Here is a 72,089-nt window from a genome sequence, read left to right as displayed (position 1 = left end):
TACGAAATGACCTCTAGGGAAGACACTTCAAAAAAGGAATATTATAAGATAATACTTATGTCAAAGCACTTTTTCCAATCATAATTAAGTATCTTTTGGTTTAGGACATGCATGTTCTTGACTTATATAACACTATTATGCTTAGAATCAGAATGGTATTTTCTTAGAATGTCCCTCTCTCTTCAAAGGTTAAAAATAAAAATAATGACCCTTAGTATTTTAAATAAAACTTTTAGAACCCAGTAACATTGAGAAAAGAAGCAAAGCAAAAGTTTTGCTTACTTCAATGCTGTTATCTTAAAATCTGTTTTGGTGCTTTTGTAATAATGATGTTTAGTTAGTTCATCAAGCAGTTATGGGCAATACAATAATTTTTTTCTATAAGAACTTATAATGTCAAAGGGATAAATCAACCAAGGTTTAAAAATAATCTCTATTTTGCTTAAAAATAATCTGTTTTGTATAAAACAGTCAATTTACTCATGGATTGATCAGTTTACTCATGGATTACATAAATTTTAAGATTCTTTTTGGCCAATAAACTTAAATTCTTTTATGGAACTAAATTGGAACTGAAACTATTGGAATCTAAATGTATTTGAGCTCCATGTTGTGTTAATATAAATGAGGGAAACGGCAAAAGAGAAAAGGAAAAAGGACAAGACAATGAGAGGTGAAGAGAAACACAGAGAGTAAAGAGATTGATGGAGGAAATATCCCCTGTTTACGCAATCAGTAAATGTTCTCTGAGAGTCTCCTCTGTGACTGGACCAATGCTAAAAAGGAAAAAGGAAAGAATAAAACAAAAAAAAAGTTTTTTTTTAATAAAATGAAAAAAAAAAGGAGGAGCCCTGTGGTTTCTGGACCAGAGGGAGTCAGGGTGAACTGCTGTTCTCTAAGGCTGTGCTGTCTGAGGTCTTTCTGTCCTTCAACATTTTGATGAATTAAAACATGCGGTCGATTGGTCTCCCAAAGCATCGTTAAAACTTCACCATTATTAAACCTTCACAGACTCCTCTCAAAATGGAATAATTCCAGCAAATAAAAGTGCCCTAAAGGTTGTAGCAGCTCTTGTCAGGCCCACACTCACATGGGAGATATTTGCCAAGATTCAGATGAATGAAAGCTGGGGCCACATTTGGCCCATGGGCTGGAGACTTGCCAAATCCAAAGTAATCCAGTATGTTTCTCCACCAAATATGCAATATGTGATCATGTCCTGAGTTCAGAGTTCCATGTAGTGAAAAATGATCATAATCAAAAGTTACATATTCATGGATGCCAACCTGTTTATTTTCCTAAAAGATACATTAAATGAAAAGTGTTCAATTATTCAATATAATTGAAATATATAATTATTCAAATATATAATTGGTGCCTGTTATAAAATCCAACAGACTCAATTTACTAAAATTAGTACTTAAATGATTTTTAAACTACAGAACTAGTTCAACATATGCTAAGGACATACTCTGAAGACTTATCGGATTTTCAGTGTTTCTTTCAGCTAAAGAGATTTTCTGGTTTATTCTATGGTCCGACTTTCTGAATTGTTAACACTATTTTGCTCTTTCAGTTTCTTTAGACTCAGAGGATTTTTTTTTTCCCTCTCTCCCTTCCCCCTCCATCTTCTCCTTCTGTCTTGCACACACTCTCTCTCTGCTTTTCTCATACATGCATGCACATATTCTCCTCTATTTCTGTAGTTTTCTGTTAGCAGTGGCTTCTGAAAGGTAAAGAAAACATGTCTGAGAATGCAAACCAAAGAAAGATGAGATATATTCTGCTTTGAAATATTGGAGAAAATTTTTACTAAGCTGAAACCTTCTGATTTAGCAAAAGTATAAATTTCACATCATTTATCATTTAGACCTTTAAGCTAAAATGAGAAAAAGTATTGTGTAGATTTTAAAAATATATTTTCTTGGAGCTTATTTGATTTATTTATTTATTTTACTGGAACTACAAAATCTTTCTTTATATAAATTATTTTCACGAATATGATGTATCATGAAACATGGTTTTCCTGTTATTTTAGGATCAAATGTTTTCTAGAGAAAAGTGTTTTTGGTTTCATACTGAAAATCAATCTCTTATTGACTCAATGGAAAGAAATGTATTCTACAGATACTATTGTTGGGACTGCAGCTATTTCACTTTTCTGTTATACATTAAGAATCTGAAGTTTTGGCAAGATTTTTTGACAGGACAAATTTCCATAGACATTCTATAATGTGGGATCTTTGTAACAAAATAGAACTCAACTAGCGGCCCCTGGTTTGTCTCCTGCCAATCTGTCTTAAGGGCTTCCCTGATGGCTCAGCAGGTAAGGAATCTGCCTGCAACGCAGGAAACACAGGAGACTCAGGTTCGATCCCTGGGTCAGGAAGATCCCCTGGAGGAGAAAATGGTAACCCACTCCAGTATTCTGGCCTGAAAAATCCTATGGACAGAGGAGCCTGGTGGCCAAAGTCCATGGGGTTGCAAAAGAGCCAGATACGATGGAGCGACTAAACACATAACACAACCTGTCTTTAAAATAGTCATGAAAACAAGAACAAGGTATAAAGTTCCTACCCCAATAGAAGCTAGAAACGTGGAGCAACATCTACAGGAAGAATTCACCTATTGAAAGTACAGATGGTAGAAGAGTGGGAATGAGGTAAAACAATATGGAACCTCATATGTCTCTCTGGGAAGTCCCTAACCTCACCATTATGGGGACTTTGCTGGGCAAGTATGGACCATCAGTCTTTTCAAATCTCTTTTTTTAGGTAAATGAGCTCTTTAACAAACATTGTAAGCCCTTCCTTTCTTAGAACAGCTCTTTCTGTTTAATTTAGGGACTATAATTTCCAATGATACAATAGAACCATGGGTAGAAGTGCCAGGAGTTGTTCAATATAATTCATCATATTATATATATATATGTATGTATGTATGTATACACACACACACACACACACGACAAAGACTGTGTTAAGAATTCAGGATAATATGATGCTATTGAATAGAGCGGTTAAATGAACATATATAAATTACAATATAAAAAGCATCCTATAAGAGATTCCCAAAGGCCTGCAAGCTAAGGAAGGGTCTTCAGATATTGAAAGTTGACCACTGCAACATCTCTTCTCTCTTTCCTTCTTAGTAACTTTTTGTTGTTGTTTTTGAGTCACTAAGTCGTGTCTGACTCTTTCCCACCCCATGAACTGCAGCATGTCAGGTTCCTCTGTCCTCTTTTATCTCCCAGTTTCCTCAAATTCATGTCCATTGTGTCAGTGATGCTATCTAACCATCTCACCCTCTGCCACTCCCTTCTCCTTTTACCTTCAGTCTTTCTCAGCATCATGGTCTTTTCCAATGAGTCGGTTCTTCACATCAGGTGGCCAAAGTATTGGAGCTTCAGCATCAATCCTTTCAATGAATATTCAGGACTGATTTCCTTTAGGATTGACTGATTTGATCTCCTTGCAGTCCAAGGGACTGTCGAGAGTCTTCTCCAACAACACAGTTCAAAAGCATCAATTCTGCAGCACTCAGCTTTCTTTACAGTCCAACTCTCACATCCATACATACTGGAAAAATCATAGCCTTGACTAGACAGACCTTTGTTGACAAAGAAATGTCTCTGCTTTTTAATATGCTGTCTAGATTAGTCATAACTTTCCTCCCAAGGAGTAAGTCTTTTAATTTCATGGCTGCAGTCACTACAGTGATTTTGGAGCCCCGAAAAATAAAAGTCAGCCACTGTTTCCCTATCTATTTGCCATGAAGTGATGGGACCAGATGCCATGATCTTAGTTTTCTGAATGTTGAGCTTTAAGCCAACTTTTTCACTCTCCTCTTTCACTTTCATCAAGAGGCTCTTTAGTTTCTTTCACTTTCTGCCATAAGGGTGGTGTCATCTGCATATCTGAGGTTATTGATATTTCTCCCGGCAATCTTGATTCCAGCTTGTGCTTCTTCCAGCCCAGCGTTTCTCATGATATACTCTGCATATAAGTTAAATAAGCGGGGTGACAGTATATAGCCTTGACGTACTTCTTTCCCAATTTGGAACCAGTCTGTTGTTCCATGTCCAGTTCTAATTGTTGCTTCCTGACCAGCATACAGGTTTCTCAAGAGGCAGGTCAGGTGGTCTGGTATTCATGTCTGTTTCAGAATTTTCCACATTTTATTGTGATCCACACAGTCAAAGGCTTTGGCATAGTCGTAAAGCAGAAATAGGTGTTTTTCTGGAACTCTCTTGCTTTTTCGATGATCCAGCGGATGTTGGCAATTTGATCTCTGGTTCCTCTGCCTTTTACACTTTAAGAGCTAAAATTTATGTAAATAGGTATATGGAATTGCTATATGAGCTATATATTTTTAAATTTTATTGTATATAAACTATTAGTAAAGTTTTTAAAATACATAAATATATATCCATTATTGTACCTAACATATTTTTGTTTACATTGAGTATAATAAAAGAATGAGTTATAAGTTCTTTTCTCCTAGAAAGATGGTATTTTACAAAGTACTCTGTTCAAACCATGATCCATTTAGGATCCAGAGCATCCATCCTGGGAAAGTTGTACAAACCACATGTCTCTAGTTTATAAGAAAACAGAGTTTATTTAATATTTTAATTGGGGGGGGGTTCCTCTATGTATCTGTTTTATTCACTAGAGACTTCACTGTTACATTTGGCAATAGTTATAAAATTATAATTCTGAACAATCCTTAACATAGTTGCCTTGAAGGGTTTCAGATTTGTTTCTGAAAAACTTCAACAGCAAAAAAGTTAAAGATTGCACAACTAAAAATAAGGAAACAACAAAAGAACTCTGCTATAGGGAAGTCAACATGGTTCCTTGCTAAATGTTTCTTGTGCTCCAGCTCATGTAAATGTCGCAGTAGTCCATAATGATGTGAGCTTTGATCTTCCTCAAAAACAAGCAGCCAAGCTACTCCTGGGAAAACTGCTGTGTATCATTGCGCTGTGTCGTGTTGTTCTGTTGACAATTTTCTAGATATGATCCTCCCCAGGATGGTCCTGTGACTTCCTGAGGAACTGGTTATTAACCATATCAAACAGAAAAATAACACTGGCAGATGTGAGATGAACAAAATGTGTAATTATTATTAGCATATTTTTGGAAGAGAAGCTTTTTCACTCTCTGAGCTTTCCAGAACAGAAAAGGAAAAAAAAAAAAAAATACATACTATATATGTTTCTGGAGTTTCCCTTTTCTTCCATGGGCTTATTCTTAAGTATGGCTGTGTGCATGTGCTTGGCCACTCAGTCGTGTCTGACCCTTTGCGACCCCATGTATGGTCTGTCCATGGGGATTCTCCAGGCAAGAATACTGGAGTGGGTTGCTATGCCCTCCTCCAGGGGATCTTCTGAACCCAGGGATCGAACCCAGGTCTCCTGCATTGCAGCAGATCCTTTACCGTCTGAGCCACCAGGGAAGTGGAAACATCTCATTATTTTAGCCTGTTTTTCTTCATTGTTCTCCAATGTACATGTTCACTTCATAAGTTTTTGTTAGCAGTTGTTCTGCTACTTAGTTCCTTTCTCTTGGAGTACTTGCTTTTCAAATACCTCCCTCTGTCATCCTCCTAGGTCATATTAAGTGGTGCTAGTGGTAAAGAATCTGCCTACCAATGTAGGAGACACGAGAGATGCAGAATCGATCACGAGGTCCGGAAGATCACCTGGAGGAGGGCATGGCAACCCGCTCCAGTATTCTTGCCTGAAAAATCCTACAGACAGAGGAGCCTGGAGGGCTACAGTCCATGAGGCTGCAAAAAGTTGGACATGATTGAGTGAGTCTATACAAAACATCCTTTATCTAGCCCTGTGCTTGGCCCTACATATTTGAATTCATCAACTTGATTCTGAAGTTAGCTGTTGAATCAGATCCCATAAAATAAAACTTTTTAGTATTTTCATGGAGTTTAGTGTTTACTCTCATTCGTTTGCTAGGTTTATGTGCTTTAGGTATGGATTCTAAAATCTAGTAACATTATATTGACAGGCTCTAGCTAATTTCCTGCATATGTGCTTGGGAATATGCACAGGTGCATATAATTATTTACCTAGTTTCAGCTAATATCATTAATATTGGTATTGTCATTTTCCTTTTCTTAAATCTTTCACTTTGGTTTACCCAAATGGAGACAGAGTATGATGGCTCCATAATGAATGTTCATTAGATAGTAATCTGAAATTAGCTGTATGTAGCCCTAAGGCCTTAGAATTTTAATGACTTTTAAATAAAGCTTCTAATGAATATCTTCTCATATATGTAGCAACTAAATGATTACAATTTTCTAATTGTAGCTTTTCAATTTCTCTAAACTATTGTAGGTAATTATTCTATGAATGAGACTGTTTCAAATACCATACCTCTTTCCTGAATTCTAACTTCTCTACCTATTGGCTAGACACTGCTTTCTGGATGTTCCTCAGGCCCCCTAGGGCTTCCCTGGTGGCTCAGATGGTAAAGAATCTGCCTACAATGCAAGAGACCTGGGTTGGATCCCTGGGTCAGGAATATCCTCTGCAGAAGGGAATAACAACCCATTCCAATATTCTTGCCTGGAGAATCCCATGGACAAAGAGCCTGGTGGGCTACAGTCCATGGGGTCACAAACAGTTGGATACGACCAAGTGACTGACACTTTCACTTAAAGTTTTGGGCTTCCCTGGTGACTCAGATGGTAAAGAATCCACCTACAATGTGGGAGACTGGGGTTCAATCAGTGGGTTGGGAAGATCGCTGGAGAAGGGAACAGCCACCCACTCCAGTATTCTGACCTGGAGAATTCCATGGACAGAGGAGCCTGGCAGGCTACAGTCCTTGGGGTCGCAAAGAGTCAGACACAACTGAGTGACTTTCACTTTCAGGCCCCTTAAGTTCAACACAACTCACTCAATACTGTCCCTGATAACATTCTCCTCCTGGGTCTTTTACCCAGTGGCTCAGTTTAGAGATTTGAGAATCCCCTGAAGTCTCTCTCTCCTGTCCTTCCATTGCTCACCATATCCCTTCAACTTTACCTCCTAAGTGTATCTAAGATTTGTTTCCTCTTTATCCAGAAATTAACTGATTTATTGTTTTGTGGGGTCTTGCTTCTGCTCTCTCTCCTGTCTAAGACCAACAGTTTAGGCACTCTTCTGGATACTGCATCCAACTGTCAGAATGTAAAGTTACAGAATGAAAAAACAGTACACACATCAGTGTTCATATGCAAGCAAAAGGCGAAATAAGAGAACAGGATGAGGATAACGGCTATTAGGAGCATTCAGGCAGGTTTGAGGGTGTTGGTAGGCTGTGCCAGCTTTGTGTTTTTATGATCCTATAAAATGAAGGGCTGGCATAATGAATTCGAGAAGAATTTAGATAAAAATGATTTCTGGATTTTCACTTTACATCAAAGATCACTACCCAGCAGTAGATATGATTGTATTTTGTAAATAAAGGTCCATTCACTCAGAGTAAACTCAATATACAGACTTGAAAGTTAAAACATTCACCAAATAGTGTTCAGATTTATTTTATGTTACCTGAAGTTTTAAAATGGAAGGCACTTAGAGACCATGGTACACAAGCACTAGAAAATAGCATCTACTAACTTATTTGCTGCTGCTAAGTCACTTCAGTCGTGTCCGACTCTGTGCGACCCCATAGACAGCAGCCCACCAGGCTCCCCCGTCCCTGGGATTCTCCAGGCAAGAACACTGGAGTGGGTTGCCATTTCCTTCTCAAATGCATGAAAGTGAAAAATGAAAGTGAAGTCGCTCAGTCGTGTCCGACTCTTAGCAACCCCGTGGACTGCAGCCTACCAGGCTCCTCCGTCCATGGGATTTTCCAGGCAAGAGTACTGGAGTGGGGTGCCATTGTCTTCTCCGACTAACTTATTTAAGCTCAGTCATATTTTATAGAATTTCAGAAAGCAAAAGAACTTAGTAAATATTCAGGAACCATTTTGTGAATACTGAAGGGAATGTCACCTCAGCAAATAATAGCTGCATAGTTTACTCTAAAAAACATGGGAATCATGTATAATGTAGAAGACATTCCAAAAGAAGAAAATTACTTCAAATAAAAATGGAATTTGTGCACTAATGATTCAATATATATAGCACATGCCACTAACCCAATATCCTTAGTTTTTGTCCTAAAAAACTAAGGTCAGGATGAGTGACTTCCAGATCCATCTCTCTGAGCCAGGTTTTGTTGTTTTGCAACCAAAACAGCAACAAAAAAAAAAAAAATCTCAGTGGCTTACAACCACAAACATGCTCACGAGTCTGTGGGTCATGTGTGGCTCTTCTGGGCTCGGCTGGGCTCGGGTTCAAGCCTGCTGCGCGTGGCTCTCACTCTGGCTAAGGAGGGGGGAAGCCAAGCCACACCACACAAGACATTTAAAGCCTCTCCTGGAATGCGGCACATGTTACTTCTGGTCACATTTTATTGGTCAAAATCGGTCTCACAATCGAGGCAAAAATCAGTGCAGCAGAAAAATACACACTCACTATGAGAGGTTCTGCCAAGTCACATGGCAAAATGTGGAACTGAGTGCATAATCTGTTTGCAGAAAGTGGAATAATTGGGAATGCTAATCTAATGTACCACAATATCTCTCACATGCTTCTTTTTGGTCTGGCCATGTATGCGTGGCCAGGATTCTCTCAGCTTCACTCGGGTACAAGAATCAGGTTTACTTTCTTCTGCCATCAGCCTGACTGTGGACTTAGTTGCTCTGCACCATGACGTGACTTCTTAATCTCTCAGTTTGTTCTATTCAAGATGTGCAGGGCACAGATTTCATCTAGTAGTCTTTGCAGTTCAGACAGATTGCTCCCTTCCTTGAAAAGCCACTGGACTTCTTATCTGCACCTTTCATTTGGAGTCTTACCTAACTTTTCAATATATCTAGTGCTCCCTTTAAAATACAATTTTCCTAGGAATACAGTTTTTAGCTGCCAGTCATTTTCTCTCAGAATTTGAATGCTATTGCATCTATTCTGACTTCCATCATTATTGTTGAGAAGTCCATTAGCATTCTAGTTTCCCCTGTGTAGGTCATCTGCTTTTTCTCTCTGCTTTGTTTTAAAGCTTTCTCTGTATATTTGCTATTACTCCATTTTAATGCCAAATGTCCAGATGTGGATTTATTTTTATTTGCACCGCCTACTAGACATTGTTCTTCCTATATCTATAAATTTTATATTTTATCATTTCTAGAAAATTCTCAGTCATCACCTCCCTAAATGTTCTCTTTTATTCTCACAACTTGTTCTTTCTGGGACTGTAGCTGCATGTTGAAACTTTTCATGCTTTCCTCTGGAGCTTTTAATTTCTTTAGTTTTGTTCATTCCCTGTTTATCTGTACTAAATTCTGGATAATTTCTTTACCTCTTTATTCCAGTCTACAACTTTTTTTTTCTCAACTATGTCTTAATGACTACTTTTACCCATACATTGAGTTCTTAAGTTCCACAAATATGTTGTTTGTTTCTAAAAATTCTGTTTCTTTTGAATGGTTTCTTATTTCTTACTTATTTTTGTGATTCTGTGTGTTTCTTTCTTTAAACATTTTATATTCCATAACTGATAATTTCAATATGTGAAGCTCTTGGGGTTCTGAATCTGTTGCTTTTACCTGTGCTAGGTGTCACCTGAGAGTGCTTGGTTGAGCTTTGATAGTGAGCCAGTATTTGGTTGATGTTAATCTGGGTAAACCCCGAGGAACTAAACTGAGGATGTTTTCTACAGAGTTCGTGTTTCTACTGCACGGTGCTGGAGGATGACTCTTTGACAGTGCATGGCTTAGTCCTCTGGGGAGGCTGAGGCTGAGCTCTGAGACCTTGCCACTCCCCCAGTTTAAAAGTTGATCTTTTAGTTGGCATCTGCATTTGTTTGAAGGCATATCTTGCCTTTTATGTTTGTTTAGTGTTCTGCATCGCCGTTTCAGCATTTTTGCTTTTGTCTTGTGTTTTTCCTTTAGACTTGATTCTTCTCATTTTTAACACTGCAGAAATGCAATGAAAATTGTTTTCGTGCAAGAGCTTTTATTTCCAAGCAAGAAGGCTTTTCAGAGACTATCTAATCTACCCTCCTGCTGGGAGTGGTTGTCTCTGTGATATTTTTTTTACTCTGGGTTTATAGCTATGCTCACTGAGCTTGCCAAGAGTTGAAATTCCCAGATAAATGGAGCATGACTTAAATTATTTTAAATGTAAAGTATTAGAGTGAGAATACATAACTGAGACTTCCTTTCTCAAAACGGACCCTATATGAGGACTGGTTTGCCTAACTGACTGACATTCTATGCTGATGAGGCTGTGTGATTCAGCTAGGTTTGTTCTGACTACAGAGTAACAAGTAGGTCTGTTACCACTGCTGAAAGGTTACTCAAAATATCAATCTTACTGAATGATGAGTTAATGATGTATCTCATGAAGAAAGGCTAATGTAATTATAATCCTAATTATAATCGTAATTATAGCTGATTATTTAAGGTTTTGGAACTTCCCCAGTGGCTCAGTGGTAAAGAATCTGCCTGCAGCACAGGAACCGCAGGAGACGTGGGTTCGATCCCTGGGTTGGGAAGATTACCTGAAGGACGGCATGGCAACCCACTCCAGTATTCTTGTCCTGTTTGACTCTTTTGCGACCCCATGGACTGTAGTCAGCCAGGCTCCTCTGTCTATGGGATTTCCCAGGTAAGAATACTGGAGTGGATTGCCATTTCCTTCTCCAGGGGATCTTCTCAACAGGGGTCAAACCCACATCTCCTGAATTGGCAAGTGAATTCTTTACCACTGAGCCACCTAGGAAGCCCAGGTAATTATCCTGTTAGTGAATTCCCTTGAATTAGACAGAATTACATTGAATTGTGCTATTTATTGAATACTATATTTATATGAGCTTTTATACTATTATTGCCAAAAATGTGAGTGCTACCCACAGGAGACTTTCATGAAGGAATAAGTTGATTCAGGCAAAGATCAATAAAATACACTTGTGCAAGTTTGACGTTAACATCCAGGGATGAATCAGTTTGTACAAGTCTTCCTCTCTGCATGAAGCATTCTCTGGAGCTTCTGTACTAACTGTGTCTCCAAAGAAAGAATCAATCCGTTCACCCTTATTTAAACCCCTATATTATATCCTCGTGTACGTTTCAACCGTTTGGGTTTCAGTTCAAGATACTAGATGCTCATACTAGGTAAATCAAAGTTAAAACTGATTAAATGAAATATCTTTCAATACTTGCACTTTTGGCCTTTAGAAACCAATAATGAGCCTAAGATGTTCTTAACTATTACTTATAATTATGGAGTTCTGAATTATTTGTGTTAATATTATAAAGATTAACTTTGAAAAGCTTAACACAAAAGGATGATGATTCAATGCTTTAACAATTTAAATCTATTTCTAAGGTTTAATATTCAAGAAGAAGTCAAAATTAACTGCTTTGAAATCTTGACATTTCTTCTTTCTCCAAAAATTGTGTTTTCATGAAATATATATTTAAAACCTCAAATAAATTTGTGATGGACAATTCATGGTATTCAACTGCACTTAAAAATTTATGCTTAACGTTTCAATACCACCAACTAGCACCCCTCATTTTGACAGTAGAACATAAAATATAGGAAAAATTCATCACTCTGAATTTTTTTATGAGAACTAAGGCAAATTTTATGTAAAAGACCTCAAAATTAGTGAAGAAAAAGGGTGCTTGACATGTAAGAAAAAACCTCGAACTATTTCTTTTCATCGTTTCCTTTATTCTTGCTGCTCTCTCTTTTGGTTTGAAAAATAAGATGAGACTACATCTAAATGTATCGGGAAAGAGTCTGGAGAATTTAGCTCACTTCTTAAAAGAGAAAAGAACTAACTGCATTATGTGATAAATAAAATATTTTCTAGTTGAAATTCCCTTTGAATCTTTATTCTGTCAAAGGCTGGAATGAAAGAAAGAACAATGAAAACCCCATTTCTTATGATTTGTGATGGTGTAGCCAGTCATCACGAGATAGTTTTTCAGTGTTGTTATGACATAATTCATAGCAACATATAAAAGTATCATTCTCTTAGAAAATCCTCTGTCCAAATCACAACTACGAAATGTTTAGTATGTCTACATAGACATTTCTCAGAATTTCTTAGACGACGAAATTCTACAATGTCCTTTTGTAGACTCATTAGACTAGGATCAACTGAATTCTATGACCAAAGTCCCTTTCTCTAACTTACACTGACTATGCTGCTTTAAAAGCTGCTTTCAGGATGTAAGAACTGAATTATAATTAATATTTTCTAATAGATGTGAAACACGGGATTGAAAGCAAGAATAAGAGTATCAATTTTAAAAAAGGAACATAATTATAGAGGAAGTAAATGAAATTTAAAATATTGTGTGAATGTCTTACAGTGAGTAACTATTAAACACAGGGCCATTTATCTTAGTTATTACTATCTATCTGTATACCATTTGAAAACATTTAAGTGCATTTGAATGGAAGCAGGTATTCTTCGTATATTTGCCAGTGAGTAGCTTTTTGTTAGTTGTTTATTGAATGAAAAATATGCTTGCAAAGAGTTTCGTCACCTATTCAGTGTAAATCTATTTCCCTCCCTATTGGAGAACTTCTATATATGATTGGATTTAAATTAAGAGCAAATCTGTGTTTGCTTTGGCAGCACATATACTAAATTAGGAGCAAATTGTGCTACATGCTTTAATGGGAAACTTTTTTAGAGTGATTTAAAAAAATGTTTTTTATAATACCAGAGTTTTGTGTATGTTTCTCTGTACATACTATAATGAATTAATGATCAAGAATACAACTGTAGATTTGAAATAAAATGAAACCAAAAAAAAAAAAAAAAGAATGAAAGATAGGCTGCATAGTGACAAAGACCGTCTCCTCTCGTGCCAGTAAAGTTCTAGCTGTGAGCATGCTCAGACACAGGGGAGGCACCGAAGTTAGTATATCAGAACTCCTTCTGAGGTATAAGGAGCATACGTCTAATAACTCAGTTGCTGTGAACCCATTGTTACGTTTCTGGTATTAAGTGTCTCTTCAGCCGCAGATTGATTGCAATGTTCCTTCTACTTCATTTCATCGTTCTGATGGATGTCAAAGGTAAGGCTGCTGCTTTCTCGCTTAAATGAGTGCAATTCCAAAAGAACTGATTATTTCTACTTAGTTCTGTCATGTTTATAATACATTCATTGCAATGTTTGATGAGCAGACCTCCGGTTTGCGTTGTCATTGTCACTAGTTGCTTGTAGTCTCATCCTAGCAGTTTCTAGATGCAACAGATTTTTCGTGGAAACTTGCCTTTTAAATGTGGTTAAAATTGTAGACAAGATAGCTTTAAAAAAACAATGGTGAAGAAATCAATGATAATGGAGAAATTTTTTTAGTATTTGAAAAAATGTACGATACGTTAATAAATTAAAATTTTGCCTTATGAAATTTCAACCTGTTGAAATCTGTTCATAAATTTTATATAGTTGTCAGTTGCTATATTTCATTATTAACATAATTAAACTGGAAACTGCAAAACCAAAGACAAATCTAAAATCAATATTTCTCCCTAAGAGCAAATCTAGATAAAAGAAAATAATTAAAATGAACCAAAGCTACCTATTTAGATAATTCTCCTGTCTGTTTTAATTTTTAAACATTTTCATTTTAGCCAGACAGCTCACTTTCAAGTTGGTGGCATTTTTATTGTATAGCTGAGAAAAAAAAGACAAAATTTAATCTTTACCTGGTTTTAAAGAAAAATATAGACTTGTTTTGCTGTGAGGTTGTACACTTCTAAGTAAATAATCTATTCATCATACTCAGGGCATGTGGGTTTATTATTAGTCTTATTAAGGATGTTTTTAGGTTCATAGGCTTTCTTAAAAACTTTTAATAAACCTCTGAGAATGAAGTTAAAATTCAAAATTATATTTCTTTTCTGAGAAATTTGTTTTAGGTTTTTAAAATTTTTTATTTTATTAAATGAATTCAACTGCATATTTTAAATATTGAAATAAAATGCAGTATTTATGAGCAGTTATTTAAGAATATCCAACAGATAAAAGATTTTTAATATTTAAATTTTAGCTTGAATTTGGAATACTAGAACTTTTTTTCAAATTATTTTAGAATATTTTAATACATGTAGCATGAGTTTTGTCATATTTTAATCTTTCTTACATGAAAACTTAAGTGTTATCTAAGGAGAAACATTATGTGAACTCATTTTGCATGAAATACAGTTGTAGAAAGCAGTCTACTTCTTGATTTAAGGTCTTCTTCCTTCAGAAGTTAATGCTCTATGCACATTTGTAATTTCAACTTTTTATGATCTTTAAGAATAGACAGTTTAAAATAGGTTCTTGTGTTCAACACATGTCATAAAGGTTATCTATGCCCTTAAAAATTCTTTAATGTACAGGTATGTAACTACGGTTAACCAATTTTACTAAAGTACTTGCTTATGGTAATACATCTAAATTGATTTGCCTTGGAAAAGCAAAATCTTTATCTATTACCAAAGTAATGTTTTTAAGATTTACCACAATGTAATGCTGTTCTTTAAAAAAAAAGGAAAAATTCAAGCAGATGATTTTTTTTTATTTCTAAGTAAATGCCATATTTAAAATCCATAATACCAATCTAATAAATATTTATTAATTACAATTCTCTGGAAATTTATATTTTCTAATTTTATATTACTTTTAAACCCTTTATATTTAAAATAATTTACTTTCAAAGTTAGATATGTTAATGCTTTGATATCTTACTCCTGCTTATAAAAATAATTTGGTATATATATCAGCAAAATCTTTTTCTTTTCCACAATAAAATTATAGTTGTTAGTTAAAGCAGTTAAAATTACACAGTTAAAGCAATAAAGTTGTTTATAATAAACAAAGGAAAGTCATTTAGAATTATATGAGTAAAAATTACTTTTTAAATTTAAATGAATATTTGTGATAGATTCTAAGACCAGATCTAAATAAAAGGAAAAGTTAATAATTATATGATTTGTCTTTTCTCTTCTGGCCATAATCACCCTTGTGGCCTAAAGAATGAATGATATGGCTATCTTAAGCTACCAACATTAGTTAATCAATCAAGATAACAGATCTTATCATCACTTTCTTCATGTATTTTATCATCAGTTTTTTTACTTGTATTGTTAACCAGCTTCAAACTCCTTCCCAATAAAAATTTTATGGGCTAATTATGAACAATATTACAAACTAAAAACATGGGCTGGGAAATTGAAAGCATGAAGCACTGAGAATGCTACTTGATAACTACCAGTTGCTACTTATTCAAATAATTTGTAACCTTGAAAAACATAGTCATCAAAAACAGAGCTTGAGCTGCACTTGGACGTGAACAGTATTTGACTGCCCCCTAATGGACCAATTCAAATCTCAACCCTGTGCTTTGTAAGTCCTGTCAGTTCAGCCCTTGAGGAAAGGGCTGAGACTGTGTCTTGAGAAAAGGTTTATGAACTAAATCTTAATTTCACACAATTACATCGATGCTGCCAGTAGCTGTGAAAATCAATTATACTGTGGGCCAGTCACACTGAGAGGCTGAAGCAGCACTGCTAATGGAAACTCACCTGCTTCTGGGCTGAATGGAGCCCACTGTGAGGGAAGAGGAAAAATAGCAGAAACCCAGAAGTGAAGGTCATCGGAGATAAGTTATCTCTAAAGGCACTACCTAAAATACATCTCACAACAGATGTGTATTCATTTGTTCAGCTTACCGTGAATGAATATGACCCAGTGTAATAAAAGAGTTTTAAGGACTCTCACTTGAAGTGACAAAATTGGCTCTCACCTGAATTTTAAAGACAAAAATTGGGATGTTGCTTTCCGGTAAGCTGGTATTGAAAAATGGCACATTTAATCCTAAGACATTGTGACTTGAATAAAATTCAGTTAACTAAGGACAGTTTTTGTGTACACAGTTATGTGATGGTAAATAAGAAATCATAAGAAATAATAGTGGAAAGTAAGACATCAGAAAAAATAGTGGAAATTTACACAAGAAATCATAGTAGAAAAAAAAAGAATTCATAGTGGAATTAGCAGAAGCATTTTAAAATGCTTCATTCACATGCATCCATCCCTCATCCCTATAATTCTAGATGTTCGGTAGCATAGAAAAAAATTAAGTTTGCAATAAATGTTCTCATCAGTGGCATATCACTTTAATTTTTTTCCCCCTAAGGGAAGTTCTGTGTGAATAGAATATGTGTTTGATAAGGGGAAGATGTTTTATCTCCCAATTCCCCAGGCATGAATTTTCTCTTTTTTGAAGGCCTGGACATTTTCATGAAGTTGGACAGATTTTCCTCTTGCTCATTTCTCCCTATGAGCGGTCTCAGAATTGCATCAACATAGTTCATTGGAATGTTCAGTTCTGAGCCGTAGTTTATATGAGAATCTCAGGGACTTTGCCTTGTGGGTGATCAAGTTCCGAATCTCATGCCCAGTTTGCAGAGATATCACCGCTGCTTTCCTTCCTGGCCAGTGTTAAAATCACAGCCTTGGGTGGTCAGCAGAGGTAACTTATCCCCCACGCATTGTCAGGGGCTGTACCCAGCAGGTGGCTTCATGCAGGTCCCAGCCTCTGCTGACCGGCTGTGTCCAGCCGCTTCCTCAAGCCAGCCTGGAAGCCGGATCTCACTGCTCTTACGGAGCTTAGGTCCTCTCACAGCAGCAGCCTTTTCTCTGGTCACCTCCTGGGGAGATTCTCTCTTTGATAAATTAAACGTTTCAGTGAAAAAGCAGAGTTTTCAGTTGGCCCTTGTGTCTTCGGAAAAGTGAGTGTGGTGGGGAGCATAGTCGGGATTTGCTCACAATAGATCATCTTGACCCAAAGCTTAGAAAAGAAGGTGGTTTTTAATTCTTCTGGTGTTGCTTAATCAGAGACTGGACATGGAGGGCATACACAACAGAGATTTGGAATCATGAAGTGCTACACCAGTGGAAGGGATTAGGACAGGAGAAGCAGCAGAGTGGCGAGGATGCTAGATTTAGGGGTGAGCCCACCTGTGTTCAAGTTACAGCCCTCATCCTCGGCAGTCTTAGACCTTCCACGTGCCAGACAACCTCTGAGCCTTGGTCAGATATTGGTGCAATTATTAAACTCTCAGAATTATTGTATCATTATCATAAGTCCTGATATACAGGTAACCAGTTCTCTCACCTCGTCTTCCTTCTTCAAGACACAGCTGGCTTCTCCTGTCCTTTATGGTCCCCACATGTGTTGGAGAAACAGCTTATCCATTTCTACACACACATACATACCCATGCACACTCTTGGATCCTTACTGAAATTGCTTTGAACCTATACATCGATTTGAGAGAAGAATTAACTCCATTTATTTAGGTCCTTAATATCTATCAAAAACTTTACATACTTTGCACAAATGTCTTGCAAATTTTTCTTAGATCTGATGCTATAGTAAACACTGTTGATGCTATTGTAAAAGGCAGTTTTTTAAATACTTCATTTTTCAATTATTTGCAATTGATATAAAGATATTAAATTGACTTTACAGAAACCTTCATAAACTCTATAATGCTAATAATATATTAGTTTGAATTTGTTAATGTTTGCACTGATATCATTCATGAGTAGTGACAATTTTATTTCTTCCAGTATGTATATCATTGATTTGCTCACCTTGCTTTGCTACCTTTGCTAAGTCCTCCAATGCAGACCACCCCCCCCCCCAAAGTGCTTATTTATTTGGCTATACCAGGTCTTAGTTGTGACTTGAGGGATTTTTAGTTGTAGTATGAGAACTCTTAGCATGTGGGATTGAGTTCCTGGACCAGGGATTGAACCCAAGCCCCCTACATTGGGAGCTCAGAGTGTTAGCCACTGGAACACCAGGAAAGTCCCCAGTGCAGTCTTGAAAAGATGCAGTAGTAGTGGACTTCACTGCCCTGTTCTCAACCTCAAAGTGAACATCTCCAAAAATTTCCCATTAGGTCTATTATATGCTATGGGTTTTTTATAAATATCCTTAATAAATCAAGTACGTTGCCTTCTGTTTTTAGCTTGCATAGTTATTTTAAAGTCAGGATCTGATCATTTCCTCTCTGGAGCCTCTGTTGTAAGCAAAGTTAAAAACAAGTGACACAGTGGCAGAAAACATTTGTGAGTTATAGAACAGAGGGGCTAACCTCACTGGAGAATTCTGCTCGCATTGCCAGATTCGGTTTTCTCACACAGTTGCAAACACTATGTTCCAGGCCACTGCTGTCAGGAATGAAAGTTTCACCCATCCATGAGCAAAAATAAATTAGTCTTTTGTAAAGCTAAATGTATTCCTTTCAAGGGACTGCCATTTCTTCTGTGCATATATTCTCTGAGTTTTAACAATAAAATACTGTTTTTCTCATAATAACTATTCTAATAATCATAATTTGGGATTTTTTAATGTTCTTGTTTGACAAACTAAAATATTAGTAACTCTTCACAGGTCCCTCTAAATTCTTTACCTGACTTTATTCTGACCTAATGCATATCGGTGACATTCAGGGTATTGATGAAGAAAAAGGAGCCAACGCATTTAAGGAGATGGGGTGGGACGAGAGGAGGGCCATGAGAGTGTGGAGAAGAAGGAAGTAAACCGGGACAGTGAGACATCACAAAGCCAAGGGAGAAAAGGTTTCAACCTAGTGACTGTGGCTGGCTGGGTCAAATGCTGGCGAGAATTAAGCAAAATGAAGACTATAAAATATCTACAGTGTTTAGAAATAAAGAGGACATTAGTGATTCCAGAGGGAAAGATTTCAGTGGAGCAGCACAGCCAAGGCTGAATGCTGTGAACTGAGGAAAGGAAGGGTGGTAAGGAACTGGAAACACTGGCTAGTATGATTTTTCTGAGAAATTTAACTTTGAAGGGAGAAGAGTGTCTCAGCTCCAGTAGGACTGAGAGTTAGTTAGTTGATTGGTTGGTTGCTTGCTTGCTCGATTAGTTGGTTGGTTGATTTGTTTGTTTTGAAGGTTAAGAGGTGATTGAGTAAGATTAATGTTAATGGAAAAGCCAGTGGAGAGACAGTGATATTGAAAATACAGGAGAGAAAGGAGATAATGTGAAGAGCTACTGAGAAGAGGAGATGAAATGGAATATAGGACACAGATAGGAGGTTTGTATGTGGGCAGGAGGGGAGCCCATCAACCTTTGTGCATCATAAAGGGTGCATCATCCAGGACCTCAGCCTTGGACCGTGTGGCTTCTACACAGGTCAGCACTAGCGGCTGTGTGAAGGTGCCCCGTACTTGTGCGAGGTTCATCCTGCCCAGTCATACACAGCAGGCTCGGACACAGGTCAATATGTCAGTTGGAGTGACACAATTTGAGAGAGTTACCACCAAGAAGAATAGCCAGTGAAAGCCCCTCAAGGCAGAGCAGTCAACAAATCAGAGAGGATTAGAAGAGAGTGGTGAAAGGAAAAAGGTATCATCTTTTCTCCTCTCCACATCTCCCATGCCAAGTTTCCATCAGGTTTCACCCCATCTCCTTCATAATAACCCTTTCCACATTCTTCTTCCATTCACCCATCACAGTGTTCATTCTCCTGAGTTCATTTTACATGGACAGGTTTTAGGAAGAAGTCAGACTCTTACAGAACAAGATATGGATTTAAATACTAAAAGACCAGATATGAACCTAAAAGGATGCATCCCTCACAATGAAGTTTAAGCAGTGAACTGGTCAGTAGAAGAGATCTTTTGAAAAGAAGTCTTTCTTGTGCCTTTATGTACCTTAGAGCTTAGTGTTCAGCATGTCATCCACATAAAAGCACCCAGCCCAGGCGGACATGGGGTGGAAATCCATCCCTTGTGAGGATAATGTTGGCAATTTAGAAATCTTTTTTTGTTTTCCAATTTAGATCAACACACATTGAACCAATACTCTATTCCATGTAGTTAGACATTGTTTCCCCAAATTTGTCCAAACTTCAGACAATAACCTGAGGAGGGAGCTGGGGTGATAGTTTCTGCAGAAAATCTGTGAGTAGGATCACGAAGAACATTCACAGTTGAAGGTGGTCAGTTTGTCTCAGGAGAAAAGAACAGAAGCTGGGGACTTAGAGAAACTCAGTTAAGGCCAGAGTCTTTTGAAATGGGAAGAAGGTGGAGTTAGTGTGTGCATAAAACTGGATCCGAATTCTGCACATACTCACTGATGTGTGCCTGCTAAATTTTCCTTCAGTTGTGTCCAACTTTTTGCAACCCCATGGACTGTAGCTCACCAGGCTTCTCTGTCCATAGGATTCTCTAGGCAAGAATCCTGGAGTGGGTTGCCATGCTCTCCTCCAGGGGATCTTCCTGACCCAGGGAGTGAACCCACATATCTTATGTCTCTTATGTCTGCCGTATTGGCAGGCAGGTTCTTTACCACTAGTACCACCTGGGAAGCCCATATTCACTGACAGGGCCTCACAATATTGTCAGGGATGGGAGGACCCAACAGTAGAGTAAAAGGATAAGATTTCTAAGTTTAAAAAACAACCATCAGGAGGCCAGTTTCTCTCCACTCACCTTAACATTGGCCTCCCTTGTGGCTCAACCAGTAAAGAATCTGCCTGCGATGCAGGAGACCTGGGTCCAATCCCTGGGTCTGGCTACCCACTCCAGTATTCTGGCCTGGAGAATTCCATGGTCTGTATAGTCCATGGGATCACAAAGAGTTGGACACAACTGAGAGACTTTCACTCTTACCTTAACATAATGGCTTCTTTTTTAAAAAAAAAAAAGAGAAGACTTTACTAACTTCTTTCAAACAAATAATAAATCCTGTGCCCTGAAAAGGTGGGGTTTTAGTGAAGCTCAGATTCTTCACAGAGATCGGGGAGGCCTCCCACAGGTGATCTCAGCGACTGGGCTGGATTCACCTTCGCTTCGCTGAGAGGCATTGCTGCTCCTCTTGGAGATCCTGCCACCTGAGCTCCAGGTGGGGATGGGCCGCGTCGTGCCTGCCTTGTCGACAGAGCACGTTGTAGGCGCTCAGCTGACGTTTTCTAGATGTTAAATGAATGCATCCTTCCTGTGATGCAGTAACTGTCTCTTTAGAGTGAACAGCAGAGGCCTCATCTCCATCTGAATTCCATCTGAATTAGGAGCAGAGCACTCTGGGAAATGGCCTCATGGGCCAAGATCCCCTGGGCTTCCTGTGGGTGGCGTCCCCCGTCCCTGGCAGGGACGTGGAAAGAGCCTCAGCCAGAACACCAGGCTGAGAGAATAAAGACTTCCTTCCACAGCATGCAGGACGAGCGTTGGCAGAGAATCCAAGAAAGCAAGTCAAACTAAGCACCTTAAAGATCATTCTCATCTGTTTTTTCCCCCTCAAGGAAGGGGTGAGCAAGCAGAAAAGTATGTCCTTAGGCAGCAGTCCAGTTGGCTTCAAAAAGCTATCAACGAGTCATTTCAGAATCCCTTTGCACAGACATGTCCAGAATATTGACCAGAAGAGCGGAGAGGAAGACTATTACGGAGAGATTCTCTGTCACATGTTCAAACCTCCCCTCAGCTGCACGTTTGGCAGGGGTCCCATAGACATTGCTGCAGAAGCTATTGACACAGCTTTTATGTAGGCATCCTCCATCTTTATAATCCCCACGTTTCAATAAAAACTATCTCCACTTGCACAGATGGCAGGAAGAATAGACAGCATGGTATGCTGTCTACAGACCGGTATTGGCTCTCTTTTAGTACATGCCAACCATAGCAAGGGCTCTTGATCATTTTCTAAATTGTATAATGACAGAATGATAAGTGATAAGCACTTTGAAAACTAAACAATATTTTGTCATCAGAATCAAAACATTAGCCTGCAACTTTGGGCATTTTACATTTTAAAGAAGTTCTTCCTTCAACCCTTCTTTTATTCCTAAATGATCCATTAATTCATTTAAAAAATTAATGAGTACCAACTAAGTTCCAGGCACTAGGTTAGATAATAAAGATTCATGATACAGAAGGCAAGGGAGTAGGTAGGGAATAGATTTTATTTCCCTTCCACATACAATTTATACCTTGAATTGTTTTCAGGAAGATTCCATTCTGGGGTGAAAAATGGGAATTTTTAGAAATACAGTTGGTAAGGTTCTGTTTGTACATGGTCAGTCTTTCCCCTCCCCTTCCTTCACCCATACCTGGTGAATGTAGCCTATTTTTTTCCCCAAGGAAAAGGAAACAACCTTGATCCTTCCTGTCTTTGACCCTGGATTATTTGTCTCACTCAGAATGAGTGTGCATCTGTGAGATGGACATTTAATGAGGCCAGACCTCAGGGAACTCAAGATTATCTTCATAATAAACCCCATAAGGGAAGACAGTGTTCTGCCTTCAGAATATCCTACACAGCCTCAGCTGTCTATTTCAAAACTGTCTTTATTTTATTTTTTTTTTCAAAACTGTCTTTAAAACCAAATCACCTCTTCTAGATCAATAAAAAGATATTATTAGAAAGTTGCAAGGATATTTCTGTTGCCTAATCATTTACAATCCCCCTTTAGCTTTCAAGAGTTTGAGGTTACTTAAAACAGAAACCATATATGTCACATAACTTTTAAAATAATAACATAAAGAAGTAGGAGAAGCTTTATTATAGTCCTATTATTTCTCTCATAGAAGTTGTATGAAAAGATCATGGCAATGCTAAGGCCCAGCAAGGTTCCATCAAAGTTCTATTTTTTTCACCTTGCATTGCAATTGCCAGTATGCCAACATTAACCAAGGGTATTCCATGGGCCAGGCATTCTCCAGCACTTCATAAGCACTAGCTGGTCTGCTTCCTGGGATATTATCATTAACCCAGTTTTAAATATGGGAAAACTAAAATTTACAGCTTGCTCGAAGTGATATAACTAGGGAGTGGCAGAGAGAGTTGTAATCTGGATGTGATGGTCTCCAGAGTACTTCATTACTAATGAATATTCTAAAATAGTGATTCACATCCTATTGGTTGCTCATGAGATCAACTTAGTGATTGGTGATGCCTTTTTAAGTGAATAAGATAGAATGGTAATGATCAGAGTTCATCCACCATAGTAAAAGGTAAGTAATATTTGAAGAAATTTTGTTTTCTGTGCATGTATTTGCGTGTATTTGTACACCAAATTGTGATGTGATGCAAAACTTATTTCTAACTGTGAGTTACTATCTTAATCTTAAAGCTGCTTCACTAAGAAATATTGACCCTTACTCATTCATGTTCCAGGGCTTCCCAGGTGGCACAGTGGTAAAGAAACCGCCTGCCAAGGCAGGAGACCCAGGTTTGATCCCTGGGTTGGGAAGAACCCCTGGAGGAGGACATGGCAACCCATTCTAGTATTCTTGCCTGGAGAATTCCATGGACAGAGGAACTTGGAGGGCTACAGTTCATGGGGTCCCAAAGTCAGACATGACTGAAGCGACTAACACTTTTACTTTCATGCATGTTCCAAACACAGGAGGACTAGTTTTTATAAACCTGCCCTCTGTAGAAATCTTTGTAAGAAAGAAGTTAAGAGATTTTAAAATCTATGACCTTTCATTGATTTTTTAATCTTTGAAATCCTTTCCATGTATGAATAGGCTTAACAAGCCAACCTCCAGAGACTCACAGCAGAGAGTTTTCCTAAAATAGTCAGACCTGACTGGTGTTATGCCTAGTTGCTCACAGTAAATCATTCATCAATCACTGCAGAAAAGGCAGAGAAAATATGTTCTACTTTTGTAAAAACAAAAACCCAGTGGGGAGAAAAGAATCCAAGGGCCACACTCCCCACTGAGGGAAGGCCTCGTGGATGCAGCAGCTTCCATAGGAGAGTGAGCATCGCCACATCTCAGGGTCCCCAGGAAAGGCTCCTTCATGTGTTTGTAGTATTTTGAGGATCATCAGGACTAAAGCTCAAAATATCCAATAATCTACTCATGCTCTCTAACAATGTCACTAAAAGCTTGACATGTAATATAACTCAGACCTAGCTCTAGGGTCTGAATCAAACTCCTGCCCTTTTACAAATGGTGTGATTCGTTAAACAAGGAGGGTCAGCAGGCATCACTGACTTTAGGAGAGTGAACACTCTGGTGGGAGAACACTTCATCACAATGCAGCATGGGCTGGGAGGACTCAGAGCTCACAGGGCATTTTCCCAAGAACCAGAGTAGAAGTGCCCTTCATATTCTCAGCAGCCATTCATTATCTTTGTTGTTGTTTAGTTGCTAAGTCCTGTTTGACTCTTTGCAATCCCATGGACCAGCCCACCAGGCTCCTTTATCCATGGGATTCCCCAGGTAAGAATAGCAGAGTGGGTTGTCATTTACTTCTCCATGGGATCTTCCTGACCCAGGGATCGAACCCACATCTCCTGCATTGGCAAGCAGATTCTTTAATGCTGGGCCACCTGGCAAGTCCACATTGCTCATCTTCACATGGAGACAGTAATACCAACAACACAAATGTGTTAGGATTAAGTGAAATAATTAGGAAACACCCAGCACACAGTAGATGATGCTCCCCAAAGGTTAGGTTGTCTAGTCCTCTGCTGTATTAAAAGGCACCATAAAGTGTGAAAGTTCAAGTCTCTCAATTGTGTTTGCCTCTTTCCAACACCATGGACTGTAGCCTGCCAGGCTCCTCTGTCCATGGAATTCTCCAGGCAAGAATATTGGAGTGGGTAGCCATTCCCTTCTCCAGGAGATCTTCCTGACTCAGGGATCAAACCCTGGTCTTCTGGTTTGTAGGCAGATTTTTCACTATCTGAGCCACCAGGGAAGCAAAAAGCACTGTACCCCCAACCCAAGGAAATTCCTAGCCATGATGCCAACCTTCATGGGCATGATTAGGAAAACTTTGCTAACATCCCCTGTTCCCTTCAATTAGTCATAATGAACTGTAGCCCTGCCTGAGAATGCACTCTCCTTAAATCAATATATTTGAAGTTTCATCTTGCACTTTTTTCCTCTCACACTGTACATTTTGTACCTTTGACTCATTTGTTTTGCAACTGGAAGTTTGCACCTCTTAATCCCCCTCGCCTATTTCTATCTAAACTCTATTCTCTTTGAAAAAAAAAAAATATATATATATATATATATATATATATATGACTCCTAAATTTTTATTAGATATTTACAAAAAAAAACCCCACATATCTTTATTTTCTGGAAAATATTCTTTAAAACCTGAGAGAATGGCTCTCACATCTATGTTTCTGGAATCTCTTTGGTCATCCTACCTACAGATATAGTAACTTTGCAAATGTTAATTATGTTTCCTTTCTGCACTTTCTCATTCAATCCAGCAGTTATTCAGCTTTCATTCATTTTCTTTTATGTTGCCTGGACAAGGAGAAGACTTTGCAGATTCCTAATTCTCCCTAGCATGATGGTTAAAAATGGGCTTCTGGGGTCAGAGAGATGATTCAGATCTATCTGTGTGATTTTGCATTTCACTTCCCTAACCCTGAAACAAGAAGGATATTATCACCCACGCATTGATTGAAGGTATCAGTTCAGTTCAGTCGCTCAGTCATGTCCAACTCTTTGCAACCCCATGGACTGCAGCAGGCCAGGCTTCCCTGTCCATCGCCAACTCCCAGAGCCTACTCAAATTCATGTCCATCATGTTGGTGATGCCATCCAACCATCTCATTCTCTGTCATCCCCTTCTCCTCCTGCCTTCAATCTTTCCCAGCATCAGGGTCTTTTCTAGTGAGTCAGTTCTTTGCATTAGGTGGCCAAAGTGTTGGAGTTTCAGCTTCAGCATCAGTCCTTCCAGTGAACACCCAGGACTGATCTCCTTTAGGATGGACTGGTTGGATCTCCTTGCAGTCCAAGGAACTCTCAAGAGTCTTCTCCAGCACCACAGTTCAAAAACATTAATTCTTTGGCACTCAGCTTTCTTTATAGTCCAATTCTCACACCCATATATGACTACTGGAAAAACCATAGCTTTGACTAGACAGACCTTTGTTGGTAAAGTAATGTCTCTGCTTTTTAACATGCTGTCTAGGTTGGTCACAGCTTATAGCTGAGATTAACCAGTGTGCAAACTACCCAGTATACAGTAAGTCCAATGAGTGTTACCTGTTATTACGTAGTATTATCTCTCCTTATTCCAACGTGGTCCTGGATTTCTCTCTCATTCACACTTCATCTTTCCTTCTGCATGTGAATTTTCATTATGTCACCTCAAATCCTTCTTATAAAGGATTAATGAGTAAATAAATCCATCTGTTTGATCTGTTAGCTCATGGCTTTGCTTTTCTGTTTCCAGGGGGGAACAAGTCTTTGATTCCATACACAAGTAGGACAATCACTTTGGCTTTGTTTACTCTTGCTTTCCTGAAGCAGATTCATAATGAGCCTTGATTCCATTCTTGGTAGAGTTGATGTTTGGTATGACGGTGATTATTTTAAATGTTATAATTAAGAACATTACTCAGAGAAACTGTAAACTAAGAGTAACACCAGAAAACTCAACTCATAGAGCTTTGCGAAAATTAAACAGGATAATATGAAAAGAGTTTGGCCATATCAATAATTTCTTCCCATTACTTAAGATTCCTGTCCCCTCTTTCACATAGATTATTCACTGGCTGAAGGCAGTACAATCACTCCTTTGTGCCCAAAAGGATATTTTCCCTGTGGGAATCTCTCCCAGTGTTTGCCTCGTGCTTTTCACTGTGACGGCGTGGAGGACTGTGGGAACGGGGCTGACGAGGAGAACTGTGGTGAGTCTACTTGCTCAGCTCCATACGGACACACCCCCTTGTGAATGCCCCAGAACTGTGCATGGATCGAATGCTAACAGTGATGAACTGGAAGAGGTGATTTGGCATTCTGTAGGGAATCCTATTGTGACACGACTAAACAACTCCTCTCCAATGGATTTGTGATAATTACCTGCATCTTCATATTAAGAGGTGGCTTAAATCAGAAACACAGTATGATAAAATGTTGTGTGTCGTAAAAAACAAAGTAAAACTATTTTAAATCCTACTCAGATACCCATATTTTAGTTTTAAATGGCTTAAACAATGACCACTTCCTTATGGCTTGGAAATTGGGTTCAGCTGCAAGAATATCTATAAAGTGTGAGTAGATCTTCCTAGAGAATTAAATTATTCAGTAGACCTATATCGTGTCCACTGTGTCCTCCCCAAGTCAGCAGGACTTGGGGACAGGCTCAGAGGAGACAGGCGCCTCACCCTTGCGGGGTTCACAGGGACCCTGTGAACAAGGATGTGAGCAAACTTGTACCTAAATAAATAATTTAAGAGAGTAGTAAGCCCCATGAGGTATGCAGACCAGGATAGTGGAATAGGAAGTGACTTGGGGGAAAGGCTACTTTAAAGACATAGCCACAAAACCCCTCGCTGAGATGGTGACATTTGACTTGAGAATGAAATGAAAGAAGAGGAAAACCATGAAATATTCTGGAGGAACAGAGTTATAGGCAAAGGCAACAGCAAATGAAAGACCCAGAGGCTGAATGAGATAAGATAGCTGTGTTTGTGGGAAGTAAAAGCCAGACTGAGATGGGCGGAGTGAGCAGGATACAGAGGGTAAAGAGGTAAGAGAGGCCAGACCAGAAAGGTCTCACAGGCCACTTTAGGTCTGTATATCAGGACTACATACGTCTTCTCATCTAACCTGTGCATTTTGCCCATGGAGAAACTGATGTCCCGAGAGGTTGACATGTCTAGTTAGTCGTAGAGTAGACCCTAGGACCTAGGTGACCTAGTAGACCCTAGGTGTCCTGAATCTGGAAGAATCATGTGTGTTTTCTACCACACCGAACTGCCCCTCCTTGGCATGGCCCAGCTAGCACCCAGGGGTGACAGCAGACTCCAGGAGTGCCTGGTGTCTGGCTCCAGAATCTGCTCTCACGTCCCTGGGGACTCGTGCACGCTCCCGGCACCTCTGCCTTCACCTCCTGCGCGTTACTCCGCCTCAGCTTGTAGGATAGAGCTCAGGTGTCCCATCCCCACCTGAGAAGCTTGGCTTCCCGGCCACGCCTCCCGCCCTGAGGCTGTCCCACTGTCTAGGACAAGCACCCTTTCTCTCTGCTGCTATCACATCCTGGTGTGCCTGGATGATGTTCTAAAGGCGGCCTTGTCTTCCCACCCTACTTCTCTCACTAGACAGGAACACCTTGAGAAGGGTTCTTATGGGCATTTTACTTGCTTTGGTGTCACCAGAGCCTAGAACTGGCAAGGACAGTCAGTGCTCAGGGGTGGAGCAGCTCTCTGGGTGCCAAGGGCAAGTCACTCACGTTTTCACCCTCTCCTCTTCACTGTGTGGGAATCTCAGACCGTGCATGTTGTTTGCCTCTTGGGAGTTTTCCAAATGCAAATTAAGTAATTCATATAAAGACACCAATAGAATAATTTAAAAAACTGTTGAGAATATTAATAAAAAATAAAAATAAACTAAAATTTGCAGGGATCTGCAAAAAGGTACCTATGGAGGGAGTTCCCTGGTGGTCAAGTGGTTAGAATTTCAGGCTTTCACTGCTGTGACTTGGGTTCAGTCCCTGGTCAGGGAACTGAGGTCCCACAAGCCACACAGCAAAACCAAAAAAAAAAAGCAGAACAGTAAAGGGACCTGTGGGCAACTATTTAAATTTACTTTTCTATTTATATAAACTTTAGGATCCTGCATCATATTGTATGTTTTATTGCCTCTAATAGCTTGTGCTAATGCTAAGATAATCATATTTCAAAAATCAAGCCTTCTTTTTTTAAAAGAATATGTTTTCATTGCTCAAAAAAAGAGAAGGAAACCTGGCAAATAAGCAGATCATATCGTCTGACAAATTGAGAAAATATTTTTCTCATCAGGACTAGACAAACTTTATTAAAAGGAACTTCATTTTTGCCTTATTAAAAAAGTCAAAGGACATGAATTTTATCAGAATTCATTACATGTATCAAGTAGGTATCTACGTACACATATACAGATTATGTTTTCTTCTGAGGATCTCAAAATTAAGATCAAACATTTAAAATGTCAGCATTAGAAATCGATGATATTTTTCAAGGTGGATACACATATGGAAAATAATCATCATATATTTAAAATATTTGTAATTGCAGAAACAGACAGGACTCGAGATGTTTGCCTGCTTTTTCTTCCTTACCATTGTCGTTATATTTCTATTACTTAAAACTTTAAGTTGATTTCATGATCAGATTTTTATATTTTTGTTTTGTAATTTGATATTTTATTTATAGAATAACTGACACCTGTTCATCACCGTGTGTTTCACAGGAGACACTAGTGGATGGGCGACTATATTTGGCACAGTCCATGGAAATGCTAATAATGTGGCATTAACACAGGAGTGCTGTAAGTGGTATTGGTTCGAAGACTCAGTATCAGCTTTGCGAGCGACATGATTTGTGGTGCATGGATTTACCTGGGTAGTGTCATTCATTCCCTTAAGAACCCCGATTTCAGTTCAATGTGTTTCAGTGGTCAACTGGTCTATTATCTGTTCGTGAGACTGAAAAGAGAGAAAAAGGAAAACAACACGCTCTGTTTATGCTTACTCTGTGTATTAGCCTGTGACTGCAAGAATGCATAGGTACTGAATACTTGTGACAATTCAGGAAGGTCTTACTCCCTTCAATCACCAACTTCTTTTCAGCCCCTCTGTTGGGCACTTTGAGGGCAAGGATAACTAAGGTGTGGCCCCAATCTTCAAACACCTCACATGGTCCCAGGAGAGACAGTTCCTTACAGAAGCAGGAGTGATGCAATATTAGCGCTGAACTGAAGGAAGAATGTTTGCACAAGGGGGTGTGGAAGCCCTTTGGGAGAAATGATGTCTGTGCCAGGGAGGGTGAAAGGTCCACAGCCAAGGTGACTCTGGGATGGACTCGGAGGTCCTTGGATGGAGTAAGAGGTGACAGAATGAACAGCGGAGCATGACCTACAGAGCAGTGGGGTAGGAAGTTCAGTGCCTGCTTCCCGATGCCTTTCACATCGGTTCGCAGAGTGTAAGATGGAGGAGCAGAAGTTGGACCCAGAAGGGTGGGACCAACCCACAGGGGGCTCTGGGTGCACAGTTCAGAGTTTGGCCTCTGACCTATGGTAGAATTATCTCTCTATATATACACAGGTTATATTTTATACTATATATTACACATAATATATAAATGAATAGATAATTATATAGTGTATATATAGTTACATACACACATTAGTATGTATACATAATATAGATGTATAAAGTACATACATTAACTTCTACACTAGCAGTATATTATGTACTTTATAGTATTAGGTCATAGCTACCACTTAGTATACAGTTTACTATATTCAAATATATCATACATAAAATTAGAAATCAAAAAAGAGTAAATTACAAAAAATGAAAAATAAATATATGAAAACTCTAGCGTCTTCTTCCTGAGCCACAGTGGGTCATCTTGTACACTCGCCATTGTGGAGGCCATTGCCGTGCACAGTGGGCAACCACCAAAGTCGTGAGCTTATTTCCATTTAATGAAGAGGAGGAACCACATGACAAGAAGTGTATGGACCAATGATTCTTGCACCAGAATTATTATAAAGAATGAGTTAGAACAGTGTTCTCAGCTTGAGACATGTATGCCCCTGGAGAACATTTGGCAACGTCTGGTACATTCTGGGTTGTCACTTTGGAGAGTGGTGGGTGACTGCTGGCTTCTGGTGAGCGGAGGCCAAAGATGCTGCTGAACCTTCTACAACGTGCAGGACAGCACCCACTGACGGAATGACCTGACCCAAATGTCAGTCTTGCCAGGGTTGAGGAGAAAGCTTGGTGAAGGAGACACCAAACATTACATTTCTTGCAGTGCTCCAGACTCACACTAAGAATCCGAGCCCAGAAAACACATCTAGGAGGAGTGAGGTACAGAGGGCAGCAAGAGGCATTTCATAAGAAGAATCCAGAGGTTGAGGTGTGACTGACCTGCAGGTGAGGGAGTTACGCTCACATTTCTGGTTTAGTCAATTGGCCCAGCTTGGACTACACGCAGTTCTTCTATTGGTAAATAAAGAGTTTCCAACCCTAGTAACGTAATCTAGTAATGTAACTACTTCAATGTCAGTTAAACATTGAAGTAAACATTCTGAAGTCATCTTTAGGAAGTTGAGATCGTTAGCATCAGCCTATGAGCAACACAGAATATTTTCTAAAAGTTTGTACACTAGAATGTGTCTTTTGAATTAGGCAGGTACTCAATAAAAGTTTGTCGGGTTTATTAAAAGTCAGTGAAATTGATTTTAAAAATAAAGTTTGAATAAAAGTGATCTAGAGGAAGTAGAGCAATCAGAAAGGACTTATAGTCAGATTTAAATCAATAATAAATATAAAAATTTGAAAATAACTCACTTTTTGTAGCTCCATCACAGCCAAGTACCATCATATCTCCATAAATCTCATTCCCTGAGACTCTCTCTCCTCTCTCTCTTTTCTCTCTCTCTCTCTCTCTCACACACACACACACACACACACACACACACACAGAGTGATTTTTCTGTTGACCCACTTGGCCAGGTTTTTCCGTAGATTTCTCACATGCCATTATTTTAATAATTAACATAATTAGTAATTATATATAATAATGAATAGAATTACATGATGATGTTTATATATTATTAATATATTATTACAAATATTAGTAATTATAACATGCAATTATATTAATAACTTACTCCTTTGGAGTCAATCCTAAAGCATTTTTCTTCCCTCTGAATGTTTCAGACAGTTTGATCTTTGGTTTTCTCTGCTTTATAGCTTCTCTACCACTTTTACCTACCACTTTTTCATAGTAGTGAAAAACCGAGAACCAAAATAATAGGCTATCTGAGTTGGTTGGTTTTAGGAAGACATAATGGTGGCTATGGCAGAACCTGCATCTAACTCTCATCACAGCTCTAAGAGAAGTTTGAAAGGAGGGAATTAGTTGAATTTAGCTTTAACCAACAAGCATTTATTGAGCAGCCTTTTTGTGCCATTCAATTAAGTGAAATTGACTTAGTTATACCCATTAAATATTTACTCAGTCACACTCATGGTTTTCATTGAGGAGAGCTTAATCTTGCTTCACTATATACTTTTTAAAACACTATTTAAACATGTTTGTGATTTCTCTCTAATCTCTTGTTAAGTGCCTCTAAAATGACCACGGAGGCTAGAACTGAAATGAATACCACAGGAGTCTATATTCAACTAGAAGAGATTTCTTGTTTGCTTTTATTTGGGGCCTGAATAAGTTCATTTAACAAAATGTGACTGTTATACATTCAATGGAAAAAGAACAATGTCAGTTACCAGTGATAAAGTCATAACTAAAGAGAAGTATTTTTTCTTATTGAATCATTGCTCTTTTTGCCCCCTAGTTTTAGATCAGTACCCACAGCGCTGTGTGTGCAAAGGCTCTGAGTTGGAATGTGTAAATGCTGGCTTGAAGTCTGTGCCAATGGTTTCTAGCAATGTGACGTTACTGTGAGTAGCATTCAAATCTGGATATTTGCTCCTGAACTCATATGAAAGCCATACGGTCTAATCTTTGTTCTGTTTTATGCTGCTTGTATGTTAGCAAAATAATAGAAAACCATCAGCCATCAGAGAATTCTGCATGCTCCTTCTCCAGGGGAAAAGTGTTTTAAACACTGTATGTTGGATTGTCCAGGTTATCTTTAACTCACAAACTTCTGGAATTCTTATTTCTAATCATTTTCCAATTTATGTATTATTACTAATATGCCAGTACTATTCAAGTGAAAATAAAAATTTGGGGGGGGGAAAGGAAGAGCACCTTTTATGTTCTATCTCGTTTTAAATAGTAGTAATTTGTCCCAGACTTTAAAGGTGTAGAAGATGCATGAAGATGACTATGGCACAATCAATCATGGAGGTTTTTTTTTTAATGCTGCATAGATATTTGGAGAGCCTCAGGAAGTTGTTTGCAAATATATCATAATTCGGGCACACGTGAATTGGTTAGGATTTTTGTTGTTTTTTGGATGTGCTTGCTGTGTTTTGTTAAGTTGTCTACAGAAGAAAAAGTTAAATCACCATAGATATTCCAGTCTATTATACTAGCTGGCTAACATGGTCAAATATTTGCAAGCTGCTTTATGGACTTTTCATTCTCATGTGAAAGTTTTCGTTTATTATGGGCATTTTCAAATGTGTGTGAAGTAAAATGGAGCATGATAAAATATTCTCAAGCATGTAACTTCTAGAAAAGAGATTGGTTAGTCATAAATTCCATAATAAAGTCTTCTTTACATGTTGTTTTAGGTCTCTTAAGAAAAACAATATTCACAGTCTTTCAGATAAAGTTTTCATCAAATACACAGAACTTAAAAAGATGTAAGTAGCTTTTAATAGTGTTTTTATGGGAAAATCTATGAGATGTTTTGTTTAAGATGTTTTTAATCTGAGAATAAAATGAAATATAAAGTTGATTACCTTTATCATTAAGGTTATTTTAATAAATGTAATTAAGCTTAGACATTAAGGCATTGAAAAGTATGCTTTCTTTCCATTTCATAATTTAAACTAACAACTGGTTTTATTTAACCTTTATTTTAGAGAGTTAAATTAGCATTGCGATCGAGCATCTCAGTAAGAATATACATAACTCCATGCTCTTACTTCAGAGCATTTGGAAAATGATGTTGTAGATTCAGAGATACTAGATGCACTTTTTAACCTGGAAGAGTGGTGGCAGAGACAGGAACTATCAGATCATTTAAAATGCATCATGATGGGGTCTGGACTGTCTCCCAGGATAAAAAAGAGCAAAAACATGATCTTGGTCAAATCAGTGAAATTAACACATTTGAGGAAGTGAGTGAAAGTCGCTCAGTCATGTCCAACTCTTTGCGACCCCATGGACTATACAGCGCATGGAATTCAGGCCAGAATACTGGAGTGGATAGCCTTTCCCTTCTCCAGTGGATCTTCTCAACCCAGAGATCGAACACAGGTCTCCTGCACTGCAGGCGGATTCTTTACCCGCTGAACCACCAGGGGAGCCCATATTTGAGGAACGAAAACAATAAATAGGACACAGTCAAACACAGAAACAAAGCATCGAGATGCTTCCAGCATCATCAAAGAAAGAAAACCGGGACCTGAGAGATAAAGTCCCTAGACATAGTCTCCACTGAGGGGCAAGGAGAGACGGTCAGCCTATACCGTAATGCCCATGAACTTTATTGTGACACTGTCTGTATCAGGATGGAAAATCTCTTTGCTTTGATTCCCTGCTCTTCAATCAACCTTATGATGATTACTTTAACTTCCTAAATTATTTACACTTAAGTATTTGGGAAGTTACCTTGGATGGGGAATAAGACCATTCCAGTTAGTGGAATGGGATACATCCGATTTAAACAAAGGGATTAAATATTCAACCTCTTGAGAGTTCGGTTACTGTGTGTTAGTCCCTCTGAGCCTGAGTCCCTCACTCGGGGATAATAGAGAGGTCAAATTTCTACAGTTGCGAGATGATCGTCAGAATAGATTAGAAAATTAGCACGACAATGTTGTAAGGTCATATCATCATCTTACAATTTTTGCCCTTTAACATTCAGAATAGAAGAGAAGGTTTCTAGAAATGTGATATATGTTAAATTTCAGGACTAAAAAGAATCTGATTTTTTGCTGATACTGGACAAATGTGCTTGGTTTGAAGTGGCATCAATAGTTCTATGTTCTCATGAGTCTTTAGGTATAGACTCACTCATACAAGAAAGGAAGTCCCTGAAGGAAGTCCATTAATGAGAAGAACCTTGTGTGAGCGTGGCCAATCATGCCTGGGTTTGATGGTAGCCTCTGTGATTCCCATCTGCAGTGAGCTCCTTCTGTTCCATCCTATACCAAGTGGTCACGTTGTCATTGTTTCACTGGAGTAGCTGTGCATTGACTCTAGGGTTCCAGATTCCTCTAGAGAAGAAATCTTAACAATACTGCTTCTGGTCTTACTGGAAATGCTTAGAATCACAACCTGTTCATTCTGTGAATCAGTATTACCTTTGAGCTCCCTGAATAATGCTAAAGGGAAGAAAAATAAAATAGCACTAACAGAAAGGAAGGAAAAATATTCGTGTCTTAGAGTAGCTGTTTAAATCTATTATCTAGAGTCATAGAAGTCTTATGAATTTCTAATTAAATCTTATCATCATTTATAAGGTAACTGAAGTTTGTAGCAATGAAATGACTTACCTAAGATCTACAGCTACTTAGCGGGAGAACGAGAATTACAGTCCGTATCTTTTGATGCCCAATGCACTGTTCATTTTACAACACAATAACCAGAAACCTAGAGGTGGAAAGAAATTGTTCTAGCACCTAAATGAATCTTCTACCAACACATACTCTTCTGTTCCACACAGAACTCCATTCTATACATTTGGTCCCCAATTTAGGGGAAGCTCACCTCTGGTGAGGCTCACTAGAAGATCAAGCAAAGAGGTTTATGATAGGACTTCTCAGGGCAAGTCTTTCCCTGAAACACTGATGCATGCTTTGTTCTATGCCAGTACTTCTTCCTCAGTAGCTGGTAGTCCACGGAAGGGAAGAACATGGAAGCACTAACTTTGCACATATAAGTCCCAATTTCTCCTGGTGAAAAAAAGTTGAGTTTTTTTTTTTTTTTTTCCTGCCAGGTTGCCCAGATGAGCTGAAAAATTCTCCAATTAAATGTTTAATTCTGCTTTTTCTGAGAAAACTTAGGTACCACGTCATAACCTGAGTATCACCCAGCAGGAGTTCCCTTAATGCAAGCTGCTTTTTGATGCTTTCTAGGTGAATTTGATTCTCCCAGAGAACCAGAGAGAAAGATATTATTAGAGTCTTATCAATAAACATTCACCAAGTGTCTTTTACATGCAGGGTACAGCATGGGAGACAAAACACAATTCCTTACGTTTAAATATCATTTTTTAAAGTTGACAAAAGACTTGCAGGGTTTGGAATTCTCATTTGGACTTTGTCTCCGAAGTCTATGAGGTGAGATAAACAGCATTAGATCCCTTTCAGGAATGAGGACACCATCCTTGGAAAAGAAAGATCATTTCCCTGATGGCTCAGATAGAAAAGAATCTGCCTGCAATGCAGGAGACCCAAGTTCAATCCCTGGGTCACAAAGATCCCCTGGAGAAGGGAATGGCTACCCACTCCAGTATTCTAGCCTGGGAAATCCCATGGACAGAGGAGCCTGGTGGGCTACAGTCCACGGGGTTGTGAAGAGCTGGACATGACTGAGTGACTAACACTTTCACTTTCTTTCAACCAGCTGACAAGTATTAGAATTTGGCTTTAAAGCCCAACCTTTGACTATGGTCTCCTGGAAATCCACCCACATGGGCCAGTCTCAGTATATTGTTACTGTCAGTGAAAACGCCCAGAAACCAAACTTTGGTTGCACAATAACAGAAGTTCTTAATAAGCATCATTCACATATTCTAAAGCCATTTATAAGCTCAACAGCTGCTGCTAAGTCGCTTCAGTCGTGTCCAACTCTGTGCAACCCCGTAGACGGCAGCCCACCAGGCTCCGCCGTCCCTGGGATTCTCCTGGCAAGAGCGCTGGAGTGGGCTGCCATTGCCTTCTCTGCATAAGCTCAGCAACTCTCCTTTAAATCCTTTCCTCCCATCTCTTTTTTTCTACTTCTCAGCTCCTCCTGCCACTCTTCCCTCAAACTCCCAGGAAAACCTCTCTACAGTCTCAGGCAGTCCCCTGTCCTGTCCAGTCTCTTTTTCCACCAATCCTGCATTTCAACACTCAAACAACCAATGAAGCTAAACATAAATCATCCCCAGGAAAAGGTGTCCAGGGAAGGAAGAAATTAGATGGACATGCCCAGAACTGTCAGTAGAGACAGTAGGAGGGGAAATGCTAGCCAAATTCACATTTTAGTGCATTCTTTCAGTGACTAGTTGCTGATACCCATCAGGGGTCAAGGATATAGTGGTAAACAACACATCTGAAAAGTTCTTCCCTCAAGGAACTCAACTTTCAATGGAGAAAGATAAAAGTGCAGTGTGTGTTAGATACACAGTGATTACAGGGGGGAAAATAAACCAAAAAAAAGAATTAGGAGGTGCTGAAGGAAACGAATGCTATTAAACTGTCCTGCCATGTAACTATTGTTGTTGTTTGGTTGTTAAGTCATGTCTGACTCTTTACGACCCCATGGACTGCAGCATACCGGGCTTACCTGTCCCTCATTATCTCCTGGAGTTTGCTCAAGCTCATGTCCATTGATTCAGTGTTGCCATCCAACATCTCATTCTCTGTCAACCCCTTCTTCTCTGGCCCTCATTCTTTCCCAGCTTCAGGATCTTTTCCAATGAGTCACCTCTTCGCATCAAGCGGCCAAATATTGGAGCTTCAGATTCAGCATCATTCCTTCCAATGAACACTAGGAGTTGATTTCCTTTAGGATTGACTTGTTTGACCTCCTTGCTGTCCAAGGAACTCTCAAGAGTCTTATCCAGCACCACAATTTGAAGGCATCAATTCCTCAGTGCTCAACCTTCTTTATGGTCCAACTCTCGTATCCGTACATGACTACTGGAAAAACTATAACTTTGACTAGACAGCTTTGTCAGACCTTTGTCAGCAAAGTGATGTCTTTGCCTTTTAATATGCTGTCTAGGTTTGTCATAGCTTTTCTTCCAGAGCAAGTATCTTTTGCTTTTGTGGTTGCTGTCACTGTCTGCAGTGATTCTGGATTCCAAGAAAAGAAAACCTGTCACTGTTTGCACTTTTCTCCATCTATTTGCCATGAAGTGATGGAACTGGATGTCATGATCTTAGTTTTTTGAATGTTGAGTTTTAAGCCAGCTTTTTCACTCTCCTCTTGCACCCTCATTAAGAGGCTCTTTAGTTCCTCTTCATTTTCTGCCATTAGGGTGGTATCATCTGCATATTTGAGGTTGTTGTTGATATTTCTCCCAGGAATATTGATTCCAGCCTGTAATTCATCCAGCCTGGCATTTCACATGATGTACTATGCAGAGAAGTTAACTCTACTACTGCCCAAAGTACCTGTAAATCTTTTTGTGATTCTGAGAGTTACCCCATGAGACTGATTAGAACACACACTCTCCTACCTAATTCCTCTATATTCAAAGCTAGCCATTATCACCATGCCCCCCACCAAATGTCTCTCCCCCAAACAGCCTCGAATCCTTAACTTCTTCCCCTAAGGACCTGATTTCAAATCTGTTCATCACTCTGTATACGATCAGTTACACATTCCTTACAAATAGTATCTGGAATAAATGTAATAATATCACCTGTATGACACCTACAAGGGCAGAATGGGGAAAGCTAGCAGCCCTTCTTTTCTAAACTGCATATGCCCTAAAGTTACATTTGTTCTTCTTGTGGCTGCTTCATACTCCTTTAACTCCTACTGATTGTGTCCCTAAAATTCCTAATCCCATGCCACATGCGTTAACTGAACAAGTGACGGCTTCTCCATCCTATACTTGTGTGCTTAGCATCTGAGAGCTAGTTGTGGGACTTCAAATTTATCCCGGTTCAGTTTCATCCTGTCAGATTCAACTTTTCTTACCAGACTGTAAAGATCTTTTTTGGCTCATCCCAACAGATTTACTATTCGTCCCAGCAATAGTAAATAGAATTTAGTAAATAGTAAATAGAATTTACTATTCTATCATCTGAAAATAAGATGAGCCATCTTCACCTAAGTCATGGAGTAGAATACTGAGCAGGATGCTGCAAGATCTTCTTTCCAGATCCCTTCATCATCATCACCATCATCCATCAGACAACGTGTCTTGTTCTTTATTTTGTCTATAAAACCGCTTGATCACTGCCTGGTAGACATATAAGCAAAGTCAACCACATTTTTATCTGATCAGTCTTTCAAAGAAGAAAATCAAGTTGATCTGACATGTCCTGTTTCTTGTGAACTGCCCTGTTCCTATTCTCTCTGAGGTGCTCACAAGCCCCCATCACATGGTCCTGTCCTGTGATCTCACCTAGAATCAACTTCAAGCTCATCCAGCAATAGCTTGTGAAATCTACTTCCCTTTTTGAAAAATCAAAATGGCATTTGCCATCTTTAATTTTCAAGCTTCTCTTCTCTTCTCTTTTTCCAGATTCCTGAGTCATTGATCATGACTGAGTGTTCACATTTTCAGTGTTTTCTCAGTTTCTAGGAGAAATTGTCCAAACCAGCGGGTTTTAACTCATTTTGGTTAACGTATTCTATCCTCTTGGGCTTTCACTGCCACAACCCCGTATCCTATTTATTCACTTCAGTTCTGAGATCATCTTTTTTGACCAAGAAGACAAGAACAATGTAAGAGTTGAGAATTTATATTTTCTTAGTATTTCACCATATTGTAAAACAGGTCCCATACCACAGGCTTGGGCTTCTCTGTAAACATTTTTCTTGTTTCCAAAATATAACTAGAAATTCATCCCTATTTGTCATAGTAGTCTTCACCGTCTGAGTTTTGAATAAGCCTTAGGTCATTCCTTCCATTATGATTCCATTTTTATGAACCCCTAACATTCATCCTTTGGCAACCCACTCCGGTATTCTTGCCTGGAGAATCCCAGGGACGGCGGAGCCTGGTGGGCTGCCGTCTATGGGGTCGCACAGAGTTGGACACAACTGAAGCGACTTAGCAGTAGCAGCAGCAGCAACATTCATCCTTGGATTTTGAAGGAAGCCCTCACTGACCATCACACCCTCCTCCTGAGCTGGATGGTCCTTCTGGTTCCCTCACAGTACTGTGTACCACCACTGCCCCCACCCCTCATTGTCAACTATGTTGAAACATACAGAAGGGTCAGTGAGTATTTGTTGAAGGAATGATGTGTAGGACTAACACAGAGGGTGAAAGAGAAGGTAGGGGGCATCTTCAGCAAGGAGGACCCAAGAAACATGAGGAGAAAAACTCAAAGGCTATTAGGAAGAGAGTGACTGGGCAAGTTTGTCTAAAGGAGGGCCTTTGAATGCCAGGCTAAAAGAATCAGGGCTTTATTCTGTTTGGCCCAGGGAAAGACATTCATGGATACACATTTTCAGTTGTATTGAGCTAATAAATCTGGTATGCATTTTTAAGTTGTATTGGGATATATCCTAGGGAGTCACCTAATTTAATGTCAAGTGGATCTCTGGCCTTGCATGCTCTAAATATTCACAGTGAAATTGAGGTCATTGAGGCATCCAGAAAAATAAATTTCTAAGTCAAAATTAAAAAAAAATTAATTGCTAGATGAACAGATGTCACTCAACTTACCTGAATCCTTTTATTAGTGATCAGTTTATTCATTTTAATAATTTGTTAAACTTTCTAACTCTGGGTGATAAGAAGCAATTTAAGATGAACCTTCAGAGAAACAAAATGCCATGTATGAGTTTGACCATAATACTTTATGACTGCTACCACGGAAACCAACAGCAGTCCCTCTCCTCACTGGGACATAAATTTTACGTAAATTGGACTTCCTTCTTACACTGGCCTCTTGTGCAGTGCAATCATTGGCAACACAATGTAATTCAAGGAGTCTGCCTGGCTCATGAATACAAAATGTGACATTTAAAAAATAGCCTATAAACATGCATGTTATTAAAGCATTTATTTGCTTTAGTTTCAGGTACATAAATTCCTGGCGTTTCTGCTTGAAAAGTCCTGACAGCTGAAACAGCAGGAATTCATGAACCAGTAAGTTATTCTTAGAGAAGTCGCTCAATATAAAGTATATCAGACAGGCTCATATCTCAGCTCTGAATAAAAAGAGGACATCACTTGCCAAATTGTCACATTTCCAAATTTCCCCCTCACATTCACCAAGTTACTATTCTATAAAAAAGAAAGCAGATACTGGAGGATCAAGCTAAAATTCAGCAGCCTAAGTCTGAGACAAGGGACCTGGGACTCTAGTTCTCCCTGGGGTGCCAGCAAACTGACTAAATAGAAGATTAGAGGCTGTTTATTATTTAAGAAATTGGGAATCTTAACTCATGTCAGTGAAGGCAGATAGACTGAACACATCAGGTGAGTCATGAAGATCAAAAGCACAAGGTCAAATTCACAATGTATGACTGCCCCCATCTCTTCAAGATTAACCATGTGTAGGTAAAATGAACAGTACTGTACTTTTGACTTAATTATCTTGAATGAAATGTCACAGAAATAGCACTAGTTAGGTAGTAAATTTTATATTTACTTTCTCTTAATATTTAAGAGAAACTTCAAATATACATATTACTGTATACTTTCTCCATTTTCATTTGCTATTGTAATGCAATTCAGCACATTAACTTTAATGACATCACTCCAGGGGCTCTGAAAATGCTAAAATAGATATTGATCTCTTCTGTTTTAGAACTCTAAAGCAAAAGCAGAATTTATGCTACAACGTGAAGCATCTCCTCATAGACATGTTGTATCAGAGAGGGAGGAATGGAATGGAACAAGTTCTTACTGGGTTTCACGTTCACTTTGTAGCATTGAAATTGATGCTTTGCAGGCCACTGTAGTTGTAATGCTTGTGCCCCGTGACACCCACATTTCCACATTGTGTTACACAGAGAAAATGACAATATTTGTTTGATTCTGGGGGTAAAAGATGGGTTTGTTAATAACTGAAAGCTAATCTTGGCTTTACTTTGCCACCTTGAGGGCTGAGGGCATCAACCTGCCCACACATCTGTAACATTCATGGCCCAAAGGTTGAGAAGCTCTGATGAGGAATAATCGTGGCATAACAAAATTCAGAGTAGAGCCAAATGCCAAATGAATGAGGCCACAATCTACCCAGAGTTTTGCAGTGAAGTAGCATAACAATAAGAAAGTGTTGTAAAATATTTTAGGAACCAGGAATTCCCTGGCCATCCAGTGGTTAGGACACTTAAGCTTCCATTGCCAGGGGCATGGGTTCAATCCTGCAAGCCATGTGGCAAAACAAACAAAACAAAACCTCAGGAACCAAAACAAATCAAAACAAGAGATAGGGAAGGTTATACAGACATTAGTTACTATTAATAGAGTGATTTCATGCCTAAAGATGTTTATAAAATGTGAATTCAGGGCTAACCTCCCATTTTATAATGAGCACAGGAAATAGAAATTATTTACTTAGATACTCCTGAAAGAGGGCTTCCCAGGTGGCTCAGCAGGAAAGAATCCACCTGCCAAGACAGAAGAAGAGAGTTCAGTCCCTAGGTCTGGGAGGATCCCCTGGAGAAGGAAATGGCAACCCACTCCAGTATTCTTGCCTGGGAAATCCCATGGACAGAGGAGCCTGGTGATCTCCCATCCATGGGGTCACAAAAGAGTCAGACCTACTTAGAAACTAAAACAAGCAACAAGCTTATGGAAGTGCTATTATCAAATCATACACTCTTGCTAGATTGAGGTTAAGTAGATCATGACCCTGTGAGCTAACCTTGGTGCACTTGTCCCAGTTTAGCCACTTGTGACCTTGAACACCTCTCTAAATTGCTGTGTGCTTCTCACTCTGCATCTTGAAACAGATCAATGTAAGACTTGCTCTGACGTTTTTTCATATGAGTAGAATGAAGAGAAACAAATTGAAGGTGAAACTCTGGTGCTGAAAGAGTGAGGAATCTCAGCAGTGAGAACCTGGCTAATCTCACGTGATGGGCAACTCCAGCTTGCAGAAACAAGACTGGCTCCTTGCTTACACACAATGCACGGACTTTGGTGGATTCAAGTCAGAGATGCCGGCATCTCACTGCATGGGCGCTCTCAGAATGTCAGGCATTGGCTAGATCCACAGCCTTCTCTCACGGGCCGGCTCCTACCTCCCAATGTGAGACTAGGACTTAGGACTTTATGAGCTGGTTTCACAAGTCATCTTTAGGTGAACAAAGTGGACAGCACATTCAACAACCTAACAAAGTATGAGCACCCTAATCGCATGACTCTCCTATCTCATTCCTACCAGATTCCTCCAGCATAACTGTATTACATATATATCCAGAAAAGCATTCTTTGGATTACATAATCTGCAAATACTGTGAGTAACTTTTTTCATAATTATATCTTGAGTACAACTTTATGTAAAGATTAAAAGGATAGAATGGTATTTTGTTAAAGGCTCAGCTGTGGATGTAGAGAAGAGGGAGCAACAGGTTTTCAGAAAGTACCTAGAATAGTTGTTACACTGAAAGAATTACTAAAAAAAAAAAACTCCTAGTTTTACCAGAAGATAGATATGAAGGCTATCTTTAATCTTGTCTCCTCAAGTTTGGGTCACTTCTATAATATTTTATCATATTTTTTCTAACCCTTGCTAACTTCACCTTTATGGGGCTTCCCTGGTGGCTCAGTGGTAAAGAATCCTGCTGCAATGTAGGAGATGTAGGTTTGATCCCTGGGTTGGGAAGATCCCCTGGAGGAGGAAAAGGCAACCCAGTTCAGTATTCTTGCCTGGGAAATCCCATGGACAGAGGAGTCTGGTGGGCTACAGTCCATGGTGGTCACAAAGAGTCAGGCACAACTTAGTGCATACTTTCTTAAAACAATTGTCTACAAAGGAGGTGAGCTAAAGCAAAAATCACCTCACATGTTTATTCTACTGTTACACGCTAAGGTCATATAATACCCTAGTGCTTTATTTCCGGCCACTTTCCTGGAGCTGGCCCTGGTGCTTGTCACACTGGGCTTGGGGTCATCTGTATCTCCCGGTTTTCCTTGGTTTTCTCCCCTTGCCCATCCAGTTGAGTGCTGTCGGAGACAGATGTCCATACTTCATAATCATTAACAGAGGCTCGTATTCTAATTATATGTGACTAAAGTGGAGTATTAAGTTTGCCTCATTGACTCACCCATGCTATTTGCAGATATCTCAACCACAACTGCATCACAACTCTCAGACCTGGAGTCTTCAAAGACTTACATCAGCTGACTTGGCTGTAAGTATTCTAACTTTTCCTTCTCTGGGATCACAGTCCTAATGATACTCATCAAGGCTCACAGTTTCCATTTATTTATGTATCTTTCTCATCATACCAGTTCTTCTGCTTGTCACATAATCTGGAGCATGTTGCTCTGGCAATTCAGATCATGGCACGCCAAGTGGCAGCTGTGTGAAGAGACAGCGCTGTGCTTCCTCAGGTGGGCCTCTGCGCCCAGCGGCAGGCTTGCGAAGTTATCCATCCATCCAGTGTTTGCCTGTAACAGGATTCTCAACCCAGCTTTCTGTTGGCCTTCTGGCTCAGACAATTCTTTGATTGGGTCGGGAGGGTGGGGTGGGGGGAGGAGCAGGGTGAAGGAGGGATAGAGGGGTGGGGGTAGTCCCGTGTGTTTTAGGATGTTTAGCACCCTCTGTGGTCTCTGCCCCACTAGATGTCAACAGTACTGGCTCCCAGAGTTGTGCCAATCAAAAATGTTTCCAGACCATCCCAAATGTCCCTTGGGAGAAAGAGTGCCCTCTGTTGAAAACCACTGACCTAGAAAGTAAGCAAGCTGAGGACTTTTTTGATTTCTAGAAAATGTATAGAAACAACTGAAAACATGAGCGCTTGTAGCGTTTCATCACTTACCTGGCTGAGCCACCAACTCCATCCCAGGGAGTCTTTTTATCAGTTTTCATCAGGGAAGATGAACAAAGGGCAGTTAGAAGGGTGTGTCAGTTTTCCTGTTTTCTCTCGGTCAGCCTGGTCCAGAGGAAAAGCCAGGACTTCAGCTTCATCCAGACCCTTGTATATGCCATAGTCCTGTGCTTTATGTTTCAGGCAATTTTCTTAATCTCCTGGGTCTCTTTTTCCTCATCTTTATTTTTTTTCCTAATGCCACTTTTTTTATTAAACTTTTTATTTTGTATTAGAGTATAGCCAATTAACAATGCTGTGATGGTTTCAGGTGGACAGAGAAGGGACTCAGTCATACATATACAGGTATCCATTCTTCCCCAAACTCCCCTCCCATCCAGCCTGACTCACAATATTGAGCAGAGTTCCCTGTGCTATACAGTAGGTCCTTGTTGGTTATCCATTTTAAATACAGTGACTGTATTGACTGTAGCCCCCCAGGCTCCTCTGTCCATGGGACTCTCCAGGCAAGAATACTGGAGTGGGTTGCCATGTCCTCCTCCAGGGGATCTTCCTGGCCCAGGGATCAAACCTGCATCTCCTGCATTGCAACAGGATTCTTTACCACTGAGCCAGGAGGGAAGCCCCTTAAATATAGCAGTGTAAACTATAATCATAATTCCTTTTTTCCTAAGAGGGATGTTGTGAGAATTATATATGTAAAGTGCCATATGCAGAATGCTTGTCATATAGTAGGTGTTCAGTGAGCTTCCTTCTCAGAATCCTACCCTCAGATTCCTCTGAGAGTAAGGGGAAATGGTACCTGGCTTTGAAGGCAACAAGAGAAAAGAAGTCATATTTCCCCTTACGGTGATTTTTTTCCTAGGAAAATACCATATAGAGTTTAAAACAGTGATTTGAATTTGTAAATCTTTTCACTCTTTCACCCTCAAAGCTCCCAATAAGTTTGTTTGCATTCATTTAAATTCCATGAGACTAAGAAATTCTTCCAAAGAATTTTTTTTTCATTCAATCAATCAGTAGGTCAAAGCATTTATGGAGCCCATAATCAGCCAATAAATCAATAAATAAGTACAGCTTGTTGGGACCCATGTATCTAGAGGCGGAGGGTCTTAAGTCCAATGGGAGGTGGATGAAGGGAATGAAGACCACCAGGATGGACTTGATAAGTGCTGGGGGAGGTGGGGGCTTGGAGGAAAGTGCTTCTCCAACCACAGTGGGGAGGAAAAGCTCTCTGGGAAGAGACATGAGCCAAGTGTGGACAGACAGGAAGGAGGAGAGCAGGTGTTGGGGGAGGCAGGATTGACATGACCTTTTATTTCTTCCTGGTTGTATTTCACAAACGTCTCTAACATTGGAAATGTTTGTGATATGTTTTGTCAGAATTCTAGATGACAATCCCATAAACAGAATTTCACAGCGGTTGTTTACTGGATTAAATTCCTTGTTTTTCCTGTAAGTATTCATCTACCTTTCAATCCATCTGTCTATGAATTGCAATGACATCTAAAACTAGCTTACAAAAAAGAGCTTTAAGAAAATCAAGCCTCTAAGATTTCTATTTGTCATAACATTTCCTGTATTTCAAGCCACAATTACTGTTGCTACTTCCTGGCCATGGCTCATGGCATATTTTAAGCCTACCAGTTCATTTCCTTTTGATCTCCTTTCATTCCTTTTAGTTTTAAGGCATGTTTTTATTTGCCGTGGTTGACCAAAGATAGTATTCATTTTTATCTTCTTACTACATTTAAATCTGTCAGAATCTCCCCCAGTGTTCAGCTCCAACTACATTTTTTAACAAAGGAAAATGTGCCTTTGCCCAGCATGAGTCACTGAAAATTCCAAAATCTTTGTCTTAGCAACTAAACTTTTCTCATCATTACATTTTCGGTGTTTATTAATAGACTGGGATGGTTTATCAGCAAGGGATTATTATGTTCCTTTACAGCTGATCATATAGCATTGTTAATTTTCCATTTGTGAAAAGGGATACCATAAATTTCCATTTGTGAAATGGGATATCACAATATCATAAATTAATCGTGCAACTTAATGTTCTCATGAGTTGTCTTCTTCCCCAAATGTCCCCCCTCCCCACTGTCATCACTTCTTAGATTTAATGCAGTTTCCAATGTGAACTTTTAATGTCATAAATGATTAGCGTTTCTCTTAAGGCGAAACTTTGGGTGTATGATGCTGGAAATGATCCTAACTTTGAAGTTTACAAGGAAAGTTACCATGAACTTCAAAACGATTACCCAATATACTTTTGTTTCATCTCACAAAGTCATACTGTTTCAAATTTATTCCTAGGTTATGTATCACACTTATACATTTATAGTTTCTCTGACATCTGCTCCCTTATCCATGCCACATGTGTATCCAGAGACCATTTTGAAGGGGTAGTTATGTTTATGGTTTTCATCCTAGTGTACTGATTTTAACATGCAAGTTTCCCAGTTGTGAAAATAGTGAAAACACTGTCCCTAAAGTGGCATGTCATTTTGTTTCTAATCAACCTCTTCTGCGTGTAAAGGTCCATGGTGAACAACCACCTACAAGTCCTTCCCAAGCAGATGTGCGCCCAAATGCCTCAGCTCAACTGGATGTAAGTACAAGCTTAGTGGCTGATTTATTAAATGTCCAGATTCAGAAAGCTAGCCCTGAAGTTAATTCACAATTATACAGAGAGCTCATCTGTGCTTTTCTTTCTAAAACCAAAATCTGGTCATGTCCCTTCTTGTCTTAAATCTGTTTTATATACAATTTTATTTGTTTGGTTGTGCTGGGTCTTTGGCACTGCACTCGGACTTCCTCTAGTTGCAGCACGCAGGGGACTCCTCTCACGGCAGTGGCCGCTCTCACGTGGAGCACGGGCTCCAGAGGACAGGCTCACTGCTTGCGGTGCACGGACTTAGTTGTTACACAGCATGTGGAATCTTCTCGGATCAGGGATTGAACCCATGTCTCCTGCATTGGCTGCAGGATTCTTATCCACTGTACCACGAGGGAGGTCGCATTTGGACTTTCCAGGGACCACAGTGTTTATTTGTAATCACTGTATTTTCAGAGTGAAAAAAAAGTTGAGTTCCCGCAAGTCCTCCAAGATGGTTTAAAATAGGAATTAATATTAAGGGTAAGTTAATTAATGACAATATAGTAGACATTTGAAACATTAAACATCAGATGTTCTAAGGTGCAAAAAGTAAAATAGGATTTTAAAGGCAATACAAAGGAATTGGTAATTTTAGTGTGAGTGTGAGAAGGTTCAGAGGCAGCAATATAGCTACTGTCTTGACCTGGAAGACTGTAGGACGCTGGTCATAAAAGGAATTAGGAGACTTGGCAGAACAGCCGACCGTCTCATTCCTTGGCGCTGCTGGGAGCGGTCATGTCAGAGTGTTCCTGAGGTTGTTCCCTGACGACGTGAGTGCTGAAGGCTCACCCGGCAGGGCGTAATCTCTCCCCGAGTGCTACTCCAGCGTCAACAGGCATCACTCATCAGGGACTTCAGACAGACGGCTGGACCTCAGTCCTAGGGTGTCTGATTTAGTAGGTCTGGGTAGAGCCTGGGAATCTGAACTTTTAACAAGCTCCCATGTGATGCTGAGGCTTGGTCCTGGGCACCCTTGCAGCAGCACTGCTTTCAGCGTCAGCACCACGGAGGGAGATAGAAAGAACGGATATTTTCTATCACATGGCTTGGGGTTGGCATCCTGACCCTGGCATCCAGTATTTGGAAGGCAAACTAGCCTGAGTTTCTCCTTCAGCAAAACGGAGACACAAATATCCACCTGATGTTGGGAGGACATGAGAATTTAACCATCTGTGATGCCATGGCTAAGTGTCTAGGAATCCGATTCAGGCAGATGTGAGTTAGAGGGTCAGTTCTACCACTCAGTAGCTGTGCGACCACAAGAAAAGTGAATTTCCAAAGTCCTCGGATTCCTCAAATTATTACCTCAAGTGGGAGGTAGTAACGCCAGCTTCCCAGGAGGGTGTATTATGCATGCAGAACAGCACCTGACACTGTGAAAGTCCAATAAATGGAGTTGCTGCTATTATGGTGGCAGCATTATGAGAATTAATAGCATAATATCCGGCACAGAGAAACATTCACTAAATAGTGGGCTGCCCTTTTGTTCAGTTTTTTTTTAAGTTCTAACATTAATTAGAAGGGGGAAAGAAGCAGAATATTAATTATACTGATCATGCAATAATCAGGAGGAAAGCCTAAAAAACTGGAATGAAGTAAAAATAAAGTTTGAAACTGTCACATCACCGACAAATGGCTTTAAATGTATGATTTGTGCAGAAACTAAAAAAAAAATTTCCCTCCATGCCTTTTAGGGATTTGGAAGGCAACAGGATAAAATTCCTCACGAATTCCACCTTTCTGTCGTGCAGTTCTCTCACAGTGCTGTAAGTATACAACGGTGAATGAGGGGAAGTCTAGCAGCTTTGGAAATCAAAAGAAAACATTGACAAGGAATTTCAAAGTATGTTTCATTTACAGCCTTGGTCTGAAACTACAGTTCTGGAAAATGCACATGTGGATGGTGGGGCCAAGCCTTATGACTAGCTGCCAACCATTTAAGCTTCCTTCTTCCTGAGGGCAGTCATTATTTCTGTGCACTCTCCCAGCTGACCTGGTACCATGGTCACCAAGGAAATGAGATAATGTGTGTGAAAGTGGTTAGTGTTGCTGCCAGTGACACATCAATTAATATCCCTCTCTTTAAAGAAAAAAAAGTTTATTCTAAAGAGAATAATTTCTAACATGTTCTGGTTGGTCAAAGATTCTGATTGCTGTTTTGTGTTTTTTATGAGGGCAGGAAGGCAGATGGATCGGTTAATTGGCACATTTGCGTGGTAAGCTTAAAAACACAAAAATGTGCTTTTGCTTTCATCACAGTTCTCCATATATAATTAGTGCTTAGTAATGTTTGTTGCTTGGATGGGTAGTCGGAAAAGAAAAATCATTGTATATCCATTTGTGGTAGTCCAACCACTTTTCTCCAACAGACTAAGAGACAAAACTTTTGCCAGGTTGCAAATTAATCAATCAGATTGAAGATTAGCATTCTCAGAAAGGAAAGAGGGTGTCCCACATAGGAGATGGATAATGAGAGAGCGCGCTGGCAAACTAAATGAATGATACCCACGCCTTCTATTTCATAGCTCCATGTAGCTTTTCAATCACCTTCATACTCATTTGGTGACTTCCCTGGTGGCTCAGATGGTAAAGCGTCTGCCTACAATGTGGAAGACCCAGGTTTGATCCCTGGGTTGGGAAGATCCTCTGGAGAAGGAAATGGCAACCCACTCCAGTACTCTTGCCATGGACGGAGAGCGCCGTAGGCTACAGTCCATGGGGTCGCAAGGAGTCAGACACAACTGAGAGACTTCATTTTCACACTCATTATCTCATTTGTTAACACCTCTGTAAGGCGGTCAGTCGCCGACCCCCTCTTTTTTGCCATTCGTCCTGGAGGATTCCATTTCACACAGAGGAAATGTAAAGCCACTGTTCCCCTACCCCCAACTTAAAGTTCGTTTGTGGCCCAAATGGGATTGGTTCACACTTTGCTCTTTCTGGCCTTCTTCTTCTAAGGAAGGTGCCCTGCTCAAAGATCCTCTTGAAGCCTTCTCTAAGAATCATTAACAGGGCCCAAATTTGACATTCCATGTGCATATGTTGGGAAAAGAAAAACTTTCTAAAATAATCAGAATCCAAACAAAGTACAGCTCTGTAGCCCACACTTGGCGCCTCAGGTTCCTTGTGGCAGCTTGTCCTGGAGCCAGCGAGCATGTGGAGACACTGTCAGTGAGAAACTGCCGCCTGTGTCCCACTCCAGAACATGCCTTGCCTTGAGGTTTATTAAATTACAGCCAGATCAATGGCATCTCCCAATGAGAACTGATTACTACAGCAGACTCAGACCAACAGTGCTGACTCTCACCATGTCTTACAGGTTTCTGCCTAGAAATCAAATTGGTTTTGTTCCAGAGAAGACATTTTCTTCATTAAAAAATTTAGGAGAACTGTAAGTAGCATTGTCTACTAGGAAAAATATGATTGCTTCTTCAAGATTACAAATTGAAATGACTAGTGAGACTGCTTTTTCACTAGTAGCAATCAAAATCCTGTAGACTGATATTCAAAATCAATTAAGAAAACCAGCACTATCCTGAAAACAAATTAAAATCAGACAGTGAGCTTGATATGAATTTAGCCTACTCTGATTTCCCTGCCTGTTTTCTTTGGGTGATTTCATATATGTGTGTGTTTGGGAGTAAATGAGTTTTCCATGGCCCCTTAAACTCACAGATCATATCTCTGACGGCTGGAGTACAATTAATTCTCAGTTGAAGTTTGCTGAATGAATAATGGACTGACTGAAATAATATTAATTAGCTATAACTAAACAAAGGAATGAACATGCTTATCCCTTAAGAATTTATGACTTCTAGAAAAAAATGAAGAAAACAGAAATGTCTAGAAAGATGAAATAGTATTAATTAGTTATAACTAAGCAAAGAAATGAACATGCTTATTATCCCTTAAGAATTTATGACTTCTAGAACAAATGAAGCAAACAGAAATGTCTAGAAAGAGGATTAGGCTCATTGAAAAATATTCAGAGAGCTCATGTACATTTTTCCATTCAAATATATATTTTGTAGATCTTTTAAAAATCATCTTTCTTGCTATTGATTCATTGCTGCCCACAAAGTAGGGCATCACTGGAGTTTAAAATTGTCTGTGACATTACAAATAGGGTAGAGATCGCCTCCTCCTGATCTGAAGTCTAAAAAATGGAAATCCATTTCTTAATCATCTTCTCCCCCATTCTTTATACCATGTTTTGAAATCCAGAAAGGACTGAGAAAAATAGTTCAGTAAGAGTAATTTGAAAAACACTTATGAATAAGATTATTTAATCTAATAATGAGCATCATAAACCAAGCCCACAAATATTTATTAAGTGCCTACAAAGTACAAAGCACTGTATTAGAACTAAAATGCTATCATTTTAAGGCAAAAAATAAAAGATAGCTCACTCCTTTCTCACAGAGGAATTCCTAATCAGACCTTGGAGGATGGAAGTGGATTTGGGTTATAGGGGTGAGATGGAGGAGTAGCCCAGGATAAATAAAAATGTGTTTTTATACAAACTTAAGAAAACAGTGATATGAAGTCCACATTCGGAAGATTTTCCTAATCTTCCTCTTATCCTACACTTAGGCAAAACCCTCCCTCAAAAAAAGAGCCTAATTAAGAGGTGCTAGCTTTCCTTTTTTTAGTACCACCAATAATTAATTCATTCCAATCCAGGCAGCATCAGCATGATGGAAGAAATTCAGAACTCAATAGAATGAACTTGAACAGGGCATTTATATTTCTTAAGCTGACAAAAATGTTAGATAATTTTACTGTGCCTTCATGACCACAAACCCCTCCTGGAGAGGAATAAGTCCACTTCGGTGAGATCACTCAGATCCTTTTCACACAGACTACTTTATTTTTCAAGGTAGCACCTTTCAGGACGTTTTCTAGGTGCATGAGATCATCGTCCTCTTGCTCTGATCTGTGCACACCTGTGGCTTTCCTCTGAGCCAGGACCCACATGTGCTCCTTGCACCTGGAGCACCAGACCAGAACACCAGCGGGCAGGCTGTCTACACTTGGATGTCATGACAGCACAGCAAAAGCCATCTTTTGAAGTTAATTTACACATGACCCTTACTCCACAGCTTGCTTCTTCCCCTCGACTCTCCTGTCTTAGTCAAATGATCATTCTTCCTGGCAGCCTGGCTGAGAGACTGCTCCCTTCCTTCTTCCTCTCTTGACGTTTGATATCCTATCAACCCGTAAGTCCTGCCAGTGCCTCCTTAAACCCTCAGCAGGTCTCACCTGGTCCAGGGTCAGAGGTCCCCCCCCTCTCAATCTCTGCCTTTTCATTTTATCCCATAACCCAGAGCATATTTTGCCACTGTTCTGTTTAACATTTTCCCTGCTTGTTGCCTGCGATAAGGCAAAGTCTTTAACGTGGCTCTCAAACATTAATGTTCAGAGGAATCACAGGGGATGCTGGCTTTAAATGCATATTACCAGGCCCCTTCCAGAGATTCAGGTGTGATGGTTATGAATGGCCCCAGGAAGGTGCTCTTTTTACAAGCATCCTTGATTCAGATGCCTGAATTATACTCTGAGAAATGCTGCCTTGGGCTGTGTTCTCAGCCTTCCCATTTTGTCTCCATGCTCTTTTCTTGGCTCACCTCCTCTATGTCTCCCCATCCTTTCTATGCCCCATCCACGCTAGACCACTTACTGACTCCTGATAGTGTCACTGACTTTTAGCCTCTGTCCTCGGGTCCTGCTGCATCCTCACCTGAAAACCTGCTCTCCTTTGACTCCACCTTTACAAATCATCAGTTCAGTCACTCGGTTGTATCCGACTCTTCGCAATGCCACGGGCTACAGCGCGCCAGGCTTCCCTGTCCATCACCAACTCCTGGAGCTTATTCAAACTCATGTTCACAGAGTCAGTGATGCCGCTAACAATCTCATCCTCTGTCGTCCCCTTCTCCTCCTGCCTTCAATCTTTCCTAGCATCAGGGTCGTTTCCAATGACTCAGTTCTTCACATCAGGTGGCCAAGGCCAAAGTATTGGAGTTTCAGTTTCAGCATCAGTCCTTCCAATGAATATTCAGGACTGATTTCCTTTAGGATGCACTGGTTGGATCTTGCACTCCAAGGGACTCTCAAGAGTCTTCTCCAATACCACAGTTTAAAAGCATCAATTCTTCAGTGCTCAACTTTCTTTATAGTCCAACTCTTATATCCTTATGTGACTACTGGAAAAACCATAGCTTTGGACCTTTGTTGGCAAAATAATGTCTCTGCTTTTTAATAGGCTATCTAGGTTGGTCATAACTTTCCTTCCAAGGAGCAAGTGTCTTTTAATTTCATGGCTGCAGTCACCATCTACAGTGATTTTAGAGCCAAAAAATAAAAATCTGCCACTGTTTCCACTGTTTCCCCATCTATTTACCATGAAGTGATGGGACCAGATGCCATGATCTTAGTTTTCTGAATGTTGAGCTTTAAGCCAACTTTTTCACTCTCCTCTTTTACTTTCATCAAGAGGCTCTTTAGTTCTTCTTTGATTTCTGCCATGAGGGTGGTGTCATCTGCATATCTGAGGTTATTGATATTTCTCCCAGCAATCTTGATTCCAGCTTGTGCTTCATACAGCCCAGAGTTTCTCATGATGTACTTTGCATATAAGTTAAATAAGCAGGGTGACAATATATAGCCTTGACGTACTTCCTTCCCTATTTGGAACCCCGTCTGTTGTTCGATGTCCAGTTCTAACTGTTGCTTCTTGACCTACATACAGATTTCTCAGGAGGCAGGTCAGGTGGTCCAGTATCCCCTATCTCTTGAAGAATTTTCCACAGTTTGTTGTGATCCACAGAGTCAAAGGCTTTGGCATAGTCGATAAAGCAGAAGTAGATGTTTTTCTGAAACTCTCTCCCTTTTTTGAATTTCCAACTGATGTTGGCAATTTGATCTCTGATTCCTCTGCCTCTTCTAAATCCAGCTTGAACGTCTGGAAGTTCACAGTTCACATACTGTTGAAGCCTGACTTGGAGAATTTTGAGCATTACTTTGCTAGCATGTGAGATGAGTACAATTGTGTGGTAGTTTGTGCATTCTTTGGCATTGCCTTTCTTTGGGATTGGTGTGAAAACCAACCTTTTCCAGTCCTGTGGCCACTGCTGAGTTTTCCAAATTTGCTGCCATATTGAGTGCAGCACTTTCACAGCATCATCTTTCAGGATTTGAAATAGCTCAACTGGAATTCCATCTTCTCCACTAGCTTTGTTCGCAGTGATGCTTCCTAAGGACCTCTTGACTTTGCATTCCAGGATGTCTGGCTCTCGGTGAGTGATCACACCATCGTGGTTATCTGGGTCATGAAGGTCTTTTTTGTATAGTTCTTCTGTGCATTCTTGCCACCTCTTCTTAATATCTTCTGTTTCTATTAGATCCATACCATTTCTGTTGTTTATTGTGCCCATCTTTGCATGAAATGTTCCCGTGGTATCTCTAATTTTCTTGAAGAGATCTCTAGTCTTTCCCATTCTATTGTTCCCCTCTATTTCTTTGAACTGATCACTGAGGAAGGCTTTCTAATCTCTCCTTGCTATTCTTTGGAACTTTGCATTCAAATGGGTATATCTTTCCCTTTGTCCTTTGCCTTTTGTGTCTTTTCTTTTCTCAGCTATTGTAAGGCCTCCTCAGACAACCATTTTGCCTTTTTGCATCTCTTTTTCTTGGGGATGGTCTTGATCCCTGCCTCCTGTACAATGTCGTGAACTTCCGTCCATAGTTCTTCAGGCACTCTGTCTATCAGATCTAATCCCTTGAATCTATTTGTCACTTCCACTGTATAATCATAAAGGATTTGATTTAGGTCATACCTGAATGGTCTAGTGGTTTTCCCTACTTTCTTCAATTTAAGTCTGAATTTGGCAATGAAGAGTTCATGATCTGAGCCATTGTCTGATCCCAGTCTTGTTTTTGCTGACTGTATAGAACTTCTCCATCTTTGGCTGCAAAGAATATAATCAGTCTGATTTTGGTGTTGACCATCTGGTGATGTCCATTTGTAGAGTCCTCTCTTGTGTTGTTTGAAGAGGGTGTTTGCTATGACCAGTGCGTTCTCTTGGTAAAATTCTGTTAGCCTTTGACCTTCTTCATTTTGTACTCCAAGGCCCAATTTGCCTGTTACGCCTGGTATCTCTTGACTTCCTACTTTTGCATTCCAGTCCCCTATAATGAAAAGGACATCTTTCGGGGGTGTTAGTTCTATAAGGTCTTGTAGGTCTTCATAGAACCATTCAACTTTAGCTTCTTCAGCATTACTGGTCGGGGCATAGACTTGGATTACTGTGATATTGAATGATTTGCCTTGGAAACAAACAGAGATCATTCTGTTGTTTTTGAGATTGCATCCAAGTACTGCATTTTGGACTCTTTTGTTGACTATGATGGCTATTCCATTTCTTCTAAGGGATTCTACAAATCATTAAGCTTTGCTCAAACACTTCATAATTTCCCAGACCAAGTTTGATGAGTCCTTCCTCTGTTTTTCATCTGTACTTCCGTAATAGCCCTTGTTTCTTTCTTTTCTTATTTCATAATCTAGTTTTTAAATTCTAAGCTTTTTTAGAGAAAGAATTTTCACAGTTATTTGTAACTCCAATATATCCATCAGGAGCACCATAGCATCAGAAACAGATCTTTTGTTTGACTCCTAGGCAATTTTACATCTGTTTCACTTTTAACACCTTCTCTGGCTCAGAAGGATATTTTGGACTCTTAAAAATTCCTGATTCCTTCTTTACCCTGACAAATCTTGTTTTCACATTCTCTAGAAACACTTCCCTGCGATTCTTTCTGGATTGGACAGCCCTATTAGAGTCAGATATAAATTCTCAATTTCTTCTAAAAAAATAGCACCATGTAAAAATAGATGAAAAATATGTGAACTTATTCATTCAGGATCATCTGGGTGGATATTACATGGTCAAAACTCTTAGTTGGAATGCAAAATAAGTAGAAGACACTGGTCTTGACCTCAGAAAGCTTCTAATGTAGTTGGGTAAACAAGATATCACATATGTGAGCCAATAGGAATCATAGAAACAATGAATGGTTGAAGGCACAAAAAGTACCTAAAACAGAGGAAACTAATGAAAGTAGACCTTGAAGCTAGGTTGGGAATGTGTTGGAGAGGAGCTGAGAGGAAATTCCAGACTGGAACTGGATAAGCAAAATGTCACAGGTCTGAAAGTGGTGGAAAACATACCCATTTGGCTGAATCACATGGCTTAGTTGTGTAACAAGCTCACAGGTTGGTTAAAGTGGATTGTATTTTCTGTTATGTCAAAGGGGATGATGACAGTTGTGAGGAGTAACAACTGTGGCATTTATTTTCCTTGTAATTGCTTTGGGTTTTTCACTGTCACCAACAGGGACCTGTCTAGCAACATGATATCGGAGCTACCACCCCACATTTTCAAAGACCTGAAGCGTCTACAGAAACTGTAAGTTCTTCTTCCCACCCCCGTCATCAGAGTTAAATGGCAACATCTTGAGTTTCCAAAATAATAACGTCCTGATGCTTCTTTCCTCCTCCCTTCTAATGGTACAAAAGGAATCTGTCGTCCAATCCTCTTTTGTATCTCCACAAGAGCCAGTTTGGAAGTCTTAAACAACTTCAGTCTTTGTAAGTGAAATGTAACAGTATGTTGATTGTGATGTTAGTGGGTTGGTTTACTCAGAACCACATTTATTTATAAATGAATATTTGGCACACAGGAGGGCTTTTACTGTAAACATGCATTCTCAGACACTTGTGAATATCATGGTTACTACCATCATGTATCAAATGACAACAGAATCTCATTTTTTACCATTCAGTGTATAAAGACCGTTTCGGGGTTTGAAGCTACACATAGCTCCTTCCTGAAAACAGGATTCTCATGAAAAAAATCTCATAGTTCTCACAAAGATTTAAATTTGCAATAGTTTCATCACTAAGTAGTTGGTTAAAAAAAATAAATTTTTGAAGACATCTCTACTTTTTTCCTTTCTTCTTTCCTACAACAATCTACTTGATATCTATCTGCAGACCATGTTTTTCACTTTTCAATCAGTAAATAAAAAATTACTCTACAAATATGAACATTCAGACAATTAATACTGTTTAGTGTTTTACAATTTCAAATGTACTAGATTTCAAATGGTGCCAAGAACCCTCCCGGTTATTCTTAGGACCTCATCAATTCCTTTCCCATAAACAGCCATTGTTGATCAAAGCTATTTTTGTCCCTCACAAAGCATGTGCTACCTTACCTGATCTCAGCCAAAAGCTTTTCTTCATTTAATTCCAAAAACCAATCCTTAATACCACTTTTTATTCTTGCTAAATAGTTTTCTATTGGAAATTAATACAAGATTTAGATTCTCTCTCAATAGGTATTAGTGAACATCCAGTGATGAAAAAGTCTTGGTTCCTGCTTTCAAGAAGCTAGAATATTAAACATATATATGTGTGTGTGTGTGTGTATATATATATATATATATATGAAGCATATGCTTATGTGTATATATATGTGTGTGTATGTGTATATATAAATATATATATATATTTATATATATAAATATATATATTCTCCCCTGGTGGCTCAGACAGTAAAGAATCCTCCTGCAATAGACCTGAGTTTGATCCCTGGGTCAGGAACATTCCCTGGAGAAGGGAATGACTACCCACTCCAATATTCTTGCCTAGAGAATTCCACAGACAGGAGCCTGGCGGGCTATAGTCCATGAGGTCACAAAGAGTCAGACACAGCTGAGCGACTAACATGATGATGATTATATATATATATATATATATATATATATATATATACATACATATAAAAGACATTGTTCTTAAGTATAAGAACAGACCTGAGGATGTGGACCAAATGACCTCCCTTTCACTCACCACATACTGAATTCTAAAAGCCAAAATACCATTACACCATCCTACCTTTCTGAAAGGTAATTCAAAGTAGTAACTATTTACTCCATATGTCTCTTTCTTCTTTTCTTTTCTTTCTTTATTGCTTCATTTCCTGTTCTCTAAAGATTCATTTGCACATTTGTTTTACAAACATTTATTGGCCAACTTAATTACAGCACTGTCTTGGGCACTCAGTATACAGTAGCCTCTGCTCTTTTGAAAACTACAGGCCATTCACCAAATAATCACATAATCCATGTAATGGTGAAGCTATGATAAGTCCAAAAGAAACCTAGAGATCAAAAGAAAGAAAAGAGAGAAAAATTCTTTAAAAAGGACTCCAGAGTTTTCTGTAGGAGGGGCCCTGTTCAGTAGTAATAGTTGTTCCCTAAATCTCATTTCTGACCATCAAAGTCCTCTATAAAAGACTCAGTGGGCAATGGACAACTTGGAACCTTGTCAAGAAATCCTTATTCTGATTTGCCCAAAACAAACTGAGAATCACGCATTTTCAAAATAAGCCTTAAAAGCAATAGGTTTCTGTCTTCCTAGATTATCCTCTTTCTACCTACATTTCCTGAAAACATGAAGACTCCTATAAATCGTGTCATCCTAAAGAGGCTTCAAAGAATCCACATTTAAAGAAGCTTCTGGATAAATGAGGAGTGTTGGGGGTTACCGCTGGAGCCCCCTGAGAACGTTTTATGGGGCTGGAGGAGTGAAAGGAATTACGCTTCCCACTGTGGCCTGAGAAAGCAATCGCCCTGAATCAGAGTTCCTCTTACCACTCCCATGGTTTTCCACCCTGAGGACACACAGGCCAGGAAGAAATGACTCTATTTAAATCTGGGTTCTGACAAAACTCACTTTGGTAATGTTCTCACGTTCAAAATATCAGCCCTTATCTGAAACCCTGTAACTCATATTGTTTAGTTTATGAGATCAAGCTACAGAGCCAATTTCACAATCATACAAATCACAGCTGCCATTTTTACATCAAAAAAATGAATGAAAGTGTTTTATTAGAAGGTAGTTCTGCATGTGAAAGTGACAAAATCAAGTCCAAGTTATGGGAGGCATAAATAGAAATGACAATTTTCTAAGATGGTTTATTGTAAAATTTTCATCCTAATTTGAATTGATAACAGAAGATTTTGAAGCATGGTTTTTAAGATCGACAAAGAAAACAATGATTAAAAAGTTAAACCCTAAAATCATGAAACCTATTGTGCCTATTTTCCAGAGACCTGGAAAGGATAGAGATTCCGAATATAAACACACGGATGTTTCAACCCATGAAGAATCTTTCCTACATGTATGTATGTATGAAAGAACAGAGAAGAAAATATGGTGAAATGTTACAGATGCTCTAGCGTAAACTATCTAATGTATCACTGCAATGTGTTTTTATGCAAGAAAAAGTCTTTTTTATTGAGAACTTTTTAATTTTGTCACCTTTGGTCCCTGTTCAAATAGAGTTCAATATTATGATGTGCCGACATGAATGACACTTCTCTCTGGAAACACGCTGTTTATCCAATTGAGGCCCAATAAGAGATCAGGGTACCAGAATGCCACATATTACACAAGATGAAGTCACTGGCTAATGGTACTCAAGAGACCTGGAAACATTAATTCACCTCACATGAGTGAGCAGTCGGCCACTCTAAGATTTGAGCCCTTAGGAAGAAAGATGCTATATAAATTCCAGGTGTTGTTTCTGTTACTGAGTGCACTACAAAATGGAGGTAATTCATCTTTATAGTAGTTTTTGATAAGTCACGTTAATATATTTGGCTAAAGTGCACTGTGTAAGTTGTGTTAATATATGTGTATATGACATGATCATTTCTTTATCAACTGTGTAACCTATATGTTCTGATTTCAAAAATTAACCATTGTCATCCACAACAATAGGGAGGATTCGATGTAAGATATCAAGTTGGGTGCAGCAAGTGGCTGAAATGGTTAGTGTGAAGGTGCACTTTGGGGAGAATATTTTGTTTATGTCTGTGCAGCAGGACTGATTACCCAAGGACAAGTATTTGATGTACATCCAAATGGTTTTCATAACTTCTCCTTCTGTGGTTCCAGTAGATAAATATTTAATGAGGCTAGTGTTTCCTTGTTGCGGGCAGAATGTGAGGTCTACTTAGAACAGAGAAATTCAACCTTTGTAGAACTTGATGGAGAAGCAGCTGCTTTAAATGTGGACCTCGGGTTGAGGTCAAGAAGGACCCAGTGATTAACAGAAAGTGTGTGAACGTGGTTCCTTCCCTACTGAGTGACCTAGAGATTCTCCTTTCATCTTCCTTGTCCATCGTTTATTGAAATACCTCCACCTGCCCACCTGCCCTAGTCACAGCAGGTGGAGAGGCTGGACCACTCTAAGCTATTTGAGGACAGGGGAACCTGACACACCCAGCACGAAACCATCCATCTGCTTGTCTAACAAGTGTGTGTTTCTAGTGCCTCCCTCAGGCCAGGGGGAACACAGGGATCAGCGAGAGAGAGAGAAGAACCTGCCCCATGGAGCTTCCATGGAGCTTCGGGAGCCTGAAAGTAAACTAGGAAACAAATAAATGATGAAGAAATGTTGGGAAGGAAAGTATAGTGAGTTCAAGGGATGAAGGAAGGGAATGTAGATGGTTCACCCAGAAGTCAGAGATGTGACAGTCAAGCAGCCCCGAATGGAGGGAGGCAATTCTGGGGGGAGGGTCTTGCAGGCAGAGGGAAAAGCAAAAGCAGCACACTGAGAAGAAGGTGAACCGGCTTGTTTGAGGATCAGAAGAAAGCCCACGTGTCTGGGTGGAGTGAGCATAGTCGGGAAGCGGTGAAATGATCAGGGTAGCCAGGGGTCCAGTCACGGGAGGCCTGGAAGCCAGGCAAAGTAAAGCTTTCTTTAACTGGCTAGTTTAGCAAAATTGAATGGACAGATTGAAAAAAAAAGATTAGATGAGAAAGGAACTGAAAGAGATGATAAATGAGTACAAAAATAGAACGAGTTTTATGGGAGAAAATCCTAAACATAACAGGTTTGGAGAATGACCTTAAATCCAAATGACCTCCCCAGTTTAAACCCTTGAAGATTGCACACTCTTAGATCATAAATACACCAATGACAGACAAGCCTGTATTTTCCTCTCGAAATGGTTTAAGTCCTTCCAGGCCCTGACCAGGAATCTGTGTAGCTGCTTCTCCTACTCGCTGCCATGAGACTGAATTTTCCTAGTTTCATGGACCCTCCCTTCCTGCCCCTACCAGGGAAAAGAAGGCTAGTTTAAAGGAATAGACTTAAAAGTAAGTACAAGACAGGGATGTTTTTAGTGAGACTCTTAACATCCCAAACCCAAGCCCCTGAAAGTTTGTTAAAGATCAGTTTCACAATGACCATCAATTTCTTATAACACCCCAGAGAACCACCCCAGACAGGGAAAATTAGAGCCCTGGAGACTTGCCATTCTCATGTCCTCGCCACAGATCCCCGTGTTCTTTAGGTTCTTCACCTTTAAAGGAGGAAGACTGCCTAGAGTAAAGTAATACTGAATGAAGAACTCTATCCTTCCATAATCACTACTAAACAGAAATAACCAAGCCTAGTGAAGCCGCACACCTCCCACAGCTGCAGCCCCAAATAGGACTGCGCCTGTCGTCTCTGTCATTGCTGTCAAGTGACTCTTTTTTCCCTTTGACTTTAGTTATTTCAAAAACTTTCGATACTGCTCCTATGCTCCCCATGTCCGAATATGTATGCCCTTGACTGACGGCATTTCTTCATTTGAGGACCTCTTGGCTAACAATATCCTCAGAGTGTTTGTCTGGGTTATAGCTTTCATAACCTGCTTTGGAAATCTTTTTGTCATTGGCATGAGATCTTTCATTAAAGCTGAAAACACGACTCACGCTACGTCCATCAAAATCCTTTGCTGTAAGTATGTTTTCCATGTAAATGGATTAAGGGTGTCTTCCATGTGCTGTGCTCTAGATTATATCAGCCTTCAGCAAATGGCATTTAATATGAATTACATATTCTGGGAAATTTTTTTAAAGTATGAAAGTCCTGTTGTTCTCTTTGGTTACTCTGTTCTGGATTGCATGAGTCTGCAGTGATTTATGTCTTGGAAATGAGTCAAGGGATGGATTATAGAAGGACAGGTTGTAGGTTACAAAACTATGCTTTGTTTAACCTTTAATTGCGGTAACATCCATGTTCCTCAAGCCCAGAAAATTACTCCCTTTATTAAATATGTAAGTTATATTTTCTTACTGTTTAAAATCTAGATTCCCTATGTGACCCTATGGACTGTAGCCCACCAGCCTCCTCTGTCCATAGGATTCTCAATGCAAGAATACTGGAATGGATTGCCATACCCTCCTCCAGGGAATCTTCCCGGCCCAGGGATTGAACCCGTGTCTCTTACGTCTCCTGCATTGGCAGGCGGGTTCTCTGCCACGAGTGCCACCCAGGAAGCCCAGGCTCCCCACAACCCTAATTATCTCCCTACCACCACTTTTTCAAAATTATAAAGATGCAGTGTAGTACTTTAGAAATAGTACACCTTTTGAAGTCTGTTGACTCCTAAGTACTATTTTACGTTTTCGTTAGTTCATATAGTACAGTATAGAGGAAGCAGATCTAATCAGAAAGTGAAGACAGGGATGTTGGAACTACCAACACATACTCTATGATTCTTCAACAGGTGCAGACTGCCTGATGGGTGTGTATTTGTTCTTCATCGGCCTTTGTGATCTAAAGTACCGTGGGCAGTATCAGAAGTACGCGCTGCTGTGGATGGAGAGCTTGCAGTGCCGCCTCCTGGGCTTCCTGGCCATGTTGTCCACTGAGGTCTCTGTCCTCTTGCTCACGTACTTGACCTTGGAGAAGTTCCTGGCCGTTGTCTTTCCCTTCAGTAACATTCGTCCTGGAAAGTGGCAGACCCTGGCCATCCTCATCTGCATCTGGATTGTGGGGTTCTTAATAGCTGTGACTCCGTTGTGGAAGGAGGATTATTTTGGAAACTTTTATGGAAAAAATGGAGTATGTTTCCCACTTTATTATGACCAAACAGAAGATATTGGAAGCAAAGGGTATTCTCTTGGAATTTTCCTAGGTAACTTATTTCTCATTTCCTGGACAAACATCATTTTGATAGAAATACCACAAATTTCAGTAAAGCCATATTTGTCCATTTCGGAAAGTAAGCAAATATAGTTAAGACTGTCTCCTCTTTTTTAAAGAAAAGTTCTTGCTGCATATTTATAAGTGTTTTTATTAAATTTTTTATTAAGAGATTTGGTATGAAAAATAAAAACATATTGTCAGGATCTCCAAATCATCTTTTTTATTATCTGTGAGACCCTTTGATTTTATGTTCATACACAGTGACAATGATCTGGAGGAATTCCAGTTCCCTGCCGTGTCCTGTGACCCTTCCAAGTTATTTGAACTCATTTTTTCACAGTCTAGATATGAGCTAAATAAATAATAATAACAAAATTCTTGAAATTCACTAGCAGGAGATTATTTGAGTGGAAATGCCAGAAAGGTTTATTGCCTTTCATAAATGCAGCTCTAGAGTCAGCAATGGAAGGGTGCTTTTCCATTTCCTTAATCCTCCCTAATTTGTTAGAAAAGAAAACCCAACCTTCTCTATTACAAGTGAATGAGAAGTTTAGCCCCTAAAGATTAAAAAAATGTTTTATATTGCCTAATAGGTATCTATCTCTCTTGCTTAACACTAAGGCCATCTCCGTGTTCTCTCTTTAACCAGGGCTGTATCATCAATTCAGTTCCCCCTTCGCATCTGGTCCCCTCATCTAAGGAGGCAATAAGCTCTGTCATCCTTTCTTTTTTATCAGACTTTTTTTCTTCAAAATATGCCTCTGACTTCTCTTTCTTTCAGTCTGTACCTACTGCTGTCACCTTTCTTTAAAGCCTTATGACCTTCACCCTGAATTATTACATTAGTCCTTACTGGTGTTTTGGCCTCTGGGGTCTTTGCTCTCCTGTTTATCTGCTCACCACCTGAGTATCCAAAGGACTGAGTATCCTCTGCTTGGAGACCTTCAGGAACCCCCTACAACCAGGGTCAAGTTTAAATTAGTCACTTAAAAGCCCATCACAAAATGGCCCTACGCACCATTCCCAGCTATTCTAGTCCTATTCCTTCTCCCTCTAAAAAAGAAAACACTTTATTTGCACCATTTTAATAATACTCCTCACATAGAACCCTATTTGGTCGTCGTTTTTTCATGGCGGTATCATGTCTACAGTATTGTAAGCCATTCCCAGTATAGGTGCACTTCCTGGAAAACGTCCTCAACACATGCATACACACACACACACACACACACAACCTTATATTCATTGATTCAAAAAGGATTTATTGAGCACCTCCTATAGGCCAGGCACTATTTTGGGTACTGGAGATCAAATAGGTTGGTCCCCACAGACCTGCAGCCAGAAAGGAAGATGAAGACAAGTAAACACATCCTCGTGTCACGGGCTGACAGAAGTCAGGGAGGAGGAGTGCAGAATGTCCTAGGAGCCCAAGATCTGAGGACCGCGGAAGGCGTCCCAGTAAAAATCAGCCCAAACTGAGGCCCAAAGCGTGAGGATACATTGGCCAAGTGAAGGCAGACATTGTGTTCCAGGAGTTAGAGACCCACAGCCAGGGAACAGGCCCAGATAAAGGGCAAAAGAAGTTTGTGTGGCTGGGTCTTGTGGTGGAGGTGTGGGGGTGGTTGACAGGGTTTAGCACACGCACACACACACACACATAAATATCATCTGCATTTACACAGCTTATTTGTGAGACATGGAGTCTTAAGGGCCCATATTTTTGCTTAAAAATAAGAATATATAGTTTTTAAATAATTTTTAAATTTTAGAATATGTTTAGATTTAGAGAAAAGTTGCAAAGACAATACAGTTTCCTGTATTCCAGACATGCCTCACCCAGATTCCACTGTTGTTAACTTCTCACATTCCTATGGTGTTTCCAGAACATACACTTCTGAACCTTTCTATAGGTCTGTTTTCAGGATTTGTACCAGAGAAACATCTTTGACAGTCATTTTTTTTTATTCTTAACTTTCTGACAGTAGACCTAAGATCAACCAATTTTGTGAAATCCAATTGTATGGCTTTGTAATGAGATTCCATGTGAAATGTTTTGGATAAAAACAATGAAACACTGAGAATGTATATTATTTTTCCCTGGACTTTACTAGTCTCACATACAATCTACTCAGATGGACGTTTTAAAACAACTTTGAAATTATATGGATATTTTACATTCACTATAAGGAATAAAATGAGCACTCAGGATTTTTATGGTAGCAAGAATATAACAAAGTGACCAAAAAGTCACTATTATGGGATAAGTGACTCTAAAGCAGTAATTCATAGAGTTGAATTTTTAGTTTTTCTCTTACCCTTCCTTTTTCTAAAACAGTCTAAAGAGTTATGAATTTCAGTTTAGATTACTATGGGCAATCTGAAGGAAAATAAAGATGCATTTTTTTTGTCCTAGGTATTATTTTTATTTAAGACCAATAAACATGAGAAATAATGCTTCTGATGCTATTATCTTCTTGATATCCCAAGGTTATCTTAATCATATTTATAAGATAAAGGAATAGGGCATATTGATTTTTTGATATGTACATGTGATTATAGTAATCCCTTAAGGTTTGAATTTGCAGAGAGGTAAAAAAATTAAATAGCCTTTTTCCTGCTTTAAAAAAGCTACAGATTACCTCATGATATACCTAGATCTGAATTTCAAAGTCTATAATTCTTGGTAATGTGTTTATGTATTTGAACTATCTTTTTGATCTGGCGAACCCAATGCCTTTATTCCAGTTTATAGCCGTGGGTTCAGGGTTTTAGCTGATTACCACTCGGCTAGTACAAAGAATGATTCTTGGAAAAGGCACCATACCAAACATTTAAGTAATACAATATTTCTACTGTTGATTTATACACCCGAGATGTTAAGAGGTGTGCTTTTCCCAACAGGTGTGAATTTGCTGGCTTTCCTCATCATTGTGTTTTCCTATACTGTCATGTTCTGTTCCATTCAAAAAACTGCCCTGCAGACTTCAGAAGTGAGGAGTCACATGGGAAGAGAGGTGGCTGTTGCAAACCGTTTCTTTTTTATAGTGTTCTCTGACGCCATCTGCTGGATTCCTGTGTTTGTAATTAAAATTCTTTCCCTCTCCCGGGTGGAAATACCAGGTCAGTCCCTTCTATGATTCCCAAGCACGTTGTGTCTTCTTTCGTCCTCTGTCTGAGGAGGCCAGAATACAGGGTCTCACGTGTAGTAAATTCTCCACAAATACCTACAGCTTGAGTTATGATTTCCTCAGTGTTTATACATACATATATAAATAAAATATATTATATATTACATATATATTATATAAATAAAATAAATATATATGTGTATATATATATATGTATATATATATATATATAATTTTATTTATTTTTTACTGTTCTGGGCCTTCCTTGCTGTGTGGGCTTTTCTCTAGCTGTGGCGAGTGGGGGTTACTCTCGAGTTGTGGTGTGCGGGCTTCTCATTGCAGTGGCTTCTCTTGTTGCAGAGCACAGGCTCCAGGGCATGTGGGCTCAGTAGAAGCAGTTCGTGGGCTCCAGAGCACAGGCTCAATAGTTTTGGTGCACGGACCTAGCTGCTCTGCAACATGTGGGATCTTTCCAGATCAGAAATCGAACCCATGTCTCCTGCACTAGCAGACAGATTCTTTAGCACTGAGCCACCAGGAAAGCCCTCCTCAGTGTTTTATAATCAGCATTTTAAGATAGGAATTGGGTAATGGTGTAACCCTGATTAGAATAATAAAAACACAGGAGATAGAGAAAAACTAAATCTCAGTGTCTCACTTCCACTTGAGCTAGATGGTGCTTCACCAAGGGTACATAAAACAGAACAAAATATTTATGCCCAGGTTCCAGCCTGGGCCTCTGAATTCAGTCAACAGGGACCAAGGCCTAGACATGGGTATTTTAGAAAAGATCCCCCTGTGGTTCTGAGGTGCACCCCCTGGTTAAGAACCACTAGTCTGTTTCACGGCCCAGGCCATGTGGTCGTCACACCGGGCCCTGTGGATGGCCAAGGAACAAACATGTGTGTCTGTGCTTAATCGCCGTCGTGTCCAACTCTTGCAACCCCATAGACTATAGCCTCCCAGGCTCTTCCGTCCATGGGATTCTCCAGGCAAGAATACTGGAGGGGGTTGCCATTTCCTTCCCCAGGGGATCTTCCCGACCCAGGAATCAAATCCAGGTCTCCTGCACTGCAGGCGGACTCTTTGAGTAACAAACTCCTGCGACTATTTATGTCCCTCTGCCTTGTCAAATGTCTCACAAATGCCACACCACACCCACCACATCCCTTAACCTATCAGCTTAGTCTCACGACAAGGTTTTCTGATAGTAGGGATTGTGGTAGTTGGTTAGTCGCTAAGTCGTATCTGAGTCTTTTGGGACCCTATGGTAGGGTAAGTAGCCCGTCAGGCTCCTCTCTCCACGGGACTTCCCAGACAAGAATACCAGAGTGGGTTGCCTTTTCCTTCTCCAGGGGAGCTTCCCAACCCAGGGATGGAACCTGTATCTCCTGCTTTGCAGGCAGATCCTTTACCACTGAGCCACCAGGGAAGCCTGATAGCAGGAGTAGTAATTGTCATTCTTGGAGAAAGTGTAAGACATTTCAGACCATGATAGGGAACCATATCAGGAAGAAATTACCATGAAACATTATTGGGCCACACGCTAGTCTTTCTCTACATTTTATAATTCAGCAGTTTGAGGTTTGTCTTGAGCACCGCAGTGGAACTATGAGAGAAGTCTTTACCACACTTGACTAAGCCCCTCCTTCCTTGCCCAACTTCCCATGGTGTTGTAAAAACTGCTACATTCATGGACCTAAAACCCCCCCGTCCCCACCCTCCAAGAACTGTGGGGTCTTCTCCACCACGGCAGGTGGCCGATAGTACCAGGGCTCAGCCACAAAGGTAAGCTGGCTTCAGCCCTCCCATCTCAGTCTTGAGATGATGCTAACCTTACATCACCGAGTGACCCTGAGACTAACGGGACATCTCATTCCTGATCACAGCCTCCTTTAAGGACTCAATAGACAAAAAAAAACAACTGTTTTTCTTCCATCACATACTGTTTGTATCTAATTTTTTAAAAATTAAGGACAAGTAATATATACTAAGATAAAACTTCCTTGAATCAATCTAAGATATGCTAAATACAAATGTTTTTCTTTCATATTCTTTCCAGTTAAAAAGAAATAAGGAAAAGAAAGAGAAGACGGGATGAAAAGAGGAGAGGCAAACATAGAAAAAGGAGAAGGGAGAGGTCAAAGGGAAGGAGGAAGGGGCAGATAAGTAGTCAGAGAAGAGATGGAAAGCAAACCAGAAGAAGAACAGAGAGGATGTAGGGAAGAGTGGGACTAAGAGAAGAGCAAGCAGCAGTGTGTGAAGGATAAGAAAACTGCGGGATGGGGAAGCAAGGGGTTGCAGTCACAAAGGAGTGGGAGAGGGGAAGGAAGGATGCTGGTCTGACCGACCAGCTCCTCCCCCAAGATGATAGTTCTCTGACTTTGAAGATAGGGGAGGAGGCGGCAGAGTGTGGTGGGTCTGGAGAACAACAGGGCTTAGTGCTGAAAAGGGACGTCCGCAGAGCCGGCCCAGCTCCCGGACATCAGTCATGTAAGTTATCATCAGCCCCTTTCACAGATAAGGCAGTTGAGGTCTGGGGAGCTTAGTTGATTTGCCCACAGTCTCAGAGCTAAGAAGTGTGCAAGCCTAGGATCAGGCTCTATTTGAGGAGGAAAACACATTTCATCCTAACCAAGTAAATGATGTAGTCGGCCCATTGTACCTCTGCATTCCAAATCCATGGATTCAACCAATTGCACACCGAAAGTATTGGGGGGAAATTTTCCAGAAATTTCCAAAGAACAAAACTTGAATTTGCCTTGTGCTAGCAAATATTTCCATAGTATTTACATTGTATTTATAACTCTTTACAAGCAAGTACATTGTACTAGGTATTATAAGTAATATAGAGATGATTTAAAGGATATGGGAGGATGTACGTAAGTTATATGCAAATGCTACGCCATATTTTATAAGGGACTTTAGAATCTGCTGATTTTGGTATCTGTCCCACCGTGGATATCAAGGGACAACTGAATTCAGAAAACTCTCTGTCATCCAAAATATCTCCTCCCTTTTTGTGAAACATTTCCCTTATATTCTATTAGCCTTTGAAAGGCTTCACACTGAAGGAATTCACTGAGTTTGGAGATACATTCTTTTTTGCTCCTCAGATCTTCTGACTCCATTCTGAATATAATAGTGTAAGGCACAGAGATCTTCAGGACTGAAATTTAGACCAAGGTGAGATCTGACTCTAAACCAGAAGATTCCTGGACACTGTCCAATTAATTGCTCATTTTCCTATTTTTATATAAGGAAAGGCAACAAAAACTAGAAAAGTACATATCAATTTATAGTTTATAAAGTGTTTTCACATAATATTTCCTCCCATATTGATTCACGACAAACTACAGAGTAGTTACTGAAACTCAGAAAAGTTCATGTAGGACCCTGAATCCATAGCTCCTATGCTCTTCTGGCAAAGAGATTTTCCAGAAGGTGAGAGAAGACTTAGATGGAACAGGTAGCCCTCTCAAAAACAGCATTAACCATAGCATGTAACGTGTTTCGTGTGTATTAAATCCTCACCTTTCTTTCACGTTTCGTTTCCTTCTCCAGGCACAATCACCTCCTGGGTCGTCATTTTTTTCCTTCCAGTAAACAGTGCCTTGAACCCAATCCTCTACACTCTCACAACCAGCTTTTTCAAGGACAAGTTGAAACAGCTGTTGCACAAACATCGGAGAAAATCGATTTTCAAAACTAAAAAAAAAAGTGTGTCTACTTCCATCGTGTGGGCGGATGACTCCTCTGCACTTAAACCTGGGGCTTTGAAAAAAATAAACCTCGAGGACAATATAGTGAAACCAGTTTCCTAGTCATGGTTTTGGAGCACTGGACTTCAAAAGGACTACCTGAAAAAGCACAGCGTTTGGAAGATGACGCCTGCAACGCTTTTCATCTTTACCGAGAGCGAACCTTGACTGCACTGGGAGCATAGTAGGAGGATGTCAGGCATGACATTCTGATGGCAGCCACGGTGTTTATCAGCTGAGGACTGTACCTGAGGGTCTCCTCACCCCGACATGCCTGCGATGCACTAATGGACCCATAAGTAGCAGGCTGATGGGCAGTGGATCTCTATCTCGGCAGCACGGCCAACCTACCAGTGGATGCCCACCTGTTGGTCCTGCATGATCTGCTCTTAAATTGAGTTGCGCTGTCCATTAAATAAAAACATTCATGACATCAAATTCTAGCGTGGCCATAATCGCATTAAGCCTAAATCGCTTTCCTTGCTTTTTCAATGTCAAATGAAACCATCAGCATCCTGCTGAAGTGATAGCAAAAGGACTTATGAGATGTCCACTCACCTCAAGTCCTCCCTAAGGAGGCCAGTGGAGCGGCAGCTTTGAAAGCGGAACTTTGCACCAGGCTCGAAGTCTAATATATGACCACAGAGGGGCGTGCTGACTATTCACCTGGTACCGTTCACCTTTTTGGCTTGTATGTGATGTCAGGAGAGTTGTGCTCTCAAAATATTTTTCTTAAGGTTGCCCACACCACAGAGGAAAATTGGGCATTACAACTGCCAAAAACTACATTTCTGTATGTTTTAAAATATAATTTCTCTATAGCATCATCCCTATTGCTGGCAAGTTCTGCCTTCACAGAACACACAGATAAGTGTTAAGGGGGATTTAAGAATACCGGACTCAGATAAATTCCCATTGTTTTTTAACAAAAAAGCTAGCAAGTTTGTTCTTTTTTTTGGAAAATGAAAAGCACTTGTGAAGGCCTGGACATGTTTTTATACTGAAAGATTATATGTGAAAAAAAGAATCAGATAAATAAAATTCTATTTTGCAATTGTCTATGTATTATTTTAAGTTCAACAAAGACCACATTCATGTGCTTAGTAGCTTCAGTCATATCTGACACTATGGTCTGCGAGGCTCCTCTGTCCATGAGATTTTCCTGGCAAGAATACTGGAGTGGGTTGCCATTTCCTTCTCCAGGGGATCTTCCTGACCTGGGGATCGAATTTGTGTCTCCTGTGTCTTCTGCACTGGCAGGCAAATTCTTTTCTGCTGAGCCACCAGGGAAGACCAGCAAAGACTTGGGCTTATTGACTATTAACCATTTTTTTCCTCTGGTAGATAATATAACTCAGAACCAAACACATAACCTCAGTTAACAAGACACTTCTTACATTTTTTTTCTTCCCCCCTTTTCCAAATCATGAAGCAGTTAACTTAATTTATTTTTCACTTCCTTCGGAGTTCCCTTAACGAGATGAAATGTAAGCAGGTGAGAACCCCAGACCACCTCCTACTGCATGTGTATCTAGTAGCATCCAGGATGAAAGGAATCCCAGAATTGATGCATCACCACTGTTATTATCTAATATTGACTAAAACCGTCACGTGAGTTCCTTTATTTTGATCACGTGAGATATTTCTTACATCAGTGAAATCTTTCCACATTTATTCTTTTTCTTTCCCCACATTTATTCTAGAAATAATTTCCCTACCCATTGACTAAGCTGCCCTTTTTTCTTACAGTTTCAAATTTTCCTCCTCTTGTCTCCTCACTATGTATGATTAGTCACTTCCCTGTGTGCCTATTTTATTAAATGTCCCTTCCAGTCCTTGAACATCATATGATTTA

General features: G+C 39.7%; 1 protein-coding gene across 6 annotated transcripts; it reads left to right on the top strand.

Annotated features, from left to right (window-relative positions):
- Window positions 1-12,962: 12,962 nt before the first annotated feature.
- Window positions 12,963-71,288, top strand: RXFP2 (relaxin family peptide receptor 2). 6 transcript variants are annotated; one of them, XM_043478048.1, is made up of 18 exons: window positions 12,963-13,159; window positions 26,638-26,784; window positions 29,327-29,404; window positions 32,447-32,552; window positions 33,354-33,425; window positions 43,023-43,094; window positions 43,921-43,992; window positions 46,015-46,086; window positions 47,171-47,242; window positions 48,985-49,056; window positions 50,610-50,681; window positions 56,686-56,757; window positions 56,868-56,939; window positions 59,467-59,538; window positions 61,922-62,151; window positions 62,924-63,334; window positions 66,247-66,465; window positions 70,038-71,288. In XM_043478048.1, the coding sequence occupies exons 1-18, from the start codon at window positions 13,117-13,119 to the stop codon at window positions 70,295-70,297; spliced, it is 2,214 nt and encodes a 737-aa protein (XP_043333983.1). In that variant the 5' UTR covers window positions 12,963-13,116; the 3' UTR covers window positions 70,298-71,288. The 6 variants fall into 6 exon arrangements, with proteins under 6 accessions (XP_043333983.1, XP_043333985.1, XP_043333984.1 ...); XM_043478050.1 differs by lacking the exon at window positions 43,023-43,094; XM_043478049.1 differs by lacking the exon at window positions 50,610-50,681.
- The last annotated feature ends 801 nt before the right edge of the window (window positions 71,289-72,089 follow it).

The sequence above is a fragment of the Cervus canadensis genome, chromosome 9 (assembly GCF_019320065.1).
Source record: "Cervus canadensis isolate Bull #8, Minnesota chromosome 9, ASM1932006v1, whole genome shotgun sequence".
In the NCBI taxonomy this organism is placed as follows: Eukaryota; Metazoa; Chordata; class Mammalia; order Artiodactyla; family Cervidae; genus Cervus; species Cervus canadensis.
This window is presented reverse-complemented; position numbering and strand designations above follow the sequence as displayed.

Excerpts from the sequence above, each read along its gene's own strand:
- RXFP2 (XM_043478048.1), top strand. The coding sequence starts at position 13,117 with ATGTTCCTTCTACTTCATTTCATCGTTCTGATGGATGTCAAAG. Across the intron at positions 29,405-32,446 it reads GGCATTAACACAGGAGTGCT|TTTTAGATCAGTACCCACAG; the intron begins GTAAGTGGTATT and ends TTTGCCCCCTAG. Across the intron at positions 46,087-47,170 it reads TTAAATTCCTTGTTTTTCCT|GTCCATGGTGAACAACCACC; the intron begins GTAAGTATTCAT and ends CTGCGTGTAAAG.